The 72,089-nt window shown below is 38.1% G+C and overlaps 1 protein-coding gene across 1 annotated transcript; it reads right to left on the bottom strand.

The window, feature by feature from the left end:
* Window positions 1-18,562: 18,562 nt before the first annotated feature.
* On the bottom strand, window positions 18,563-49,034 carry LOC148205282 (uncharacterized). The gene is made up of 2 exons (XM_088104190.1): window positions 48,900-49,034; window positions 18,563-19,756 (listed from the first exon to the last, which is right to left on the bottom strand). The coding sequence occupies exons 1-2, from the start codon at window positions 49,032-49,034 to the stop codon at window positions 18,563-18,565; spliced, it is 1,329 nt and encodes a 442-aa protein (XP_087960316.1).
* Between the last annotated feature and the right edge of the window lie 23,055 nt (window positions 49,035-72,089).

Genomic DNA, 72,089 nt, shown 5'->3' with positions numbered 1-72,089 from the left:
AACACTTTACCTAGTGAGGAAATATTCCATTAGCACATGAATATCCATGCTTAATTGATTGATCATTCATGAAAAATAACATTTGTTGGAATTTAAATGACTTTGTGAACATTAAAGCATGTGCACATCTTGATTGAACTCTTGGTCATAAGTTTGATTGATGTTTTTACTTATCTTGAAAAGAAGATTTTTGAATGACGTGAACCATCATATGAATTGGTTGAAGATGGAGTTACATCTTGTTTGCTTGAGGACAAGCAAAGTTCTAAGTTTGGGGTTGTGATAACAGTTGAAAAACTATTATTTTCATGCTTAAAATTGATACTAAAAGCAACCTTTATACTTAGAAACTAGCTTGAAATCATGCTTTTCTTTATATTTTCAGAAATAAGAGAGCTGGACAGGTTTATGCTTGATTTCAGTGTTTTTGTGCAGGTTTTAAGGTGAATTTGGTGAAAGAAGTGAAGAAGGAGAGATATGGAATCAGAAAAGACATCAAAAAGTGCAAAAGGAGAAGCCGAAGTCACCGCTCAGCGGCAGTTTACCGCTGAGCGGCACTCAGGAGCTCACGGGAGGACCGCTGAGGGGCAAAATGGCCGCTGAGGGGAAGAAACGTGACACGCACTTACCGCTGAGCGGTATTTTACCGCTGAGCGGCACTTTAATGGGCTTGGACCTAATTTTCTGTAATTTACGAATAATATATAAGCTTTAGGGTTTCCTAGGGTTTGTATCTTTGGCTGGAACGAAGTAAACACTCTCTTCCACCCCTTTGAAGGAGGATCTTTGATGCTGAGGCTTCCTCTTCACCTTTTTAGGGTTTTTATCTTTCATTCTTTCATTGTTATTCATCTAGGTTCACCATGAATATGGTGAACTAAACTCTGTATGTTTGTTGGGGAATCAATGTAATCTTTTGAAGCTCTCATATATGGAATTTGTTTTTACGTCTTTTATTTAAGATATATGCTTTCTTTCATCATTAGTTAGGGTTTTTCCTCTTTGTTTAATGCTTGCATTGTTTAACTCATTCGATGCATGATTATTGGTTTTGTCGATACGGGCACGTACGGGGAAGTCTAGATCCGGGGAATTTCTCCCAATATGATATTGGTTGTCGTTAAGCTCCTGCACTTATGAACTGATCATTAGGAATGCTAGGAATTGTATGAACTCGTGATTAGGGAGAAGCCTTCTTGAAAGGTACTTTAGAGAGTGGCATTAACAATGATGATTTGAATGTTGAATTCCTAAAATATATGAGAGTGGATAAGATGAAATTGACCCCCAATAACATATTCATACATATATTTCATTGAAAGTGTTTATCTTTTGCTTTTTGCCATTGATCAAAACTTCATGCATACATATTTAATTTTCGTCTTTTGCATATAAAGTCCAAATATTTCGTCTTTAAGTCTTAGCTAATCAAGAAACCACACAACTAAACTAGGCCGTGAGTCCTTTGGGAAGAACGATACTTGGTCTTACCAAGTTTATTACTTGAACGATTCGGTCACACTTGCCGATTGAAAAACAAGTTTGTGACATCATATTTTGGTGTTCATAAATTTGTCCATCAGCCAGCTGGAGATGCACTCACTGAACCAAACTTGTTTCTTTATAATATATAGATATATATTGAAAGCATTTTTATTTTTGGAGACATGCTTCGGCCGTGACAGTGAATTATTTGTGTCATTAAATGCTCATCTTGCTTCTTAGTCTTTTGCATTGAATATTTTATTTCCAAGCTGCATCTTTCGTTTTTTTATTAGTTAGCGTGGTTCTATTTTAATTTAGGTAGATGAGTTTTAGATTTCTTTTATTGCATTTCAATTCGGTCATGAGTTGTTTTAATCATTTAGTGCATTTAATTTAGTTCATTTCTAAGCACAAAAATTATTTCAAAACCCCCCACTTCGCGTGTGATCTGAGACTGAACCACAAATTGGTCCTTGAGAGACGACCTAGGAGTCACTTCCTAGTAACTATACTTCATTCTTTTATGCAAACAACTTTTGTGGGAGGTGCGACCCTCTCATCACACTGTCTGACGTCTATAAACGTCCGCCAATGCACAACCCGACGTCCAATGCCAACCCTAGCACAAAACCATTCAGGCATATGGTCGTCGGGGGATACACCTGGAGGTCTGTGTAGACGTCGGGGGAGGGAGGCGTCGGATGTCTGACGAGACGTCGGGGGAGGGAGGCGCCGGACGTCTGAGGAGACGTAGGGGCTGACACATCGGACGTCTATATACACGTCCGATGTCTACACCCCGACGTCTGAGTAACGTCACCCACAAAGACGTCGGGGGTAGGTGATGAAGAGGGTCGCACCTCCCACAAAAGTTGATTGCATAAAAGAATGCAGTATAGTGCTAGGAAGTGACTCCTAGGTCATCTCTCAAGGACCAAATTGTGGTTCAGTCTCAGATCAAACACGTAGTGGGGGGGGGTTTGTGATTTTTTTATGAATGCAAGTGAACTAAATCAAAACAGGAACATAAACACGGATGTAAACACAGGATTAAAACAGTTGATCACTTAAGCTAACATCATAACTAAAATATCACAACCAAGAAAAAGAGAGAACATTAAAATGAAAAATGCTTAAACCAAATTAAAAGTGTAACATTGAGCTAAACAATTAAATGCAAACTGAGAATTAAAACACCAATTTTAAAGCTGGATGTGTCGCTCCAAATTAAATCACCCTTGTCCTCTAAAACTCTTTCACCGTGGCCTCCTCCATCAAAATTGATTTCTCCTCTTCCTTTAATCAATGCTTCTAACCTTTAAACAAAAAAAATCAATTCCCCTACTGCTGAAACAAAAAGAAACCGAGAGCTAGTGCCATGTGGGTGGAACCGAAACGTGACACCACTCCCCTGCTCCACTTTCCCGTGCACACCATACAGCTCCTGGAATCGGCTACTTTCATTTTTTTTCCAAAGCTTCACACGTTCCATCATCCTAGGGTGCGTGTTTCTCCCACGCTGTGACACCTACTCCAATCTAATTCCTATCTTCATTTTTTTATCCACCACCGTATGTGCCATTCTTCTAGACATCCTTTTTCCTTACATTTATCCACCTTCCCGTGCACACCCTTTTCTCCATCTAAACGATTAAATATTGCTTTTCAAAGTGAAATAAATGCTTCCAATGACCGAACCCCTATGATGGGCCGTGCACACCACTTCATCCAATCAACATGCTCCTTTCATTCTCTATTCCAGCTAAGCTAAATAGAAATAAATTCCTAAAGTCAATCACCGTTCCATTTCTTACTCCTACCCTTATTCACCGTGCACACCCTTTCTCAAGCCAAAAGAAATGAATTTCTCTTAGGTGGCAGCAGCTTCTATTACAAAAAAAAATGTTGAAAAGCCAAAGACAGAAAACTAAGTGAAGATGGCAACCGTGAACGTTCTTCCCCTTCAAAAGTGCATGAACCTAAGAAATAAAAAGGGCATGTGGCAAAACGTGGGTGGCGGTTGGGTCAGCTTCATGAATCCTCTCTCAAATGCAGCAAGACCGTGAGTTCTTCTCTCAAACCGAGAGTTCTCCCACCTAATCTCTAAAAAGAATGAAAACAGAAAGCTGATTCCCGTGTGCACACCATTTTCTCTGCGCACAGCTATGTGCTGGAATGAAAACCGAGAGATGCTTCCAACCGTGGCACCACATCCTTGCTCCAGCTCCTACTTGAATCAGCCTTCCAGCAGCTGTGCCGGTTCCTTTCCCAAACTCCACGTGTGCGCACCACCAAAATCTCAATTGAATCAGCACCCACTTCTTTCCAAGAGAATCAGCGTACAAAGTAAAAAGAATGAAAATGAGGGTGAATGTGGCAGCAGCTGCTGAACCCAAACTTCAATCAAAAGCTTATCAAAAAGGTCACCAAACCAAGATGAAAAAGGCAATGAAACAAGAGCTCTTCATTCATAATGAAAAACGTCCAAAAGCAAGAGCTCGGACCCAAAAAATAAAACCGAGAGTGAGTCCCCCTGGAACACAAGCCGAGAGTGTGTACATTGAAAAAAAAACAAGTGGCGGCTGGGCCCAAACTTCTAAGACCGTGTGTCCCTTTTTTTAGGGTAGGGTCCACACAAATAAAACCCTAGGTGCCAAGTCATTAATTTCTAATTTTGGGTCTAATCTAATTTACCAAAAATTGACCCAAAATATAAGAGTTGATTCAAAAATTCTAAACTACTGAATTACAATTTAATTAATTCAAAAATGTTTGTCTGGAGAGTCTTGAATTTATTTGGCAATCTTCCTGATGTCCCAAAATGTATTTCCGAAATTTTCCTGCATTTCAAAAATGCACTTAATCAGCTCAGAAAATCCAAATTAGCACAATTACAAATTTCCGACCAAATTAAGCGGAATTCGGAAAACGGGGAAATAACAAACAATTAAACACAATTCCCTGGTTTATTTAAGTGCAATAAACTAAATATAATTCAAGAAATAACGACTCATCAGTAGGTCGGACGTGAAAAGGCCAAAAGAATGGACGTCTAAAGCCCTTTCTGCACTAGTGAGGATTGGTTGCCTTTAAGCTTCTGTGCGAATACAATGAATGAATACTTGCTAGGGAGACAAGACATTGTAAATTAGTCATTAGGAGTAGGCTTTCTTCACCCAGACATCGAGTTTAAAGTATTAGAAAGTGGCATTAACATTAATGAAGAAAGATGAATTCTTAAATACATGAAAGTGGATAGGATGAATTGAAAACCCCAACAACATCATCATTCCATAATTTACATCAATCACTTTTGCTTCTTTTGATCCAATTGATCAACACATGCATTCATATTTAATTTTTAGTATTTGCATTTAAATTTACAAGAATTTGTTCACAAGTCTAATTTAATCAACAAATCACATAACTGTTTAGGCCGTGAGTCCTTTGGGAAACGATACTTAGTCTTACCATTTTATTATTACTTGATACGATTCGGTTACACTTGCCAAGAGTTAACAATAGATAAACTAAAATTCCTGGTAGACTTTGTGGTGATGGAGATGAAGGAATATGAGAAGGTCCCAATCATTCTTGGAAGACCATTTATGAAAACGACAAAGGTAATCATCAATGTGGATGATGGGATGAAAGTGCTTCAAGACCGAGGAGAAAAGGTGATCTTTTATGTTTTCAAAGTGGAGCAGCAGATTCAAGAGAAGGAGGCTAGTCATAAAGCTGCATGTAAGGATGCACCCTTGAGTAGTTCAAAAGCTGCAAAGCCGGTCTTCAAAGGTAAAAATTGTTTCTTGCCACAAGTCAAGGAAGAAGAAAAAGATGGCAGAGGAAGGAAGGTTCATGATGACTTGATGGAGGCTGATGAGTCATTATTTTCTATTACTAACTTAGCTATTCGCACCATATTGTGTTAGTGAATTGTGCTTAATTTTCAATTATTGTTGCATTTTCAGTATTTGGGCTCAATTTCAAGACTAATTCTTATTTTAATTAATTTGAATTATTTTAGCTTAAGTATTTCAAGCATTATGTGCAGGACAATCACTATTTGAGAGGTTGAGAAAAGGTTTGAACGTCAAAGACATGACCGAACGGTCTGTCAAAGAATTGACCGAACGGTCTGTCAAAGAATTGACCGAACGGGCTGTCAAAAAATTGACAGAACGGTCTGTCAAAGACTTGACCGAATGGTCTGTCAAAGATTGGTCTATTAAAGACTTGACTGAGCGGCCTGTCAAAGACTGACCGAACAGTTGTTGAGAACCTGCAATGAATGGTCGAGCACTACACTACCGATCGGTTTGTTGACGGATTAGCTGAATGGTCTGTGGAAACCTAGATCAACTAACTGAATCGTACGACATAGCCTTGATGCATGAGTTTCCCTGAACTGAACGGTCGGTTGAAGTCTGCACCAAACGAGCTGAGAAAGCCTTGTTGGAAGCTTCATGAAACAGTCATATACCAGCTGAGCACTGTTGAACAGAATGGCCGAGCATCACAGAATCAATTGGTCTATGGACGCATATACCGAACGATCTGTGAAAGCTTACACAGAATGGCCGAACACTAATGAATCAAACGAAAAACAACTTTTGTCTGAGAGTGGATGACCGAACGGTCTTGTGAAGACTGCATAGTACTGGTTGAGCCTGTAGAGCCCTTAAGGACTGAACGGTCAGATGTAGTAACTAGAGTACCTCAGCAACAGTGTTGGAAGCACATTTTGGGACTTCAAGAGGATGGACACGTCAATAGTGTAGTTAATTTCGTTTTAGAAGGTGATTGAGTCAAACTTTAGGACTTTGGGCCCAATTTTAGGTCATTTTGTAGGACAAGCCCATTAGGAGGGCGTTTTGGTCTTTTGCGTTATATAAAAACCCTAAAATCAGATTTCTCAACACTCTTCTAGCCGCCACTTAGAATTTAAGTTCTTGGGAACTTCTTCTTCTTCTTGTATTGAACTTTGTTTCTTTGCAGTTTCATAGTTCAATGTGTTTCTGCACTCAAGTTTTCTCTTCATTTTACACTTTTACTGTTCATTTGTTGCTGCCAATCGGTTTTATACTATTCATTTCGTTATTTCTTCTTTTCGTTCGGTCTTTTTACTGTTCATTGTTGGCGTTCTACTGTTCATTTCGTCTTCTTTACTATTGTAGTTCGTCATTTCACTGTTCATTGGCGTTTTTTGTTTCTAGTGCATTTTCCAATTGCAAATTCACGTTCTGCTGATTAAGATTCATTTTTCTGCACTGTTCTAGCGTTTATTTCACTACAATTTTGTTTCTGCTGCGTTTTAAATTCTGCACGTTACTGTTTCTGTATTTACTGAAATTACCGTTTGGATTTCCAATAACACCGTTCAGTCTCTAACAAGCTTCACTGTTAGAGACCGTTCAGCTTTGTCTGCATTCAATTGTTTAGTTTTCAATCTCATTTTCCATTCGGTCTTTCCTTAATATCGTTCGGCTGTCTTGAGTTTTAATTCGTTTTCATTTTGCTGCTTTGATTCCGTTCGGCCTGCGTCTTTGCTTATGTTTACCGTTCGGTCCATTGTTAGGACCGTTCGGCTTTTACAATTCAATTTACCTTCCACTATTTGGTCACTACTTCAGACCGTTCGGTCCTTCATAGCGTCGTTCGATTTTAACACTTGTTGTTAGAACCGTTTGGTTTTCTGATTTCATTAACCTTAATGATTTCCATTTTGTTTGGTTGTCTTTAATTTCCAATTTTAATTTAGTTTAATTTTCCTTGCAAAAACACTTCCAGACCCCCCTACTGCGTGTTTGACCTAAGTCCTGAACCACATTTGGTCCTTGAGAGACGACCTAGGAGTCACTTCCTAGTTATACTGCATTTAAATTGCACATCAAATTTGTATGGGCTGCGACAGCCCAATCAGAGGCACAACTCAAACTTGGTACACCAGTAAGATTTAAGAACAAGTTGTGGGTTGTGAAAGATTATAAAGATAATGGAGTAATAGAGATTGAAGCTCCATATTCAAGGAGAGTAAAAAAGGTGGACCGAAAAAGGCTGATGAGTTGGTGTGATGAAAGAAAGAGGAACACCAACATTGAAGATGGAACTTGAGCTTTATTGGGTCCAGCTAATGACGTTAAAAGAGCACTTACTGGGAGGAACCCTAGTGATTTGAGAACATTTATTTCCTTAATTTTATTATTTTGGTGATGTAATTTTATAAACTTTGGGACATTGATTTATGTTGTTTTGAGATTTTATGGTATAGCATCTGCTGATGGATGCTAGGTGGTTGAGTATCTACTGAAGGATACTAGGTGTTTTTACTGCTACTGATATGGGTGTTGGTAAGAAAGATTTGCACTTACTGAAGGGTGCTGGAGGATGTTGGGTCAAGCTCGTGACGTTAAACAAGCGCTACTTGGGAGGCAACCTAGTTGATTGACTTTATCTTTGTTTGTTTGTTTTGATTCTGCTTTAGATGCATTATAGGGATTGAAAGTTTGAGTGTTATGTGAACTTAAATGCATTGGGTGAGTGAGAGGCATTAGTATAAGACACCTAGGGCAAGCTAGGAAGAAAGAGAGTTGATTCCACAAGTGCCGCTCAGCGGGATTTGGCCCATTAGGCCTCTTTTATACCCTAGGGCGCGTCTTGGTAGGCACTTTCTGATATCACTCTTCCCATACACTCTCAAACACTCTCCAAAGAGTTCTCTTCACTTTTCCCTTCTACCCCTTTCACAAAACCTCTCTTCCACTCACTTTTGCACCTACTTTTTATCCAAGTTTGGGGTTTGGTGAGAGCATTGCTATTGGGGGCTGATTTCTTCACATTCCTAGAGAAGTTTTCATTCATCTAGCATCTCCACCCAAGTAAGTACAAGCATTCTCCATTCTAGGGTTTTTGAAAGCATGAATTGATATGAATATGGTTGTCTAAGCATGATTCTTTAGGGATTTTGATTTTTACGCATGATTAGATGAATTAATTGTTGTTTGAACTGATTAAAATGCTTGATTTGGGTCTGGAACTAGGAAGATTGCATGTGGGTGTAGATTAGAACATTTTTAAGGCAATTTGGAAAATCGGCACAATCGCCGCTCAGCAAAAATTTCCCTTGAGCACGATTTTGGCAGACTCATGTTTTTGTGCTTTTTGGCTTGCTGGTTTGATGTACAGGCTAAGGGGCTTTGTTTTCCCTCAGTGATGATAGGAATGGTCTTAGGGTGTTGTTTGTGGTTTACTAATGCTTAACAATGTGTCTTGTGGTTTACTAATGCTTAACAATGTGTCTTGTGGTTTTGTGAATATTTTTTGATGTAGGGATGGCCTCCTCATCGGGCAAGAGGATCAAGACTTTGGGATCAAAGAGGAAGGATAAGGATCCAGACAACTCTTATTCCAACAAGTTGCTTTCCCGCAAGCATGAGCGCCACTTTAATGTTATCCAAGATAGGAGGCTATTAATGGAAAGGAAGGCTGGACTGATACCTGATTTTCCTCCACAGTTTGGAGAGCAATTGGAGAACAGGAACTGGGGAGGCTAGCGACTTACCCTATACCAGCTAACATAGCAGTGGTGAAAGAACTCTACAGCAACGCAAGGAGGTTGGGTGATCATCCTGCTGATGATTATTTGAGCTATGTTAGAGGACACGGCATTCAGTATGACCCTGATTCCATTAATAGAGTTTTAGATACTGAATTGGCTGGTGAGTAGTGTCAGTTTTCTCTAAATATAGAAGAAAGAGCAGACTTTGGTGATGTGGAAAGTGTGCTATGTGTGCTTGGAGGGCACTGTTAAGACCTCAACAAGTGTACCGAATCGTATCAAGTGATAACAAATGGTAAGACCAAGTATCGTTTCCCAAGAGACTCACGACCATAAACAATTATGTGATTTTTCAACTAATTAAGATTCTAAAGAACAAATTTTGGGGGTTTTGGATGCAAATGCAATAAAATAAACATGAACGCAATTTGATCAATTGAGGATAAACACAAGAATGAATGGATGAAGTTGATGATATTGTTGTTGGGTTTAGATTTCACCTAATTTACTCTCATGCATATATGAATTCCTCTTCTTCATTAATGTTAATGCCACTTTCTAAAATACCTTAAACGCGATGTCTTGGTGAAGAAAGCCTACTCCTAATTTCTAGTTCACAATGTCTTGTCTCCCTAACAATTAATCATGCATTACATTCACACAGAAGCTTAAAGGCAACTGATCCTCCTATTCGTATGTGATAATAGTTGAAAAACTGTTATTTTTATACGTAAAATTGATATCCAAAACAACCTTTATGACTTAGAAACTAGCTTGGAATCATGCTTTTGCTTATGTTTTAATAAATAAGAGAGTTGGACAGGTTTAAGGTAATTTTTAGAAAGTTGCATTAACAATTAATGAAGAAAGATGAATTCCTGAATACATGAGTGTAGATAGGATGAAATTGATAAACCTCAACAACATGATCATCCATATATTTCAATTCACGTGTTTTTGTTTCTTCTTACCATTGATTAATCCATGCATACATATTTACTTTTGAGTATTTGCATTTAAATCTTAATCAATCGGTTTTACAAGTCTTAGCTAATCAATAAACCACACAACTGTCTAGGTCGTGAGTCCTTTGGGAGAACGATACTTGGTCTTACTAGGTTTATTACTTGATACGATTCGGTTACATTTGCCGAGGGTTAAACAAGTTTTTGGCACCACTGCCGGGGACTCGTGGTTTAACTAGTCTATTTGTGCGATTATTGATTAACTTTGACTTGGTTTGTATATTTTTTATTTATCTTTTTAATTTTGTATCTTTAAGTTTATCTTTTTGGTTCTTGTTCTTATTTTTTTTTTGTATTCCTAATTTTATTTGTTTTATCTTTCTATCATCTTTTTATTTTTCTTTTCTATCTTTTTGTGCTAACAAATTTTTCTAGGGTTTTGTTTTCTTGTGTATGCAAGAAGCAATTCGCACTAGAAGCAAGAAAAATTCAATAGCCTAAGAGTTTGAAACAAAGCATGCAAAGAGCAAAGAGGAAACACCCTAACAATTGGTGAAGTAAAAAAGCATATATAATCAAGAATCAATTCAATACATGGGAGTTTAAGAGGTTACATCTTTCCCAACAATAAATAAGGTTTAGCTCTCCATTATCAAGGAGAAACTAGATGATTAATGGAATGAAAGAATGGAAGAGATAGAAAAACCCTAGAAAGAGAAGAGGAGACTCCCGCATCCCCAAATTTGTCCCCAAGGGGTGAAAAGTGTGTTGTTGTGCTCAAGCCATCAAAAGATACAATCCCGAGGACGTGCAAGTCCTTAAATAAAACATAAAAATAACACAAAACCGGTCCAAACCCACGTCGTCAGCGCTTAGCGGCACTTTTGGCTCCTAGCGATAAGTGCGGCACTAGCGCTCAACGGAATTTGGTGCTCAGCGCAACTTTTTCTACACTCTGGTTGACTTTTCTGCACTCTGGTTGACTGGTTTACTTTTCTGCATTCTGGTTGACTTTTTTCCACTCTGGTTGACTTTTTTGCACTCTGGTTGACTTTTCTGCATTCTGTTTGACTTTTCTGCATTCTAACCATTCGATACTTTAACTCTTCTTTCAAATCATTCAAATAGCCTACAAAATCAAGGGAATCTAGCACAAAACCATTAAATTCACCTTCAACTCTCTTATTCACAAAACTAAAGAAAAAACATGAGTTCAAGCAAGCTTCTAAGTCAAAAAGGGTGTTTTTAATATCAAAATTAAGTATAAAAATAACGATTTTTCAACCGTTATCAGGCACTTTCATAGAAACATAAATGGTGTAGTTGAGAACATCAGAAGAGTTGATTTGACTCCTCTAGCAAAGTATTGGATGGCATTTTCACATGCCAACATCCAGCCGTGCTCACATGTCTCAGATATTACTATTAGCAGGGCGCTTCTTTTGTACCGTGTGCTCAGAAGGATGAGCATTAACATTGGCCAGGTCATAGCCAATGAGATATAGGTGTGTGCCAACACTATGAACAACAAAGCACCCTTGGGGCATCCCTTTTTGATTACATACCTATGTGAGCTAGTTGGGGTGAATATCTCTGCACCACCATTTGAGAGGCCTAGGAAAGCTATTGATGAGGCCTATTACAAACAGTATTGTAAAGCTGATGAGGCAGCTCAATCAGTACCACCACGTCATCCTCGTAGAGGGAAATGACCACCACAGGGCAAGGCATCTACAGAGCCTCATGAGCGAGAGCCATTTCAGATGAGGGACATGTATATGTCTCTTATAAATGCTAGGATGCAATTCATTCACAAAGGGCAAGTGGCCACAACTGAGATGATTATTGGGATGTATGATACACCCCTAGCACATAGGTGGACCATGGATGAGTTTCATAATGTGGTGGATGTGGCCAAAGGAGCAAGCCTAGGGCAGTGGAGTTGGAGCAACGGGAGCTTCAACTATGGATGATGATGACGATGAGGGTGCTTTTGAAGATGATGAAGATGATGGAAAGGAGGAAGATTCAGTTGACATCATGGGTTGATGAGGAGTTGAGATAATGATAACAGTTGAAAAACTGTTATTTTCATGCTTAAAATTGATACTAAAAGCAACCTTTACACTTAGAAACTAGCTTGAAATCATGCTTTTCTTCATATTTTCAGAAATAAGAGAGCTGGACAGGTTTATGCTTGATTTCAGTGTTTTTGTGCAGGTTTTAAGGTGAATTTGGTGAAAGAAGTGAAGAAGGAGAGATATGGAATCAGAAAAGACATCAAAAAGTGCAAAAGGAGAAGCCGAAGTCACCGCTCAGCGGCAGTTTACCGCTGAGCGGCAATCAGGAGCTTACGGGAGGTCCGCTGAGGGGCAAAATGGCCGCTCAGGGGAAGAAACGACTCACGCACTTACCGCTGAGCGGCACTTTTATGGGCTTGGACCTAATTTTCTGTAATTTACGAATAATATATAAGCTTTAGGGTTTCCTAGGGTTCGCTATCTTTGGCTGGAACGAAGCAAACACTCTCTCTTCCACCCCTTTGAAGGAGGATCTTGGATGCTGAGGCTTCCTCTTCACCTTTTTAGGGTTTTATCTTTCATTCTTTCATTGTTATTCATCTAGGTTCACCATGAATATGGTGAACTAAACTCTGTATGTTTGTTGGGGAATCAATGTAATCTTTTGAAGCTCTCATATATGGAATTTGTTTTTACATCTTTTATTTAAGATCTATGCTTTCTTTCATCATTAGTTAGGGTTTTTCCTCTTTGCGTAATGCTTGCATTGTTTAACTCATTCGATGCATGATTATTGGTTTTGTCGATGCGGGCGCGTACGGGGAAGTCTAGATCCAGGGAATTTCTCCCAATATCATATTGGTTGTCGTTAAGCTCCTGCACTTATGAACTAATCATTAAGAATGCTAGGAATTGTATGAACTGGTGATTAGAGAGAAGCCTTCTTGAAAGGTACTTTAGAGAGTGGCATTAACAATGATGATTTGAATGTTGAATTCCTAAAATATATGAGAGTGGATAAGATGAAATTGACCCCCAACAACATATTCATACATATATTTCATTGAAAGTGTTTATCTTTTGCTTTTGCCATTGATCAAAACTTCATGCATACATATTTAATTTTCGTCTTTTGCATATAAAATCCAAATATTTCGTCTTTAAGTCTTAGTTAATCAATAAACCACACAACTAAACTAGGCCGTGAGTCCTTTGGGAAGAACGATACTTGGTCTTACCAAGTTTATTACTTGAACGATTCGGTCATACTTGCCGATTGAAAAACAAGTTTGTGACATCATGTTTTGGTGTTCATAAATTTGTCCATCAGATAACATCTACTGATGGATGTTATCACCTCTAGAGCAGGATTTTTTATCTTTTGTTTTGTACTGTTGAACTTATATGCTTTTGTTTTTAGAATAGGGTTGTGATGTACTCAGTTTGAAACTTTATCTGCTATGATGGTTTGCTTGTGATTTATGCATGATGAGTATTGCTTGATGATGCTTGGATATTGATTATTGTTGAAATTGTGCAGTATATGTTGATATACAGGTGATGGTTCACAAGCTTTGTGAACAAATGCATGATGTTGTGATTGTGATTATGATGCTATATGTGGAATGTGAATGAGCCTATATGTGAGATTTTGAGCTTTAGAGTCGTTGTTGAATGTTATTACTTTGAAAGCATGAATGACTTTGCCCAGGTTTTCTATGATTGAATCACTTGCTGGTTTGCATCATATGATCAAGGCCATTTGTTGGTAACCCTATTGTTAGCCAAATGCATGAATTTAGCCCACTAAAAGAGAGCACTATGTGTTCTATCCTTTGAACCCTTAGCCTTGAAAATGATTTGAAAACCCTTTTTGAAAAGCTTTACCTTGAGTTATGTTGAAAACATTTTGTGGTATTAATAAATGTTCAAGTTTGGGGTTGTTGGAAAATAGAAAGGGAAAATAAAAAGCATTGAGATAAAGTTAAGCATGTGAAAAGAAAAAGAAAAAGGAAAGAAAAGAAGAAAAAGAAAAGCTCAATGCAAAGCAAAGTTGGGAATAATTAAGAATGGTTGTGTTTAGATGCTTCTCTTAACTCAAGGGTTTTGTGATCCAGAAAAACCAATTATTATTGTTAGCTGATAACAGTTGAAAACCTGTTATTTTTATGCTTAAAATTGATACTAAAAGCAACCTTTAACACTTAGAAACTAGCTTAGAATCATATTTTCAGAAATAAGAGAGTTGGACAGGTTTATGCTTGATTTAAGTGTTTTATGCAGGATTTAAGATGAATTTGATGAAAGAAGTGAAGAAGGATAGAGATGGAATCAGAAAAGAACTCAAAAAGTGCAAAAGAAGAGAAGCCGCGAGTACCGCTCAGCGCCAGTTTACCGCTGTGTGGCACTCAAGAACACCCGTTGGCTCCGCTGATGGGTGAAAGTGCAGCTGAGGGGAGATTTGACCATGCGCTGGTACCGCTGAGCAGTGGTATTTTGGGCTTAGGCCCACTTTTCTGTAATATTACGAATAATATATAAGCTTTAGGACTTTCTAGAGTTTGTATCTTTGGTTGGAGACGAAGCAAACACACACCTTTCCACCCCTTGGACGAAGATCTTGGATGCTAAGGCTACCTACTCATCTTTCTAGGGTTCTATCTTTCATTCTTTCATTATTGTTCATCTAGTATCACCATGAATATGGTGAACTAAACTCTTCTTGTTGTTGGGGAATCAATGTAATCTTGTGAAACTCTCATATATGGAATTAGTGTTTAAACATCTTATTTGAGATACATGCTTTCTTTCATCATTAGTTAGGGTTTTTCCTCTTTGCTCAAAGCATGCATTGTTTAACTCATTCGATGTCATGATTATTGATTTTAGTGATATGGACACATACGGTAAAATCTAGATCCGGGGAATTTCTCCCAAAAGTAATATCGCCTAAACATAGGGATATGAGGTTGGTTGCCTTTAAGCTTCTGTGCTTCAGAATTAATTATTAGGGATACTAGGAATTGTATGAACTCGTAATTAAGGATAGGCTTTCTTCGCAAGGTAATTTAGAGAGTGACATTAACATTGATGAAAAGAATGATGAATTCCTAAAATATATGAGAGTGGATCAGATGAAATTGATTTCTGTTGAGAGGGTCGCACCTCCCACAAAAGTTGTGCATAAAAGAATGCAGTATAAACTAGGAAGTGACTCCTAGGTCGTCTCTCAAGGACCAAATGTAGTTCGAGTCTTAGGTCAAACACGTAGTGGGGGGATTTTTAAATGTTTTGTGAATGCAATTGAAATAAATTAAAACTAGAAATTAAATAAAGATGTAACCAGAATTAAAAGCGTTGAAATAAATTTCAAAACAGTAAAAACCGAACGGTAAAAGACACCAAAATAAAAGAATGCAGAATTCATTAGGATTTGAAAATAAAACTTTGGAAAAGTAAACGCGCAGAAAACGTAACAGCAACCTAATTGAAATGCACCAAATGAACTTAAAGTCTAAAGCAACAATAGAAGCATCAGTAAAAGCAAACCGAGATTGAACAGTAAAATGCAACAGAAAATAAAGAAACACTTCTAATGCTATTCAAATGTATCATTAAGCTAAAACATTAAATGCGCAATGTAGCTTTGAAGTAAAATTAAATGCTCAAGTTGCATGATAAATTAAAATACAAGAAGTAAGCGTGTGTAGCTCCAAAGTGAATAATTCCAAAGTGAATAAAAGGTACTGTGTTCTCCTATCAATCAACCTAATGTGTCCCCTATCCTAAGATGTAATAAAATGAAATGTGTTCTTCATTGCAAAATGTGATGTGACTACTCCTTGTCACCGTAATACTATTCTTTCTAGCAAAACTAATGAGCTATTCCTACCTAAAAACAATTTAAAAATCAGCGTGTTACTCTCCCAAAATCAAGCATCGCATGTGCTCTTCTCCCAATGAATCAACATTTCACTCTCATCCCTGGTGGGAGCTCTCCAATAATGAAGCACTTCTTCCAGCAAAATAAAGAAAAGAAATTAAACCATTCCAGCATTACATTACCGTGCACGGATACCTACATATTCCACTTCTTTTTATTCCATTCTAATCTACCGTGGCACCACTTCTACTCATGCTTTCTCCTCCAAAGTCAATCACACTCTCTTCCTCAACCGTAACCCTCCATATGTGTTTTTCTTTCTCCAGCTCTTCCTCCGTGGCGGCTGGACGTGTGTCCCTATTTCCTCCAAGGGTTTGTTTTTAAACCCCATGTGCCAAATAAAAATAAGATGGGCCCTCTTCTTTCCAGCTCACGTGAATATCCTTCGAGTGGGTTCCCTTCACCATTCCATTCTCCACCTTGTTTTGTGCACATGCTTCTAGCCACACACATTTCTCTGCTGGACCGTGGACTTGGGCGTGTGCTGGAATGCTGGAATTGAAGGCTTGCTGGACGCTATTGGATGCACCGCTACTGTGGAGCTTGCTTTTATTGGGCTGTGGCTGCTGCCTCTGCTGGGATCCCGTGTGCACCCCTCTTCAAAAATGAAAGCTTCCTTCCACCCGTCCAGCCCACTCCGTGACACCACCTTCTTCTTAACGTGCAGCCCCCTTTTTTTTTTCTTTGGGCCGTGGCAACTTCCCATTTGCTGGACCGGTGAGTGAACTTATAAAAATTGAAGAAGTCTTCTCGGTGGCAGCTGGAACGTGATGCTCTTCATATGAAAGCAAGCTGGGCCGAGGTTTGCTCTGTGCACCACGTCTTCATCCCAACGTTCCATCTCATCCGTTTGCACCCCCTAATTGAAATCCACACCTCCTCAATCATTTTAGTTTAAAGTATAATTGATATGGCATTTCTCTTTAAGTCCCAAAATATTATCCAACAATTTCCCTACAATTAACAATGCAAATAATTAGCTCAAATAATTAAATTAATTAAAATAAGAATTTTTGGTCAAATTAAGCACAATTAGCAAAAACGGAAAAATAGCGGACTTTTAAGCACAATTCCCTGATTAAATCTAGCACAATAAGCTAAGTGAAATTGAGAAAATATTGACTCATCAAAATAGACCACACTTAGTCTTTTTGCACTCTTGGGCAAAATCAAGACGAAAACCAGGGAACTACTCAAACATCAGGGAGGTGACACAGACTCGACAGACAGACAACAAGACTCCAAAACAAGAACACAGTTGCACAATTCTCACAAAATCTGGACAGTAAAAGGTATAGGCAGAATCCCACACAGAGTCAATGAAAGCAGATACTCAAAGAATCATCCAAACAGTTCAGTAGAAGGAAAACAGTCAATCAGTTCAAGAGATGAATCAAAAGCAATAGAGCCTCACAGATGCACACAATCAGTGTCTCTCTCAAGTGTTTAAGATAAATCAATGTCACTCAATGCACTCAAGAAAGCAAACACAAATAGACTTGGCAAGCCTCTAATATCAACACTCAAAACATATGCATGTTCAAATCAAAAGGTCTTTAATGGATGTAATGGGGCCAAGGACAAGGGAGGATATATCTGAATAAGAAGCTACAAACCATAAGGAACAGAGGAGCAATGGGGAACAATTGTAAACACATTCAAACACACCCACAACCTCTAATTCCATCCTCTTCTTGACTCCATTATTCAAAAAAATTTTATTTTTCTCATTTTTCTCACTTTTTTTTTCATTTTTTTTTCATCCTGTCTCCTTTCTTTTCTCTTTTTAGCACACAACTGTCAGAGACAAAATATAAATCATATTTCCAAAAACAAAACAAGAAGAGGAACCAACCAGCCAATTCATCAGAAACCCCCAAAAGACCACACTTGTTCCCAAAACACTTCCAAAGCTCCAAAATTCCCTAAGGTTAAGGTAATCATGGTTTTTCACTTAGGGCTAGTGTATGAGCTTCAAAACAAAGAAATGAGGAAAGTATAGGCTCAAAAGGGGTTTTCAAAGGATCAGAACAAGGTAAGCTTATTTGGCTAGAGAAGCTCAAGAAAAAAACTGCCTTTATCACTTCCAAACATGCATATCAATCAAGAATTATCAACAAGAGTCAAACCAAGGCATATGCGCAAGCAATCAAGAGACATATCACACACAAGAAAGAACATAAAGTGGCTCAAATCTCACACAAGGCATTTGTGTCACAATCAATTCAACCTCTCAAACATCATAATCATCTTCCCAAGCAAAGAAAAACAAGGATTTCAAGCCAAGTATCAATCAAGTGAAGGAAATGATAAGTCTACAACCCAAACAAAGTCCAGAAATGAAGAGAATCATGCAAAACTATATACAAGACACGACAAAAAAAACAACCTAAAACAGAAAAAAATTTAACAAAGAAAACAAAAACTAACAAAGAAAAATAAAAATTTCCCCCAATAGACCACACTTAAACTACACAGTGTCCTCAATGTGTCATAAGCATAAGATCAGAAATCAGAACAGTGAACAGATCATGGACAAGTGCAATAAAAGTAAGGAAAGGGGGAGAAGGGAAAAAGAAAACTCCCCTGGTCATGGTGGCAGTTGCCAATTTTGGACTATCAGGGAGATGTCTTCCACCACAGGATCCAGCAAGGAAGTTGTGAGGAAGAATTGCTTCATCCTCCATATTTGATCAAGCAGGGAGATGTCCTCCACAGCTGGATCTAAGAAGCAAAGATTGTTGATGAGTGGGTTCAGCCGGTGCCTATTGATCTTCAAACTGTTGTGTACGTAAGCACCCTTGTCTTCCACTGGGGGTGCATGTTGGTCAAATTCATATGTACCTCCTGCAACATGGTTAGTACATTGTGGCTCCAAAGAATTGACACGCAGGGGTATAACACCCAATCCCAGTGTAACAAGTTGAACAACAGATATACTCTCAGAACATGAATCAATTTCAAATTCAAAAGCAATATCAACAACAGACTCAGATTCATGTTCAGTGCATGGAGAATAAACATTTGGATGTGATAGCAAAAAGTGGTTCTCATCATGCAGAGAAGGACAATTAAGAACAGACTCATCAACAATATAATCATCAACATACCTATCAACATCATAATCATGCATAACACAATCATCAACAGAATAATCAATTTGAGGTATGTTTACCTCGACTTCCCTAAAGATTGGAACAGTGGTGGAGGATGAAAATCGTCTACCTGGCTCAAAATTACTGTTTATACCTGCCTGGTCCTCAAAATCTTCATTAGTCTCCTCATGTGCAAGAGTAGGGACATAGGAGGGTGGGAAAGTAGGTGGCACAATGAGCGCATTACTCTGCTCCCCATCTCCTATGTGGATGACACTAACATCATCTGGAATCTGAACAGTCTGAAATGGTAACTCTGAATCTTGAGACTGTTCCTCAGTGAGTTGAGTGGCCATCTCCCCTATTTGATCAGTCAAACTCTGAATGATAGCTCGTGTTTCCTGGTGAAACTCCATGTTCTCTTGCTTGAACTGAAGATTTTGCATGGTCATCTGCTCCAATAACTCCTTCAATGTAAGCTCAGAAGGAGAAGGCTGAGGAGCTAATTGGGCAGGCTCATCATATTGCTGACTCTGGTATTGCTGGACTGGTGGAGGCATACAAGCACTCTGGAATGGTGGTTCTTGATAATGATGTTGTTGTGGGGTACCTTGCCATCCCAAGTTAGTCTCATTCCATCCAGGATCGTTGCTGTAAGCATATTGCACAAGGGAAAATTTGCTCAGAAACTGATGCTCAAGATATCCCCAATCGGTAACGGATCTTAGAGGAAGAGAGTCTTTCCAATCCTTAGCTGCTCCTTGTAATGAATGCGAAAATGCGCTCAAGAAAATGTGATCAAGAGGGACATCTGGAGGCTTCATTGAAGAGCACATGATGTGGAACTCCTCCAAATGTCTATGTGGGCATTCTCCTGCAAAACCATGAAACTTAGGGAGCAAATATGTCAGTCCAGTGCTTAGAACGCAATAAAAATCATCCTCAGTAGGTGGAACCGGTTCCCAAAGAGAACTCTCAGAAGTCGGAGGATGAGCCATATTGCTCTCAACATACAAATCAGCAAAATATGAATCACAATCAGAGTAACATGCAGAAGGAGAATCATAATCAGAGGCACTGGCAGAATAAGCAGTATTCACAAAATCAAAATAGGTAGACATGGAAAGAGAAAATACTAAAAATTACGAAACTAACAAAACACGTCACAATTTAACATGCAACGCGCACACACAAAACAGAACATCACATCACAAGACAAGACAAAACACAACACACACTAACACAACATAAGACCTAAAACTGAACCGTTGGTCCCCGGCAACGGCGCCATTTTGTTGAGAGGGTCGCACCTCCCACAAAAGTTGTGCATAAAAGAATGCAGTATAAACTAGGAAGTGACTCCTAGGTCGTCTCTCAAGGACCAAATGTGGTTCGAGTCTTAGGTCAAACACGTAGTGGGGGGATTTTTAAATGTTTTGTGAATGCAATTGAAATAAATTAAAACTAGAAATTAAATAAAGATGTAACCAGAATTAAAAGTGTTGAAATAAATTTCAAAACAGTAAAAACCGAACGGTAAAAGACACCAAAATAAAAGAATGCAGAATTCATTAGGATTTGAAAATAAAACTCTAGAAAAGTAAACGCGCAGAAAACGTAACAACAACCTAATTGAAATGCACCAAATGAACTTAAAGTCTAAACGCAACAATAGAAGCATCAGTAAAAGCAAACCGAGATTGAACAGTAAAATGCAACAGAAAATAAAGAAACACTTCTAATGCTATTCAAATGTATCATTAAGCTAAAACATTAAATGCGCAATGTAGCTTGGAAGTAAAATTAAATGCTCAAGTTGCATGATAAATTAAAATACAAGAAGTAAGCGTGTGTAGCTCCAAAGTGAATAATTCCAAAGTGAATAAAAGGTACTGTGTTCTCCTATCAATCAACCTAATGTGTCCCCTATCCTAAGATGTAATAAAATGAAATGTGTTCTTCATTGCAAAATGTGATGTGACTACTCCTTGTCACCGTAATACTATTCTTTCTAGCAAAACTAATGAGCTATTCCTACCTAAAAACAATTTAAAAATCAGCGTGTTACTCTCCCAAAATCAAGCATCGCATGTGCTCTTCTCCCAATGAATCAACATTTCACTCTCATCCCTGGTGGGAGCTCTCCAATAATGAAGCACTTCTTCCAGCAAAATAAAGAAAAGAAATTAAACCATTCCAGCATTACATTACCGTGCACGGATACCTACATATTCCACTTCTTTTTATTCCATTCTAATCTACCGTGGCACCACTTCTACTCATGCTTTCTCCTCCAAAGTCAATCACACTCTCTTCCTCAACCGTAACCCTCCATATGTGTTTTTCTTTCTCCAGCTCTTCCTCCGTGGCGGCTGGACGTGTGTCCCTATTTCCTCCTTGGGTTTGTTTTTAAACCCCATGTGCCAAATAAAAATAAGATGGGCCCTAATTGAAATCCACACCTCCTCAATCATTTTAGTTTAAAGTATAATTGATATGGCATTTCTCTTTAAGTCCCAAAATATTATCCAACAATTTCCCTACAATTAACAATGCAAATAATTAGCTCAAATAATTCAGATTAATTAAAATAAGAATTTTTGGTCAAATTAAGCACAATTAGCAAAAACGGAAAAATACTGGACTTTTAAGCACAATTCCCTGATTAAATCTAGCACAATAAGCTAAGTGAAATTGAGAAAATATTGACTCATCAATTTCCCCAACAACATACTCATCCATTTAATTCATTCCGTGTTTGTTTTCCTCTTTTCCATTGATCAAACTCATGCATACATGTTTAAGTATTGCCTTTTGCATTTAAAACTACAAGAATTTGTTCACAAGTCTTAAATAATCAACAAATCATATAACTAACTAGGTCGTGAGTCCTTTGGGAGAACGATACTTGGTCTTACCGAGTTTATTACTTGATACGATTCGGTCACACTTGCCGATGGTTACACAAGTTTGTGGCGCCGTTTTTCAGTGTTCATAAATTTGTCATCAAGTTTTTGGCGCCATTGCCAGGGACTTGTGGTTTAACTAGTTCGTTTGTGTGATTATTGATTATCTTTGACTTGAATTTTGAAATTTTGAATTTCTGCTTTTATTTTTCTATTTTTATTTTATTTTATTTTTCTATTTTTATTTTATTTTATTTTTCGTTTATTATATTATTTTATTTTATATTCTGTTTTCTTGGTTTTTATTTTATTTTCTGTTTTTATTTTATTTTCTATTTTTATTTTTATTTTTCTGTTTTCTGTTTTTATTTTTCTGTTTTTATTCTATCTTCTTATCTCTTATATTATTTCTTCTATATCTTTTTGTGCTAACAAATTTTTCTAGGGATTTGTTTTCTTGTGTAAGCAGGAGGCAATTCGAACTAGAAGCAAGAAAACCTCGGAACCTCTTCTTGATGATTTAGACGAGAGTAAACGGAGGAGAAGAATCCGTACATCTAGAGAACTTTTTCCTCCTCCGGAAATCCTTTTACAACCTTCACCACAAGGTTCTTACCATAGCACTGAGGAGAGGGAGAATAATAATGTCAGACGGACTCTTGCGGATTATACTAATGTGGTTGGACCTTAGCATTTCAATAGCATAGCAAGACCAAGGGTCATTGCAGCTAATATGGAGGTGAAACCAGCATTAATCCAACTGGTGAAGAGTAACCAATTTAATGGGTTGTCGCATGAAAGCCCATATGAGCATCTCACAACATTTAATGAAATTTGCAATACAGTGAAGATAAATGGGGTGCCTGACGAAGCAATCAAACTTAGCCTGTTTCCATTCTCATTGGGAGGCAACGCTAAGCTTTGGTTGAACTCTTTTCCAGAAGGAAGCTTTACAGAGTGGGAAGATGTAGTCACAAAGTTCTTGAACCAATACTTTCCACAGTCCAAGGTAAATAAAGGAAAGCAAGAGATCTCATTCTTCAGGCAAGGCATGGAGGAATCACTAGGCCATGCATGGGATAGGTACAAAAGCCTATTAAGAAAGACTCCCATGCATGGATTTGACGAAGGAAAAGTAGTCCTATTCTTCCTTGGAGGTCTTGGTTCACAAACCAAGTTGATGCTAGACGCCTCAGTTGGAGGCAACATTAAATGGAAGACTCCAAAGGAAGCAAATGAAATAATTGAAAACATGGCTACTAGTGATAATGAGCTGAACAGTGAAAGAGGAGTTCCTAGTTAGAAGGAGTTGCTACAATTTCAATCTAATGATGCCCTGCTTATTCTAAATAAGATTATTTCTCAGCAGTTGGAAGAAGTAATTAAGAAACTTTCTCAATTACCACAAGAAATACAAAATATTTCAATGGTTCAATGGCAGCAACAAAGATGGCAGACACAACCTACTCCATCTGGGAATACAACAAAACTTGACGAGACTTTCCAACAATTCTTGAAGACGAATGCATCTTATTGTAAGAATGTGGAAGTTGCAGTTAAAAATATGAAGATCCATAGTGAGCAAATAGTTGACAAAATAAAAAATGGTAATCTCAGAAAGGAGTGTAAGACTATTGTTACCAAAAGTGGTAAGGTGTTAGAGGAGAGAAAAATAGAGAGAGAGAGGAGAAAGAAAATGAGAGTGAAAAAGAAACATGTGAGTGGAAAGAAAGAATTGAGAGAGAAAAAAAGAAAGAAGAAGAAAATGAATGGAAAAAGAAAGAGAGAGAAGAGAGAGATGAGAGACAAAAAGAAAAAGAGTTTGAAAAACCACTTCCTTATCCAAAAAATTATTCAAGGAAGGAGAAAGGAAAACAGTTGGAAAGATTCATGGAATTGTTTAAGAAGTTGGAGATTACTATACCATTCTCTGAAGCATTGCAACAGATGCCATCATATGCAAAATTTTTGAAGGAACTCCTTACAAAGAAAGGCAAGTACAGTGAGAAGGAAACTATCAAAGTACAGGTAACTGCAGTGCAATCATACAGAAATTACCTCCTAAGCTTAAAGATCCAGGAAGCTTTACTATTTCGTGTACTATAGGAGCTTTGGAACTTCGAAGAGCATTGATTGATTTGGGAGCTAGCATTAATTTAATGCCGCTATCCAATTGAAGGTTTGGAACTCCAACCTACCATAATGGCTCTTCAATTGGCAAATAGATCTCTTAAATATCCATGTGGAGTGGTTGAAGACGCTTTAGTGAAGGTTGATGATGAGTCGTTATTTCTTGAATTATATTTAGTTTATTGCACTTAAATAAACTAGGGAATTGTATTTAATTGTCTGTTATTTCCTCGTTTTCCGAATTATGCTTAATTTGGTCGGAAATTCGTAATTGTGCTAATTTGGGTTTTTTGAAGCTAATTATTTGATTTATTAATTACAGAAAAATTTTGGAAATACAATTTGGGACATTTGAAGGTTAAATGAGAGAAAGAAGGGGGTGCTGGAAGAAAGAAAGCACTCACGGACAGCAAAGGCTGCAAGGAGGTGCACGCTCATTTGGATTTGAAATCAAAAAGGGAGTAGCACACGTGTTTGGCCCAGCTAACGTCCAGCAGCTCCCATCCAGCAAGCTTAGAGAGATTAGGAGGTGCATCTAGCAACACCACACGGATGGCAGCAGCGGGTGTGCACAAAGAAGCCACGGTCCAAATGGGGAGCGTCTAGTAGCCTTCACGCATCCAGTAGCGGAGAAAAAGAGGTGTGTTGATTCACAGAGAGCAGGGGTGTCCAAAGAGGAAGCGGCACACGCAGCCTTGGTCCAGCAACGAAGGGGTGCACACGAAAATAACTTCAGCGTCCAGATTTGGTAGTATGAGAGGCGGTCCAGCTAGGCATGGGGCACGTGGAGGTAGGTCTAGAAGTTTGGAGAAAAAGAGATTAAAGAAGCTCAGCTATAGCCACCAAGAGGAAGGAGCTGGCTGGAACGTTGTTTTTTAGACAGAGGATACATCCAGAATATAGGAAAAAGCACATTTCATTTTTCTTTTTTTTGGAAGCAACGGTGCATTGATGGACGGTGATGTTCAGTAGATTTAATTTTCTTTCTTGTAGAAAGGGGAGCCACCGAGAGTTGGGACGTGTGGAAGCCGCCAACGAGAATCATCTTTCATTTTATTCTAGCAGCCATCCAATGGAGAGCACCGTTTTGTATTTTTTTTTTTAAAAAAGTTAAAGCAGCATGCATACATTTGGCTGGAGGTCACACTCATTTTCTTTGGGTTTTTGGCTTTGAACGTTATTTTCAATGGGATGAATGAAGAACTTATGTTTATTTTTTTTTTGCTGATTTCTCATTGTCATATCATTTTGGTTTTGTGTTGATTAAAGCTTTGGCTGTTAAACGTTCTTTGTTTGGGAAGCTTCTAGCTCTAGGGTTTTATTTAATTGGAAAGAAGGAATCAGTAACAGCAGCACACACGCTCATTTGTATTTTTTTTAGAAAAGCATTTTCTTTTTTTTATTTGTCTTTTATTTTGCTTTAGCTGTAAAAAAAGTCTCTTTCCATTGTGTTGATGTTAGAATCGGTGGTGATTTTTGTTTTACAATTTCCAAGCTTTATGTGCATTTAATTTGTTAGTTCAAATTGCAATTTAAGAGCATTGATGTGCTTTGTCATTTATTTCTTGCATCTTAATTAGTTCAACATCTTGCTTAGGACCATTCAATTTACTGTTTTCATGCTGTTTTGTTCTGTTCAGCCTTTCTTACCTGCATTTCAATTTCCACCTTTGGCTTAAAGACCGTTCGGTCTCAATGTAGAACCGTTCGAACATCTGTAGGAGTGTTTGGTCTTCATGCTTTGTCCATTTAATTCAATGTTTTCAATTATGTTTGGTTGTATTTAATTTCCAGTTTTAATTTAGTTCATTTCGAATCACAAAAACTCTTTCAACCCCCCCACTACGTGTTAGACCTAAGACTCGAACCACATTTGGTCCTTGAGAGACGACCTAGGAGTCACTTCCTAGTTTATACTGCATTCTTTTATGCACAACTTTTGTTGGGAGGTGCGACCCTCCCATCAGTTGACAAGTTTCTATTCCTAGTAGATTTTATTGTAATGGAGATGGAAGGGAATGGTGATGTGCCTCTCATTCTTGGGAGACCTTTTATGAAGACTACTAGAATTTTAATTGATGTAGAGAATGGTAAGCTTAAATTAAGAGTTCATGATGAAGAGGTAAACTTTGACATATTGAAAGCCATGACATATCCAAATGATGATAAAACATGTTTTCAACTTGACGAACTGGATGAAGTTTGTATGGAGCAAGAAAGGATGGTGCATTATGTTTCTCCAATAGAGAAAACTCTTATTGATGCATGTGAAGATTTAGATGAAGGAGAAGAGAAATTAATTGAAGAATGCATGATGGACTTGGAAACATTGAATGAGATTTCAGAGGAGGATACAAAGTTTGAGATAATTGATAAGGAAGAAGAAGTCGAAGCAAGGAAGTTAGAATTAAAAACACTACCATCACATCTGAAGTATGTTTTTCTAGATGAAGATGGAACAAAGCCAGTCATGATCAGTAACTCTTTGTTTCCAAAAGAAGAAGAACAGTTGATAGAAATTCTGAAAGCTAACAAAGAAGCAATTGGGTGGTCAATCTCAGATCTTAAAGGTATCAGTCCAACTTATTGTATGCATAAGATCTTTATGGAAGATGACTATAGACCGAGTGCTCAACCACAGAGAAGGTTAAACCCTGTAATGAAGGAGGTGGTTAGAAAAGAAGTGTTGAAACTTTTGGAAGCTGGTATCATCTATCCAATTTCTGACAGTGAATGGGTAAGTCCAGTACAGGTGGTTCCAAAGAAAGGCGGGATGACAGTAATTCATAATGAGAATAATGAACTTATTCCTACTGGGACAGTTACTGGATGGCGAATGTGCATTGATTACAGGAAGCTAAATAAAGCCACTAGGAAAGATCATTTTCCTCTTCCTTTCATGGACTAGATGTTGGAGAGATTAGCAGGTCAAGCTTTTTATTGCTTTCTAGATGGATATTCTGGATACAATCAAATTGTGGTAGATCCAAAAGACCAAGAGAAGACGACTTTTACTTGTCCTTTCGGTATCTTTGCCTACAGAAAGATGCCATTTGGATTATGTAATGCTCCAGCTACATTTCAGAGGTGTATGCAGGCAATTTTTGCATATCTTCTAGAAAAGTGCCTTGAAGTCTTCATGGATGATTTTTCAGTCTTTGGAAATTCTTTCCAAAGGTGTTTGGCTAATTTGGATATTGTTCTTAAAAGATGTGTTCAGACAAATCTTGTTCTCAATTGGGAGAAATGTCATTTCATGGTAACAGAAGGAATTGTGCTAGGACTTAAAATTTCTGCTAAAGGGATTGAGGTGGATAGAGCCAAAGTAGAAGTCATTGAGAAACTGCCTCCACCAACAAATGTAAAGGGAATCAGGAGTTTTCTAGGTCATGCTTGATTTTACAAAAGGTTCATCAAAGATTTTTCAAAAATTGCTAAACCATTAAGTAATCTTCTTATGAAGGATGCTCCTTTTGTGATGAATGAAGAATGTTTGAAAGCTTTTGACATATTGAAGAGTAAATTAGTGTTAGCTCCAGTAATTATAGCTCCAGACTGGAATAAAAATTTTGAGCTAATGTGTGATGCTAGTGATTATGCAATAGGAGTCGTTCTTGGCCAGCGAAAATAGCAGATCTTTCATCCAATTTATTATGCCAGCAAAGTTCTGAATGATGCTTAGTTGAATTATGCTACCATAGAGAAAGAGTTCCTAGCTATAGTATATGCTTTAGAGAAGTTTAGACCTTATCTTATTGGGTCTAAGGTGATTATTTATACAGATCATGCAGCTATCAAATATTTGTTGACAAAGCCAGACTCTAAGCCACGTTTGATTAGATGGGTGTTACTTTTGCAAGAAATTGATGTGGAGATTCGTGATAAGAAAGGGAGTGAGAACTTGATTGCTGATCATTTGTCACGGCTAGTCAACAAGGAGGTCACTAGCAAGGAATAAGAGATTTGGGAATCTTTTTCAGATGAAACACTCATGTATATTCAATAGAGGCCATGGTTTGCTGATATGGCTAATTTCAAAGCTGCAAGGGTAATGCCAGAAGATCTAACTTGGCAACAAAGAAAGAAATCTTTGCATGACGCCAAGCAGTTTGTCTGGGATGATCCTTATTTGTTCAAAATTGGAGCAGATAATCTTCTGAGGAGATGTGTGACAAATGAAGAAGCAGAAGGAATTCTCTGGCATTGTCATGATTCACCTTATGGAGGACATTTTAATGCAGAAAGAACAACAACAAAAGTTCTCTAATCAGGGTTTTATTTGCCAACTCTATTTCACTACAGGAAAAGCGATATTTTCCGAAGGAATAATACCGACGGCCTTTGGGGCCTTCGATAAAGTTGATTTACCGAAGGATGTACCGACGGTCATGTAAGTGGTTGATTACCGAAGGCTTTTTAAGTTTACCGAAGGCCTCATAGGCCGTCGGTATATTGATCGACCTAATGAAATGAAAATTTGGGATTTCCCTCTCTCATTCTCCAAATTTTAGTTTCCACATAAGCTTTCCCCCAATCTTTTGTCTCTAACCTCTGAACCCCCAAGCAACTTCATCTTTCGTTTTGAAATCAAAATTAACCCCTTTTTTGCTACAATTGTTGTGTCGACGTTAGGATAGGGCCGGTGAGGAGGGTGGTGGTTGAGGGAGTACATTATTCCGAGGGGGCTGTTCGAAGGTGGTGGTCGCGGCGTGACGATGGTGTTGTGGCGACCTCAGGACAGTGTGCTCAGAACTTGAAGGAACTAGGTTGAAGGACTTCGTTGGAGGGGCCGTTGTGGTCTTGTGTGGCTGTCGTGCTGTACAAAGGTTGCCATCGTCATGGGCTTTCTTGGTTGAGGTAAGTTGTGCGTTTAATAATTCATTATGAGTTACAATGTTCTTGAATTTGTTTGATTTTCTTGTGGCAGTAGTGTATGATGTTGTTTGATTGAGAAAGTTTATTGGTCTGTTGCCTTTGCTTTTAATGCGTGCAACTGTGTGGTCTAACTACGCAAAACTTCAACTATGAAGTCAACCTTTCAACCTCTAACTTCCCCTTGACCCGCTTCCAATCCACGTACACATAATGTTATATATTGTAAATGTTTGATACTATAACTTTCCTAATCAGAAGTAATTTCTAGGTTTCTGACCTGATAACCTCTAGATTCACCAAATTGTATGAATTCCATGATGATGAAAGAACCACCAGTAGGTAGCGGTCCAAACTACAACTCCTAGCAGCAAGTCACCTTATATGGCTTAGGTACACAAATAGTCCCAGTTTCATACATAGCTCCTAAACCAAGAGCCTCTGCTTCAAACATGCATGGTCCAATAGTCCTGATATAGAGTTTGAACTTTCAACCACATAGAACTTGTCATATATAAGAAGCAAAGGAATGAAGCTTTAAAAAACATTGAAATCCACCTGCAACACTCAGGTTTACATGTGTTAAAATTTTATGATCAAAAATTGAAAAGGAGGGAAGGAGATAGTAACACTGTCCAATATATAAAGTTTTCTAAATCTGGTTGTGATGAAATGTGCTAAGTATGTAACATTGGAAGTGTGTGTCACATGAAGGCTTTGATGAAAAACCACAAAATCTGATGGTCGAAACTCTTTCAATCTTTCCATTGCTTCCAAACCCCTTATTTCATTTGCAAAATCTAAAGGAATGCACATGTGTTAGTACTCAAAGGTAGTAGAAGAAGCCAACCAATTTTTAAGTAAAAATTAAAAAGATGCTTATCACACATCATCATCATTATAATATATATCCTTACCGTTGAATACATTGGACCTGTTGTGTGATAAATACCTGTTGGATGATAAATATCAAGACTTGAGAGATGGAAGGAAATTCAAACAAACTAGGATAACAGTGAAACTATCCAGCTCTCTCTTCACACTGAAGTCAAGGACTTCCAGATTTTCCAACCCTGCAAAGTATTAAGATTAAATGGAAATAATTATTCATGTTTAACATAGTGATCAAGAAATAGAATGTGTAGAATAACCTTCTCTGTCCACATAATTGATGGACAAATTTATGATCACCAAAATATGATGTAACAAACTTGTTTTACAATCGGCAAGTATGACCGAATCGTTCAAGTAATAAACTTGGTAAGACCAAGTATCGTTCTCCCAAAGGACTCACGGCCTAGTTTAGTTATGTGGTTTGTTGATTAGCTAAGACTTAAGAACGAAATAATTAAATTTTAATATGCAAAAGACGAAAATAAACATGTATGCATGAGGTTGATCAATGGCAAAAGCAAAAGACAAGCACTTTCAATGAAATATATATATGAATATGTTGTTGGGGTTCAATTTCATCTTATCCACTCTCATATATTTTAGGAATTCAACATTCAAATCATCATTGTTAATGCCACTCTCTAAAGTACCTTTCAAGAAGGCTTCTCCCTAATTACGAGTTCATACAATTCCTAGCATTCCTAATAATTAGTTCATCAAGTGCAGGAGCTTAACGACAACCAATATAATATTGGGAGAAATTCCCCGGATCTAGACTTCCCCGTACGTTCCCGTATCGACAAAATCAATAATCATGCATTGAATGAGTTAAACAAAGCAACCATTAAGCAAAGAGGAAAAACCCTAACTAATGATGAAAGAAAGCATAAATCTTAGATTAAGATGCAAGCACAAATTCCATATATGAGAGCTTCAAAAGATTACATTGATTCCCCAACAAACATACAAGGTTTAGTTCACCATATTCATGGTGAACCTAGATGAACAATAATAAAAGAATGAAGGATAAAACCCTAGAAAGGTGAAGAGGTAGCCTGAGCATCCAAGATCCTCCTTCAAAGGGGTGGAAGAGAGAGTGTTTGCTTCGTTTCTGCCAAAGATACCTAACCCTAGGAAACCCTAAAGCTTATATATTATTCATAAATTACAGAAAATTAGGTCCAAGCCCATAAAAGTGCCGCGCAACGGTAAGTGCGTGAGACGTTTCTTCCCCTCAGCGGCCATTTTGCCCCTCAGCGGATCTCCCGTAAGCTCTTGAGTGCCGCTCAGCGGTAAACTGCCGCTGAGCGGTGACTTCGGCTTCTCCTTTTGCACTTTTTGATGTCTTTTCTGATTCCATCTCTCACCTTCTTCACTTCTTTCACCAAATTCACCTTAAAACCTGCACAAAAACACTGAAATCAAGCATAAACCTGTCCAGCTCTCTTATTTCTAAAAATATGAAGAAAAGCATGATTTCAAGCTAGTTTCTAAGTGTAAAGGTTGCTTTTAGTGTCAATTTTAGTCATGAAAATAACAGTTTTTCAACTGTTATCACAACCCCAAACTTAGAACTTTGCTTGTCCTCAAGCAAACAAGATGTAACTCAATCTCCAACCAATTCATATGATGGTTCACTCATTCCAAAAATCCTCTTTTTAGATAAGTAAAAACTTCAATCAAACTTATGACCAAGAGTTCAATCAAGATGTGCACATGCTTTAGTGTTTCACAAAGTCAATTAATTACCAACAAATGCTCTTTTTCATGAATGACCAATCAATTAAGCATGGATGTTCATGTGCTAATGGAATATCTCCTCACTAGGTAAAGTGTTTCACTCAACACACAAGTATATAAAAGGTGATCACTCATTCACTCTACTATCACAATGTCACATGAATCAACTTTGCCTTTCATTTTACCACAATCAAAAACATTCACAAGCATGCATCATCACAAGGACTTTTGAATGGCTTATAATATGGCTGGGCTAACAAGAAAATTGGTTTTTCTGGATCACAAAATCCTTGAGTTAAGATAATCATAACAACACAATTATTCTTATTTTTCCCAACTTGCCTTTGCATTTGCATTGAGCTTTACTTCTTTTTCTTTTCTTTTCTTTTTCTTTGCCTATACTTCCTTTTTGGCTCTTAGCTCAATGCTTTTCCTTTTTCATGTTTTCCCAACAACCCCAAACTTGAACATTTAACAATACCACACAAGATCTTCTACTTAACTCAAGGTAAAGATTTTCAATCAAGGGTTTCAGTGTATGTTCAAGGCTAAGGGTTCAAAGGATAGAACAATAAGTGTTCTCTTTTAGTGGGCTAACTTTATGAATTTGGCCAATAAAAAGGTTCCAACAAACGACCTTGATCATATGATGCAAAACAAGCAATTGATTCAATCATAGAAAACCTGGGCAAAGTCATTCATGCTTTCAATCAACTGAACTACTCTTTTTGAGATTCAGTGATAATTTCTGATTGTTAGCACTTCAAACAGGTAGCTATCAATGCAAATGACTATAGAAAGTGTAAATACACTAAACTAAGCTTGAAAACAACAACTACGCATGATCAAAGTCGAACTGGACATTGCAAGGACATTTAACATGGTGAAAACCATCACTTTTTGAGTTAAAATAGAAGTGGAGTAGTGATTTTGAGTTGCAGGCTGTTTAATACTCATTTTAGAGTTTATAGACAATTAAAATCATCAAATAAAGTTACCTGAACATTCAGTTGTGTGTTTAAATCAGTTGCATATGTTTTTTAGTATCAAACCACCAAACTAGGAGCTTTTTGTAGTGCAGAATTTTTTTCCAGCTAAGGTTTGATTCTTTTCTCTAGGCACAGTGCATTTATAGTTAGGAAGGTGGTCCGTTAACATCACGGTGTGTGGACATTGCTGTCATGAGGGTGCTTGTTTTCGTCAAGGGAGGCTCTTGGGAGACCATTGCGTCGAGGTATGTTCTCTGTGTCTGTCTAAGCCTTATATTTATTTTTATAATTAGATTCGATGAAGCGATTCTCCTAGATGTGCAGAATAGTTTACCACTGTCAGGAATTTATTTTTTATTATGCTTATATGATGGAACCACTGTTAATAAATTGAAGTTAAAGAGGAACATTTTATATTTCATTGTGTGCGTTTTCTGCCTTAAATAAGCATGGATAGGAGTAATAATTTGTTAATTGTATTATAAGATAAGCATAGGTAGGGTAGTATTCTTCTACCTGATTCCTCTTTGGCAGATGTCGATTAGAACAAAGTTGGTCTTCCAATGTAACTTGTTTTTGTCTCAATTCTCCTCAATTATTCACGTTGTTGGCTGGGCTAGTGAGTCGTCCTTCCTTCTCTAAATATTTATTTTAAGACTTCAAACTAACCAATGTTGGTCATCCCTCTAGTCACGGTGTTGGCTTGGCTTTCATTATTCCTTATAATCAATATTTTTTTTATGACTAATCCATGGTTATAGACGGACCCAATTCAAAGTGGGCTTATGAGCTAGAGAACTGTGGCCTCCTATTGTAGTTTTCACGTTAGATGGTTGAAGTTTGGGATAACTTTGTCCTTGGTTTTGTCTCCACTGAAAAATGTATGGTGACCCTCCTCATTTGTCACTCTTATTAGTTGGTTTAGTTGTTTGAAAGAGCCTCCTTAGTCTGTATTTTTTCAGATATTTTCATAAGGAAAACCAAGCTTTACTACATTTCTCTTTTCTTTAAAATCGTGGCCTTGTGAGCATGAATATACGTAGGAATTAGTTGGCACCAAAGACACCTTTGCTCATTAAATTGTATTCCAATCTGATGAGGGTGAATGAAGCCAAAACAGATTTATGAGATTTGAATCAGAAATTACAAAGCTTTAGTAGCCGAGAGTGAAATTGTTGTATTAAAATCCTTCTTCTCTTTTAGTATGGATTTTTCATGGTTTTCCTTAATGAGCACACTTGTTTTCGGGCTTGAGATGCAGAGCTATTACCCTCAGTCATTTTAAATCCATGAAGAACATAATAGATCATGAAATCAGTAGCTTAATCCAATGGAAACTAAAACAAGGACCCGCTGAACGTTTTAGTAATGCAACATTTGAATCTGGTTTTGATTTTTAATAATCTGATATATGCAAAGGAATTTTTGTTTGGAATGTCTCCTGCATGAGCTTTGAGGTCATGAGTTACTCTTCCTTGTAGTATAATTGCACAAGAGTTGTAACCGGGATACTTATGTTCCTTCTTTGATAGCCAACCTATTACATTCAAATTATAACCTTCTTTACCGGTTTGGAACTAGAACAATGATAATGTAACCGTAAAGGTTTACCTTTGGCCAAAATACTTAACATACTGATGTGCAAACATATTTAAGGCTGTATGCCCTCTATGTGTAGAGTCGTCATTGCTATCATATCTCCTCCCTCTTGATTACGTTTCCAGAGTACTAAGTCTTCTGTTGGTATGATTTAGATTCTGAAATCTAATTAGAAATCTTTAAATAAACTGTGAAAATATTTATATCAATAAGTTGATGTTAAAAAGTGAAAAATGGTAGACATAATGTATTAAAAATGAAATAATGAGGCGTGGTTCGAGTAAATAATGAGAAAATGCAGTATAGGTTAAAGAGCAAAAAAGCAAAGGACTTAATGTCTCTGAATTGGAAGTTATATGATTAAGTAAATGATTCATGGATAAAATATTAGAGGACATTCCATCTTATCCTTATTTTGTTATTTCTCTTCCACAAATTATTAAAGTGTTTTTTTATTTAATTAAAGGGCTTGATTAAATAATTAACAATACAACATACTAGGAGCTAAATTCGAGACCTTTCAAAAAGTAGCTGAACTAGTTTTATTATCATTTGAAATGGTGGACTATAAGTCTCATTGTGTTGGTGTAGAAATCTCTGCATATGACAGTCAAGTAATATTAGCCACCATGGAATCTGAATAAATATATATATATATATATATATATATATATATAATATGAAGTGGTAATTGTGTATGATGAAGAAGTAAGTAGCTTTGTTTATAATCTGACCGTGAGTGGACAATAGAATTATGTTATATGACAAAACCAAATGGACAAGGCTCATGGACCAAATTAATTCACGGACAGAGTTAGTGGAAACACATGTTACTTTCACAAGTCAATTGTTTGCATAAGTAGATTCTGGTAAATATTGTCAGAAACCTTAAAGTTAAAGTTGTTTAGATTTGGGATGGATATACGGTGTTTGATGATTAATCTTTTGTTGTTGTTGCGTTTTGCTAATTAAAATTTTTCATTATTGTACAAGGTTTTGGGGTTTCAATTAGGAGCACATAACGTTTGGAAGCTTCAAACGGAGTGGGTTAAAGTTAGTTGCAAAAGTGTCATTGTTTAAGGGCTACACTCAAGTGTCAAAGACTTCATCATTTCCAGGTAGGTAAATGATGTCTTATTCTGTTTGCCTTGCTTTATTTTGATCGTGATTGATCTGTCTAAAAGCCTATAGCCATGCAACAATTTGATAAATAAACATGTTGGCCCCTCCTTATGGTTAATAAAATTTTGTTTGCCTTTTATCTCTCTTTCTCTTTCGCCTTTTGTCTTCTCTCTGTTGTGTTGTCTGTGTTGCATATTGTTCTTATATATAATCTCCACACCTTGTTCCCCACCCTTCAACCGAAATTCCCTCTTGGAAAAAGACCATGACAACACCCTTGAAAATTTCTTTCAATACAGGGTAAGACTTAAAATGAGTAACTATAAGGATGAAGTAGAGTACAAGGACAAACCAACATGCATATATGTTGGTTATACACTATCTTGAATCCCCCAAGTTGCCAAACTAGAAGGAGGAACCAAAGTTATAACTTTGGCCTTTAACATGTTAAAAGATATGTCTCTTAAAGTCTCCAACAACCTGTACATGAATTTGGACTTTAATTGTGAAAGTGAACTCTAAAGTCAAAGTTCAACATATGATTTTGGACTTCAATTGTGAAGTCTCAAAATTTAAGTACTTAAAACATAAAAAGTGTTCTTAAAATAGGTGACAAATTCGAAATTCACCTAATATAACCAAAGAAAGTATATTGTTGTTATCCTAACAAGTGTAAAGTACTTAAATGAAGCTAATAGAGATGTCAAATTGGATCAAGTAGCAAAATCTCAAAATTTGACTACCTAAACCCTCAAAAGAGTACTACTATATTTAACATCGTAATGAGTTTAAACTAGTAGAACAAAGCTAGAAAATTTGTCAAAAGCAAAGAATTACCTCAACTTCAAAGTTTGAGTTTGTAGAACCTAAAAAAGTCTACTAAAAGGGTGAGAAAGAGGCAATTCACCTAAAGTTGACTAACAATAACTAATGTTAATATCCTAACAAGTCTAAAGTAGTGAAATGACACTAGGAAACTACTCAAAAGCAAACAATTACCTAGAACTCAATTTTTGAGTAGTTAGGACCTAAAAAAGTGTACTAAAAAGGTGAGAAATTGGTTTAAATCGTCTTTGTACTTGTTGTGCTTGTACTTGCAGTGTTCCTTAGTGTTACTTCATCATTTTAATCAGTGAATTTCGTTTGCTTGAGTTGAATTCCAGCTTGCATATTCATTTTCTAGTTTTGTCTAAAGTCATGTGCCTTATGTGCAGTGTTATTTCTGTCATGAAGTGTTGATTCTGTTGCAGCCTTTATTTTCTGTGTTTTCTTTGCAAATTTGTGTTTAGATGCATGTCTAGCAATATATCAATCCATAAAAGGCAATGAGGCAATGTCTAGCCTGGATGATATAAGCTAAAGCATAAAAAAAGTTATTCTGGTTTTCAAAGTCTGCACATAATTTTCAAATCTGGTGCAATATTGAAAACCTATTCCAGTGCACATTTTGTTGTTCTCAAGATTTGAACACGTTCATTTGATGTTATTACACATGTCTCAAGTAGTGGCAACTTGTATTAATCCATAAAATGCAAAAAGCATATCTAAGTTGCTTCAAATTCATTACCAAAGTGTTGTCGCAGATTGTAATCAATCTTTTGACCGTGATTGATATCCTTGCATCTGTTTTATGTCTTTAAACATCTCATACCTAATATTCTGCAGCTAGATGTAGTGAATTAGGACTTCCATAAGCTTTGTTTGTGCTGTCCAGTTTGATTGTAGTATTTGTTTTCAATTCTGGTGCAAATATGGTGTAAAAAATGTTGCATAATTGGCTGCAGTAGGGGTGATTTGATGAATCTGATTGTTTCAGCGCATTTTTACCATTAGTGCAAGTTTATTTTGTCATTTGGAACTTGTATGAACTGTTCATTTGGTCAAATTTGAGCCATTATGCAAAATCACTTCCTAAACCATCACTTTTGCCTAAAATTGGAAGTGAACTAGTGATTTTCTGGTGTCGTATGTTTCTTGGCTGTTTCAGTGTTTAAACACATCCAAATTGATGATACAAAGTTGCTAAAAACATGAAATTATGTGTCCAAACGTGTTTGTGCAAAATCACCCTTTAAACCACCAAATTTTGCCTAAAATTGGAAGTAGACCACTGATTTTCTGGTGTAGTCTTTATCTTTATTGTTAAAGTGATTGCACACCTTCAAATTGATGATATAAACTTGCTTGAAGCATCACTTTAGCTGTTGAAGCACACCTTCAAATTGATGATATAAACTTGATGTTTCCAGATGGAACTATATGATCGAAAACAGTATAGAACATCCATAAAGAAGTCTAACTACAAACTCATACTACAAAAACAACCTAGAACTCAAAATATGACACCCTAGAACCTAAAAAGTGTACTAAATAGGTGACAATTTCGAAATTCACCTAAACTAACTTAAGAATGTGTAATGTTCTTATCCTAACAAGTTTAAAGTACTTAAATAAAGTTAAGAAATATGTCAAATTGGATCAAGTACCAAAATCTCAAAATTTTGCTACTTAGACCTAAAAAGTGTACTAAGTATGTTACAAAATGGGAATTGACCTAAACTAACCTAAGACTATGTATTCTACACATCCTAACAATTCTAAAGTTGTTAAAGGAAGCTAAGAAACATGACAGAAGATGACCTAGCTATATGTCAAAGTTTGCGTACTTGGCACCTAAAAAAGTAGATTAAATAGCTAAAAATCACTACTCAAACCTCTAAAAAATTGTACTACAATTGCAAACTGCACTAAAGTAGGAAAATATACTACAAGTAAACTATCCTAACAAGTTAAGAATGGTAGAACCTAACTAATTAAGAACTCACACTACAAAAAAAAAACTAAAACTCTAAATTTTACAACTTAGAAACCTAAAAGTAGTACCTAAAATACACTAAAAGTGCAAAGAATGCAAAGTCTATTAAAGTACTCACCAAAATAGTAAACTAACTATCTGCACCACTTTTAAAAGATAAAAGAAAGATAAAAATGAAGTCTCAATTGAAAAATAAAAAGAAAAACAAAATTTGACTATTGAACACTGATGCACAAATTTATGATCACCAAAATATGATGTCACAAACTTGTTTAACAATCGGCAAGTATGACCGAATCGTTTCAAGTAATAAACTCGGTAAGACCAAGTATCATTCTCCCAAAGGACTCACGGCCTAGTTTAGTTATGTGATTTGTTGATTAGCTAAGACTTAAGAACAAAATAAGTGGAGTTTAATATGCAAAAGACGAAAATAAACATGTATGCATGAGGTTGATCAATGGCTAAAACAAAAGACAAGCACTTTCAATGAAATATATTGATGAATATGTTGTTGGGGGTCAATTTCATCTTATCCACTCTCATATATTTTAGGAATTCAACATTCAAGTCATCATTGTTAATGCCACTCTTTAAATTACCTTTCAAGAAGGCTTCTCCCTAATTACGAGTTCATACGATTCCTAGCATTCCTAATAATTAGTTTTTTTAGCACAGGAGCTTAAGGCAACCAATATACTATTGGGAGAAATTCCCCGGATCTAGACTTCCCCGTACGTTCCCGTATCGACAAAATCAATAATCATGCATTGAATGAGTTAAACAAAGCAAGCATTGAGGAAAGAGGCAAAACCCTAACTAATGATGAAAGAAAGCATAAGTCTTAGATTAAGATGCAAGCACAAATTCCATATATGAGAGCTTCAAAAGATTACATTGATTCCCCAACAAACATACAAGGTTTAGTTCACCATATTCATGGTGAACCTAGATGAACAATAATGAAAGAATGAAGGATAAAACCCTAGAAAGGTGAAGAGGTAGCTTGAGCATCCAAGATCCTCCTTCAAAGGGGTGGAAGAGAGAGTGTTTGCTTCGTTTCTACCAAAGATACAAACCCTAGGACGTCCTAAAACTTATATACTATTCTAAAATTACAGAAAATCTAGGCCCAAGCCCATAAGTGTGCCGCTCAGCGGTAAAGTGTCGCTCAGCGGTAAGTGCGTGAGTAGTTTCTTCCCCTCAGCGGCCATTTTGCCCCTCAGCGGTTCCAACGTGACCTCCTGAGTGCCGCTTAGCGGTAAACTGCCGTTGAGCGGCAGTTGCGGCTTCTCCTTTTGCACTTTTTGATGTCTTTTCTGATTCCATCTCTCTCCTTCTTCACTTCTTTCACCAAATTCACCTTAAAACCTGCACAAAAACACTGAAATCAAGCATAAACCTGTCCAGCTCTCTTATTTCTGAAAATATGAATAAAAGCATGATTTCAAGCTAGTTTCTAAGTGTTAAAGGTTGCTTTTAGTATCAATTTAAGCATGAAAATAATAGTTTTTCAACTGTTATCAAACACCTATAAATAGACCAAAGTAGGTGAGAATTTTAGATCCTTGCAGAAATTTGTTATCAAACCTACATTTAGACCATGAGTGAATGTTCATGTATATGTTGTATGTTGATGTATATATTGTATGTTCCTCTATATTGTATGTTCATTTATTAGGCTACAACTTGATTAAGTTAAGTAAAGTAGTCTTTTGAAGTCGTATCGTACTACACACATTCTCAATGGAATGAGAAGAGTGAAAGTACCTTAAACACTTACAATGTACAAAATATGAGGAAGTACTCTATAAAAGAGAACTTCAGTAATGTTAGAAAATTGACTCCCCCAAATTTAATACACAACCACTTAGGATGTCAAAGACGGTTCAATACTGAGGACTTGTCTTTGCATGCCCTTATTGAATGCCTATGACAATAGTGTTGAAATTGCCTTCCATGTTCGACTTGAGTAGTAATAGGTTTATTACTTATGTCACATGGAGTGTTGCTGTTTTGGCTAAGTTTTGATTTCTTTGGCTTGTCACAGAACATGGCCCATTTTCCCAACCATCGTGGATGGATGTACGACCGTTGTTATAGTGGAAGGAGAGGTTTGAAGGAATCTTTTGTCCTTGGAGTTGAAGAGTTTGTGGAGACGGCCCGACGATGTCAATATTATGTCCTTGATGGAGGGATTCGATGTCCATGCATCAAGTGCGAATGTACAAGGATTTTGAGAGATGAAGTGGTCAAACTTCACCTTTACCAAAAAGGGTTCATGCCTAATTACACGGTTTGGACATATCATGGTGAAGAAATTCCATCGACCTCCACTGCAGCTGAAAAGCGGCTTGCATCAGTGATGGAATCCTACTTGACTTAGTTTTCCTTTTGTATTTTTACTTTTCCTAGCTTAGCTCTTAAGGAGTATGGGTTACTATAAATACCCAACTCCTCTCTTGTATTAGCACTTTTGAGCTGAATGAGAATTATATTTCTGAAATCAGAATAATTCTCTCTTGAAAGTCATAGGCTAGAGAGTCCAAAGACTTCCTCTAGCCACCTTCCAAGCACACTCTCATTTTTCCATTTCTCTAAACTTCACGGTGCGTCAGCGTTTTTCAATTCCTTCTTCAGCCACGCGTCCGCTCCCTCGTTCCACATCATTTGCTTTGCTTCTCACACATCAGACACGCACAGCCACATTCTCTCTTTCGTTTCTCCATCTCGCAGAACCTCATCTCGTTCTTCCACTCGAGCGTTTCCTCGTCGCCAACCATTCTTCATCACAAATCCATCTCTTCTCCTCCGTAAGTATCAGATTCACAAGTTTCTTCATCTTTCTTCCACTGTCACCAAATCATCTGCACATTTGTCTAGGGTTTCTTCATCCTTCATCATTTTCTCTGATTTTAGCCGATTAAAATTACTTTTGATTCGTTCCAAACCTTTTCCACCGTTCAATCTTCATTTTGAACCGATTAATCGGTTCATATTGGGTTTCCTTCCATTTCTAGGGTTTCTATCAAGTTTAACCTCTGTTTTTGTCATTTTTCCGCTGCGTATTCTTCGTCGGAGAAGCTTCGAGGAGGTCCGATTTGTGTTCGCGCAGCTTCCATCGACCTCTCCTCGGGCGTTCGTCCATCAATCAGGTTCGAATACTATTGTACATACATCTGAGATAGATCAATTTTCCTATATGCAAGAGATGGTCGGCAATGCTCTTCGTCGTCATGCTGAACAAGAAGCAAACGATAGTCATGATGAAGAGTCTCGAAATGAAACCACTCAGAGGTTTTACAATTTACTAACAGAGGCAAACCTACCTGTATTTGAAGGTTCATCTGAGTCAAAATTGTTAGTGTGCATTAGACTCATGGCTGGCAAATCTAATTGGAACGTTCCCATTCAAGTAGTGGACTTCTATACAAAATTGATGTTAGATTTGACACCACCAAACAATTTTATGCCGAAGAATTATTACCAAGCAAAAAAATGTGTTTCAAAGTTGGGATTGGAAGTCAAGAAGATTGATTGTTGTGTTAATGGATGTATGTTATTCTATGACAATGACAGTGGCAAAAATGATGCATTGTTGGTTGAATGCAAGTTTTATGGCTCACCTCGATATCATACGATGCATGCTGGACGGAGGCAAAAAAAACCAATTCCCTTAAAGTCCATGTTCTACTTGCCTATAATACCAAGATTGCAAAGAATGTTTACTTCAATGCAAACATCAGAACACATGACATGGCACGATGGTAACAAAACTGAAGGATTTTTGCATCATCCTTCTGATGGTGAAGCTTGGAAGCACTTCAATCGTAAACATCCATCCTTTGCTAGTGAACCGCGTAACGTCAGACTTGGTCTATGCTCTGATGGGTTTACCCCCATACGTTCAGGTGTCTGCATCACCATATTCATGCTGGCCCGTGATAGTTACCCCATACAATCTACCACCTGAGATGTGTATGACAAAGCCTTACATGTTTTTATAGTGTATAATACCAGGTCCATCTAATCCCAAATCATTGATTGATGTTTACTTGGAGCCTTTGATTGATGATTTGAAGAAGTTATGGAATGGTGTTTGGACGTATGACGTTTCAAGGAAGCAAAATTTCCTTATGAGGGCAGCCTTGATGTGGACTATTAATGACTTCCCAGCATACGACATGTTATCTGGTTGGAGCACACATGGTCGCTTAGCTTGTCCATATTCCATGGAACATACAAAGTCATTCCAATTGAGTTATGGCCGGAAAAGTAGTTGGTTTGACTGTCATCGACGGTTCTTGCCCATTGATCACCCCTTTAGAAGAAACAAAAAGGCATTGCGCAAAGGGCAAGTTGAAAGGGATGTGCCCCCACCAAAGTTAACTGGATCACACGTTTGGAGAAGAGTGAAAGACTATCCACAAGTCACTGAATCTGGTCAGAATAGGATAGAAGGGTTTGGAGAATGGCATAATTGGACTAAAAGAATCATATTCTGGGAACTTCCTTATTGGAAAGACAACTTGCTGAGACACAACCTCGATGTCATGCACACAGAAAAAAATTTCTTTGACAATGTCTTCAACACAGTTATGAATGTTATAGGTAAGACAAAAGATAATGAGAAAGCAAGAAAAGATTTACCTTTCTATTGTGGACGAAAATACTTAGAGTTGAAGGCGCAAGGTAACGGCCGATTATTTAAACCAAAAGCAAATTACACCATGTCAAAAGACGAGGCAAGAATAGTGTGTGGATGGATCAAAGAGCTTAGAATGCCAGATGGATATGCTTCTAACTTGTCCAGATGTGCCAATGTTCAGAGTGGAACTATTCAAGGGTTGAAGAGTCATGATTGTCATGTATTCCAGTGTACGGCTTGGACGGGAGAGTGTAGCTTCCAGTGTTGGTGTGCACTCGGTTATTGGAGAATGATGGTCCAGCTTGGATGGTGAATTTATTGAAGCATTTTATTTGGCTTAAAGCACACTTTGCACGGTGAAGAAGTGGTCCAGCACGTGATTAATTTTCTTCCTTTCTTTACTAGGATGAAGAAAACGCTGGCAGCAGAGAGCACACGGTCACATCATGGGAATTTATTCCCCTTGTCACGGTTGGCTGAATTGAATAAAGGAAGCACATTTTTCATTTTGGTTTCTAGAAACAAGAAACGCATATTAATTCAATTAGAGAAAGCACGGACAGAGAGAAGCCATTTCATTTCCTTTCTTTGGAAGCACACGTAATGCTTGGAGAATAAAGTCTAGATGATGGGACGTTTGGCAGCAATATAAATGCAAGTCTTTTATTTATTTGAGAGGAAGATTAGGTGGAAGAAGTGGTGTCACGGCTGGAAGAAAAGAGAATGGTTTTTGATTTATGCAATGAGAAGCTGATTTGGTGGGAGTAGGTAGTGTGCAGGGACGTTACGGCTTAGAGGAAAAGTAACTTGCTTTTGATTTTTTTTGGAATGAAAGGTAGATTAGGTGGAAGAAAGGGGTGTTACGTTTGGGAAGCAGAGAGATCATTTAGGATGGAGAAAGGGTGTCCACACTGTGGACGGTGCTTTATTATTGGTGGCGCATATTCGTTTTTGCTGGGAAGAACACGCTGCCACGGCTTGTGAGAGGGCACACGTGAAGTAATTTTGTTTTACAATTTCCATGCTTTATTCCAATGTGCATTTAATGTGTTAGCTCAATATTGCAATTTAATTTAAGAGCATTGAATGAGTTTTCTTATTTTAATTTAATGTTTTCATTTAATTTAGTTGTAATGTTAACTTTAGTGACCAACCGTTTTAATTCTACATTTACATTTGTGTTTATATTCGTGTTTTAATTTAGTCCATCTGCATTCACAAAAACACTTTCAAAAACCCCCCCAACTTCGTGTTTGACCTATTGACTGAACCAAATTTGGTCCTTGAGAGACCACCTAGGAGTCACTTCCTAGTTTATACTGCATTAATTTTGCAATCAACTTTTGTGTGAGGTGCGACCCTCTGGTGAACAATCCATTAAACTAATTGTCCCTCTTATTTTAGTATGTTCATTAATCAATGTTTGTTCTGTTTAATGTTACAGATGAAGGTGCAGTGGAAACCTGAACATGAAACACAGATACACAGAAATTTCCACATGAAAGCATCTCATCGGCTGTTAGAGATGTTTAGGGATGCTCGTAATGCAGGAGACCGCCCTTACTGGCTGGGCGAACAAATTTGGAACTCTTTACTGGCTCATTGGAATACAGTAGAGTTTCGCAATAAGTGTGCCAAGGCGCAGAAAAACAGAGCATCTGAAAAGGGTGGCACCCTGCATACTGGTGGGTCGATAACCATTCATGAGCATGCCATTCGTATGGTAAAATTTCATTCCCTAACTTTTTCTTTCATATATAAGTTATGTATTTTCTATTTCATATGTACACTTCTAATTGGAAATTATGTTACAGGCACAAGCTTTGGGACGGGTGGTCCATGTTGATGAGGTCTTTGCACAGACTCATGTAAGGAAGGGCACTAATCAATTCGTTGATGAAAGATCTCGGAAGACTCATGTAAGCAAATAACATTATTACTATTACTAATTTTTCATTTATGTTATATCATTCCCTAACATTGCAGTTAATGTTTCAATAGGAAGAATTTTCTACGAGACTTTCACAGGTTAGATCTGAACATGAGTCAGCTCCTACACCGAATGATGCCAGTAATGCAGAAGATGACATCCGTAGGACACAGTGCTGGGTCGACATCGTTGGTGGGAAGAAAAAGGGACGAGTGTACGGTGCAGGATAACTTGCTGCAAACTATACAGCATCGAGAGGAGGTACTCTGAAGCACCAACCTTCTTCTTCCACCACTGCTCCTGACGGGGTCGTTCTCCGCCTCACGCAGGCACTAGAGCAACGTGACTAGGAAATCACTGATCTGAGAGCAGAGTTTACAAACTTTAAGGCCCTGGTCATGAGAGTTTTGCCTGAAACTTCACAAGACGTACAAAATATCCCTTCGACCCAGCCACGACCCTCCTCGTCACCCGCTGCCCCTCAGCAGCCCATATCAGTCCAACCCTCATCAGTCCCACCCACACCAATCCAGCCATCAATAGAGGAGCAGGATGATGAAGATCATTCTGATGATAACTATGTACATTATTAGTTTCATTTTCTTATAACTTGTTATAGAAACATTTGGATATTAGAACATTTGGAGTTTAGATCATTTCGATGTTAGATCAACTGGGTGACTTTGGATGTTACAACATCATTATGTTACATTGTTTTATGTTTTAACTATAAATACATGTTCTATGGGTTAATGGATGTTCTATGGATATTGATCAATGATTGCATCTTTGAGATGCACATTATGCAGGTCTGTATGTGCTTGAAAACTTTTATGTAGGTCTGTTTGTGCTTAAAAACTGTTATGCAGGTCTGTTTATGTTGTTGGTTTCGCCAGAAATACAATTGTCCCTTACATTTCCCTCCAACTTACCGAAGGCTTTTGCCCTTCGGTAAATACCCACGTTAGGTAATTACAGAAGGCTTTTGCCCTTCGGAAATTACCGAAGGCTTCTGACCCTCGGTAATTACCGAAGGCTTCTGACCCACGGTAATTACCGAAGGCTTCTGCCCTTCGGAAATTACCGAGGGCTTTTGCCCCACGGTAATTACCGAAGGCTTCTGCCCTTCGGAAATTACCGAGGGCTTTTGCCCTTCGGAAATTACCGAAGGCTTTTCGCCCTCGGTAATTATCGAAGGGCAAAAGCCCTCGGTAATTGTTAGCGACAAGGGATTTACCGAGGGCTCATTGGCTGTCGATAAGCCGTCTGTAAATACCCTTTTCCGACGGCTTCTGACTTTTTCCGAGGGCTTTTGCCCTTCGGTAATGCCCTTCTTTTTTGTAGTGTTTAAAGATGCTCATAATCATGCTAGAAACTGTGATAAGTGTCAAAGAGCAGGGACAATTACTAGACGTCATGAGATGCCATTACAGGGCATTTTAGAGGTTGAAGTCTTTGATTGCTGGGGTATTGACTTTGTGGGACCCTTTGAGTGGATCAGATGAAATTGATTTCCCCAACAACATACTCATCCATTTAATTCATTCCGTGTTTGTTTTCCTCTTTTTCATTGGTCAAACTCATGCATACATGTTTAATTATCGCCTTTTGCATTTAAAACTACAAGAATTTGTTCACAAGTCTTAAATAATCAACAAATCATATAACTAACTAGGCCGTGAGTCCTTTGGGAGAACGATACTTGGTCTTACCGAGTTTATTACTTGATACGATTCGGTCACACTTGCCGAGCGTTAAATAAGTTTGTGGCGCCGTTTTTCGGTGTTCATAAATTTGTCATCATTAGCCCAGCCACATCACATGATGCTTGCTTATAAGTGTTTTTGATTATGGTTAAATGAAGGGAAAAGTTGATTCATGTGACATTGTAATAGTAGAGTGAATGAGTGAATATCTCCTATACACTTGTGTGTTTGAGTGAAACACTTTATCTAGTGAGGATAGATTCCATGAACACATAAGAACATATTTGCTTAGTTGATTGATCATTCATGATAATAGCATTTGTTGGATATTATGTGATTGAGTGAACACTAAAAGCATGTGCACATCTTGATTGAAGTCTTGGTGATGAGCTAAATTGAGTATTTACTTGTCTGGAAAGAAGGATTTTTAAATGTAGTGAACCATTGTATGGATTGGTGGAAGATTGAGTTACATCTTATTTGCTTGAGGACAAGCAAAGTTCTAAGTTTGGGGTTGTGATAACAATTGAAAAACTATTATTTTTATACTTAAAATTGACTTCAATTACAACCTTTATCACTTATAAATTAGCTTGAACTCATGATTTTGTTGAATTATTGGAAATAACAGAGTTGGACAGGTTTTATGCTTGATTTCCTTGTTTTTGCAGGTTTAAAGATGAATTTGATGAAAGAAGTGAAGTAGGAAAGAGATAGAGACAGAAAAGGACACAAAAAGTGCAAAGAAGAGAATCAGCAAGTACACCAATTACTGTTGAGCGGCACTTTTCAATACTCGTTGGCACCGATGAGGGGAAAAATGGCGCTGAGGGGAAGAATTGACACGCGCTACTACCGCTAAGCAGTATTTACCGCTAAGCGGCACTTTTCTGGGTTGGGCCTATTTTTTTGTATTTTTTAGAATAGTATATAAGCTTTAGGACGTCCTAGGGTTTGTATCTTTGGCTGGAACGAAGCAGAAACACACTCTTTCACCCCTTGGAGGAGGATTTTGGATGCTAAGGCTCCTTTCTCAACTTTCTATGGTTCTATCCTTCACTTTTCCATTGTATTTCATCTAGTTTCACCATGAATATGGTGAACTAAACTTATTTTGTTGTTGGGGAATCAATGTAAATCCTTAAGAAACTTTCTTGTATGGAATTTGTTCTTCAAGATCATTTTCATGATACATGCTTTCTTTCATTAATAGTTAGGGTTTTTCCTCTTTGCTCAAAGCATGCATTGTTTAACTCATTCGATGTCATGATTATTGGTTTTGTCGATATGGACACATACGAGGAAATCTAGATCTAGGGAATCTCTCCCATCACTATACTATAAACCTAGACATAGGAGTATGATAGTTGGTTGCTTTTAAGCTTCTGTTCACTATAATGCATGATTAATTGCTAGGGAGACAAGACATTGTAAACTAGTGATTATGATTAGGCTTTCTTCACCGAGACATTGGGTTTTAAGTAATTTAGAAAGTGGCATTAACATTAATGAAAAGAATGATGAATTCCTAAATACAAGAGAGTGGATAGGATGAAATTGATAAACCCCAACAACATATTCATCCATATATTTCAATTCACGTGTTTTGTTTCTTCTTGCCCATTGATCATCACATGCATACATATTTACTTTTCAGTCTATTGCATTTGAAACTTACAACAATTTGTTCACAAGTCTTAATTTATCAACAAAATCACACAATTGTCTAGGCCGTGAGTCCTTTGGGAGAATGATACTTGGTCTTACGAGGTTTATTACTTGATACGATTCGGTTACACTTGTCGAGCGTTAACAAGTTTCTGACTCCATTTTCGGGGATCGAAGATTTGTTCATCATCCATCCGCAGCTGAAAGCTTCAAAGTTAATGGGCACAGACTGAAGCCTTTCCTCAGCAATCCTTCTTTGTTGGACACAGTGGTGGAGGAGACGTCTTTGGTCGACCCCGCTTCTTTTTCCCTCTGACTCAGGGAGTTCTCTTTTCTCCTCCCTCCTCACTTTTATCGCACTTGTCTATATCTTTTGACTGTTCTGATTGTTAATCTGATGATTGTGACACACTGAGGACATTGTTTTCTTGGTAGTTTTTTATGCGTCTTGTGTACAGTTTTGCCTGTTTCTCTTGCTTTCTGGACTTTGTTTCGGTTGTAGACTTGTCATTTCTTTCACTTGATTGATACTTATTGGTTTGAAATCCTTTGCTTTCTTTGTATGGAAAGATGATTATGATGTTTGAGAGGTTGATTTGATTGTGACAAATTTGAACATATATGACCTGTTTGTAGCAACTTGGTGTCCTTTTTCTTTACAACCCCCATCAGTTGAGGATTCAATCTTCCTTGAGGTTGTCTCACTGGTTTAGCATCCTCCTCCAAAAGTATTCTATGCATGGAAAAAGAAGGGCTAATACCAGGAATATCTGCTACAGTCTAGCCTATTGCTCTCGGGTGGTCTCTAATAACCTGTAATAGTTGTTTTTCCTGCTCATCAGTAAGCAATGCAGATATAATAACAGGGAGTTTCCCATCCCTCTCAAGATAAGCATACTTCAAATGGGATGGTAAAAGTTTCAACTCCAAAATGGGTGGTTGTACCATAGATGGCAAAATTTTACAGCCTAAGGTAATCTCAGCCACCTCAACATCACACTCGGACGCCACAGACGTATCATCTATCAATACCGCGTCCTCAATATCACCTGCTCTACAGTTTTCTTTTTCGTCCAAAATTAGGCATAATATATTTGAAAAAGAAAAATTGTTTACAACATTACTTGATAAGTCAATACAAAACAAAGAATGATCTTTAATCTGGTGCTTCCCAGCTTCCAACACGTTGAACCACACCTTCTCGTCTCCTATCTCCATTGTCAATGATCCTGCATGCACATCTATCTTGGTTCATGCTGTCATCATGAAAGGTCTTCCCAAGATAATAGTTGTTGGATTGATTCCTTCATCATCCTTCATGTCCAATATATAGAAATTTGTAGGAAAAATTAACTTGTCTACTCGGACAAGGACGTCCTCAAGCACACTTGCTGGGTTAACTGTGCTACGATTGGCCAGTTGAATGACCACACCAGTAGTCTTAAGAGGTCCCAAAGATAGAGAAGTAAACACTGATAAAGGCATTACTTTTATGGAAGCCCCTAAATCTAGCATGGAATTGTCAAACTTTGAATTTCCAATAACACATGGAACAGAAAACATACCTGGATCCTTGTATTTTCGTGGTATTTCAATATGCTTCTTAATCAAAATTGACACGTTTCTTCTCAAATTCACAACCTCATTATCCCTACAACGCCTTCTATTTGTGCAAATTTCTTTCAAAAACTTGGCATATTTAGGAATTTGCTTAACAACATCTAGCAAAGGAATATTGATCTCCACCTTCTTGAAAATATTTAAAATCTCTTGGTTTAATTCCTCCATTTTTTTGTTTCTCGGCTTCTACCGATTTGGATATGGAGGAGGTAGAGAATAAGAAGAAGATGAAGTTTTAGAAGAAGAGTTAGAGGATACTAACCTGGATTTATCAGTGGTAGTCTCAGGTGATGGTTCACTTGATCCTCCATTGTCATCAATTTGCGCTCCTTCTTTCTCCTTATCTTCGTCCTCTTGGGCTCCTTCAGGACCTTTTACTTGCTTTTCCGTTCTCAAAGTAATAGCACTTACATTTTGCGGGTTGATCACTGTTTGTGCAGGTAGTTTATTTGACTCCTTAGCCTCTAATTTTTCCACCCTCTAAGTCAACTCTACAATTGATTTCTTGATTTCTGAATTTTGCTCAAGTATTGTTTTCATGAAATCTTGTAGTGACATTTCCGGTTGAGGTTGCTGCCTGATGAGTCAATATTTTCTCAATTTCACTTAGCTTATTGTACCGAATTTAATCAGGGAATTGTGCTTAAATGTCCAGTATTTTCCCATTTTTCTTAATTGTGTTTAATTTGATCGGAAATTCAAATTTTAATTAATTTGAATTATTTGAGCTAATTATTTGCATTATTAATTGTAGGGAAATTGTTGGATAAATTTTGGAACATTTGGAGGTCAAAAGAAAGATGCCACATCAAATATATTTTAAAATAAAATGAAAGAGAGGTGTGGATTTAAATTGGGGGGTGCACATTGAGAAGCTGGATTCGTTTGGAGAGGTGCACACGGTGAGCAGCCACGCGTCCTAAAATGTTTCTTCATTTTAAAGCAGCCACATGCCATAGGTCACGGCCCACATAATGGAAAAGAGGTGCAGATTTTAATTCTCGGTGCTTTCCACTCTACACATAAACTTTTGACTTTTCAATTGGAGATGAGAAGCAACTCTCGGTGTGTGCTTATTGGAGGGGCCCTCATGGTTTTGCTACAAAATTAAAAGCACACGGCCTAGGGCCCATGAAGCAGCATAGGAGCAGGTGGTGTCACGGTTTGGGCCATTCAATTCTTCTAGAGAAGAGGCCTTCACACGTTCCAGCAGTAGGGGCTGTAGCTGGACAGCAAGCACACAGAACTGTAAGGGTGCACATCCAGCTTTCAAATGGAAAAGAATTCCACACGTTCACGGTGCATTCAGCAACTTAGAGAGATTCGGCCCACACTTGGCAGCACCCACGGTCCCATTTTGTTTGGCACGGTCCAGCAAATTTTGGAAAGGAATCCACGTCCAGCTTGGAGAGAATGGAGGGAAGCGGTCCAGAGTTGAATGGAGAGGTGCACCTAGCACATTAACGCCCAGCAGAGGCACGAGGAGAACACACAGCCGCCACAGTAGAAAGGAGTGTGACCTAACGGGGGAACAGCTACCAGCTTCACGAGAGTTTTCCTTGGAGCAAATTTTTTTTCATATATTGTAGAAATGGAAGGTTACGGGTGACGGCCTGGACGGGTTTGATGTGCACACTTGGAAGCTCCAGCCGCCACTCTCTCTCATTTTATTTTCCAGCTGCCGTGGATGGCTCTTTGCTTTGCTTTTGAATGTTATTTTGAGGGCATTTTAATGCTTATGCCTGAACTGAGTTTTTTTTTTACGTTGTCACAATGGATGAGAAATGAAGCACATTTACTTCTCCGTTTAGTATTCTTTTTGCAAGCGCAAAGGGATGAATGAAACATCTTGGTTTTTATTCCAGTAGGGAAATCAGTTTTTCTTTTCTTTCTTTAGACAGTAGCAACACAAATGTTTTCTTCTTTCTTTTGGATAAGTGTGGATGATGAGCTGAGAGAGAAATGGAGCAGTGATAGAGAATGAACATACGGGAATGGTGACTCTCGGCTTGCTGGAAGAAAAGTGAAGCGTGACTCACTTTGCATGAAGAGATGGAACGGTGATTGACTTTAGGAGAGTATTTCTATTAACTTAGCTGGAGTAGAGAATGAAAGGTGGACACTTGGAAAGAAGAGCACGGTGTAGTGTTTCTTTCGGTTTGGAGCACAAGCATGGGAGCGTCCTGGAATGAAGCGGTAATGAGTTTTTAATTTCTTTCTTGGAGAAAGAAGTGAAATGGTGACACGTTTAGGAAGCACGCAAGGGGGAGAGAGTGGTATGCGGCTGCTGTGAAGGTGGATGGTGTCTTTAATTTTATTCAGAGAATAAAAAGAGTGGATTAGGATAAAGTATAGGGTGATGGGACATTTGGCAGAAATTGTTGGAGGATGAAGAAGTGATTTAAATGTGGTAGGTAGGAGCTGGATGAGCACGGTCACGTGGAGCTCTCGGAGGGCAGATTCATTTTCTTTTTAGAAGCGCACAGTGATTGATGATTTCACTTGGAGAAGTTGGCTGATTTCATTTTTATCTTTACTGTTCATGAATTTACTTTTAAGTGTTATGTGCGTGAATGATATGCGTTGGGGAATGTCTTCAATCAGCAATTTATTTCTTTACCTCAATAGTTGCATTTAATAGCTGAATTGCATTTGCTGAAGTGTCTACTGCATCCTAAGTGGTTAACGCCCTTTTTTCCAATTAAAGTTTAGTCTCGCTACATGTGCTCATGAATCGTGTTTTCATTCCAACTATTTTACTTTCGCTAAATTGTGCTTCTGTTGATGCGTTGAATTCAATAGTGTTAGATGAGTTTTCAGATTTTTCTAGTGCATTTAAATTAGTTCACACATCTTGCTTTAGGACCATTCAGTTTACTCTCTTTATTTAATTTAATGTTTTCAATTGTATTCGGTTGTGTTTAATTTTAATTTTAGCTTTAAGTTTTTCCGCAACAAAAAAAAAATCACAAACCCCCCCCCCCACTATGTGTTTGACCTAAGACTCGAACCACATTTGGTCCTTGAGAGACGACCTAGGAGTCACTTCCTAGTCTATACTGCATTCTTATATGCACAACTTTTGTTGTGAGGTCATTTTGTTGAGAGGGTCGCACCTCCCACAAAAGTTGTGCATAAAAGAATGCAGTACAGTGCTAGGAAATGACTCCTAGGTCGTCTCTCAAGGACCAAATGCGGTTCAGTTTCAGGTCAACACGTAAAGGGGGGGTTTTGTGAAAGTTTGTTTGTGGATGAAATTAAAAAGCGCCGAATTAAAATTTTAAAACAGTAAAATGAAAGAAAATAAAACTTATGACCCATTCATCTACCAAAAGAAATTAAACATTGCAAATGCTTATAAAAAACTACCTCCTTAGCCGTGACACATCCATGTATTCAATCCAAAGAAAATTAAAATAATTTACATGCTTTTCTTGGTTACTCCTTACGTGAATGGTGCACTTCCAACATCTTATTTTATTTTAATCACCACAGGCTCCACTTATTTCCCAAAAGCATTTGAAATGAAAGCTATCACCGTGTTCAACTATACCACTAAAGAAAGTCACCATCCTAAGTAATTAAAACCCTTCATATGTGACAACACACCACTTTCTCCTTACTAAACCGTGACACCACATCTCCAACGTATCCTACTTCTTTTCCCAAATAAAAATTCCACACCTCTGCACCATGCTTCTAGACAATTCTTTTCTGATTTTTAAAGATTGATATGTGTGCAAAATGCCGTGACCACTTCCTACACATATTATACTTTATTCTAGCAAAACCAAAGACTTAATCTTCCCTTGAAGCAATTGAACAAATATTATACTCTTTCCACTCCAGCAATTATTTAGTTCAACCGTGTAGAAGTGACAAAGCTCATGGAATAAAACAAAGATACAAGAAACAAACGAAACATTAAATGCAATTCAAAATGAAATGGCATTAGATGAAAGCGTTAACAGCAAATGAACAAGGCTACTTCGGTTAATGCTTTCCAAGGTGTAAAATAATAATAAAATGATTCTTGGTTCAAGCATTAAAGATACAAACAAAACCCATTCAAGCTAGGCTCCATTCCATTGTGCTGACAGAGAAACTAAACCAGAAGCTCTTACTTAGCGGCAACTAAACGCATTTCTCCTCTCCTTGCTCTCCAACAAGTTTGTTTTCCTCCAGAGAACTCCAGCCAAGAGAGTAGTATCCAGACCCCAAGGTGGCGGCTGGGCTCTCCTCTCTTGGCTGGAGTTCTCTGGAGGAAAACAAACTTGTTGGAGAGCAAGGAGAGGAGAAATGCGTTTAGTTGCCGCTAAGTAAGAGCTTCTGGTTTAGTTTCTCTGTCAGCACAATGGAATGGAGCCTAGCTTGAATGGGTTTTGTTTGTATCTTTAATGCTTGAACCAAGAATCATTTTATTATTATTTTACACCTTGGAAAGCATTAACCGAAGTAGCCTTGTTCATTTGCTATTAACGCTTTCATCTAATGCCATTTCATTTTGAATTGCATTTAATGTTTCGTTTGTTTCTTGTATCTTTGTTTTATTCCATGAGCTTTGTCACTTCTACACGGTTGAACTAAATAATTGCTGGAGTGGAAAGAGTATAATATTTGTTCAATTGCTTCAAGGGAAGATTAAGTCTTTGGTTTTGCTAGAATAAAGTATAATATGTGTAGGAAGTGGTCACGACATTTTGCACACATATCAATCTTTAAAAATCAGAAAAGAATTGTCTAGAAGCATGGTGCAGAGGTGTGGAATTTTTATTTGGGAAAAGAAGTAGGATACGTTGGAGATGTGGTGTCACGGTTTAGTAAGGAGAAAGTGGTGTGTTGTCACATATGAAGGGTTTTAATTACTTAGGATGGTGACTTTCTTTAGTGGTATAGTTGAACACGGTGATAGCTTTCATTTCAAATGCTTTTGGGAAATAAGTGGAGCCTGTGGTGATTAAAATAAAATAAGATGTTGGAAGTGCACCATTCACGTAAGGAGTAACCAAGAAAAGCATGTAAATTATTATAATTTTCTTTGGATTGAATACATGGATGTGTCACGGCTAAGGAGGTAGTTTTTTATAAGCATTTGCAATGTTTAATTTCTTTTGGTAGATGAATGGGTCATAAGTTTTATTTTCTTTCATTTTACTGTTTTAAAATTTTAATTCGGCGCTTTTTAATTTCATCCACAAACAAACTTTCACAAAACCCCCCCTTTACGTGTTGACCTGAAACTGAACCGCATTTGGTCCTTGAGAGACGACCTAGGAGTAATTTCCTAGCACTGTACTGCATTCTTTTATGCACAACTTTTGTGGGAGGTGCGACCCTCTCAACAAAATGGCGCCGTTGCCGGGGACCAATGGTTCGGTCTTAGGTCTTTCTGTTGTGTTAGTATGTGTTGTGTTTTGTCTTGTGTTGTGATGTGACGTGACGTGATGTTCTGTTGTGTGTGTGTGTGTTGCATGTATAAATGTGTTGTGTTTTATTTGTTTCGTGATTTTTAGTATTATTCTTTTTCCATGTCTACCTATTTTGATTTCGTGAATACTGCTTGTTTTGCTAGTGCCTCTGATTATGATTCTCCTTCTGCATGTTACTCTGATTGTAATTCATATTCTGCTGATTTCTATGTTGAGAACAATATGACTCATCCTCTAATTTATGAGAGTGCTCTTTGTGAGCCGGTTTCACTTAAGGAGGATGATCTTCATTGCGATCTCACCCCTGGACTGATACATTTGTTGCCTAAGTTTCATGGTTTTGCAGGAGAATGCCCACACAGACATTTGGAGGAGCTCCACATCATGTGCTCTTCAATGAAGCCTCCAGATGTCCCTCTTGATTACATTTTCTTGAGCGCATTTCCGCATTCATTACAAGGAGCAGCTAAGGATTGGAAAGACTCTCTTCCTCTGAGATCCGTTACCGATTGGGGATATCTTGAGCACCAGTTTCTGAGCAAATTTTCCCCTGTGCAATATGCTTACAGCAACGGTCTTGGATGGAATGACCCTACATTGGGATGGTATGATGCTCCACAGCATCAATATCAAGAACCACCATTCCAGAGTACTTTTATGCCTCCACCAGTCCAGCAATACCAAAGTCAGCAATATGATGCTCCTGCCCAAATAACTCCTCAGCCTTCTACTTCTGAGCCTACATTGCAGGAGTTGTTGGAGCAGATGACCATGCAGAACCTTCAGTTTCGGTAAGAGAACATGCAGTTCCAGCAAGAAATAGGAGCTGCCATTCAGAGTATGACTGATCAGATAGGGCAGATGGCCACTCAACTCACTGAGGAACAGTCTCAAGATTCAGAGTTACCATTTCAGACTGTTCAGATTCCAGATGATGATGATAGTGGCATCAACATAGAAGATGGGGAGAAGAGTCATGAACTTACTATGGTGCCATCTACTTTCCCATCATCCTATGTCCCTACTCTTGCACCTGAGGAGAGTGATGAGTATTTTGAGGAGCAGGCAGGTATAAGCAGCAATTTTGAGCCAGGTAGACCATTTTCATCCTCCACCACTATTCCAATCTTTAGGGAAGTGGAGGTAAACATACCTCAAATTGATTATTCTGTTGATGATTGTGCGATGCATGATTATGATGTTGATAGGTGTGTTGATGATTATATTGTTGATGAGTCTGTTCTTAATTGTCCTTCTCTGCATGATGAGAACCACTTTTTGCTATCACATCCAAATGTTTATTCTCCATGCACTGAACATGAATCTGAGTCTGTTGTTGATATTGCTTTTGAATTTGAAATTGATTCATGTTCTGAGAGTATATCTGTTGTTCAGCCTGTTACACTGGGATTGGGTGTTATACCCCTGCATATCATTTGTTTGGAAACACATCGCACTAACCATGTTGTAGGAGGTACACATGAATTTGATAGACAAACACCCACAGTGGAAAATAAAGGTGCTAACACTGACAAAAGCTTCAAGATCAATAGGCACCAGCTGAACCTGCTCATCAACAATCTTTGCTTCTTAAATCCAGCTGTGGATGATATCTCCCTACTAGATCAAATCTGGAGGATGAAGCAGTTCGTCCTCAAAACCTTCTTGCTGGATACTGTGGTGGAAGACATCTCCCTGAAAGTCCAAAATTGGCAACTGCCACCATGATCAGGGGAGTTTTCTTTTTCTCTTCTCCCCCTTTCCCTACTTTTATTGCACTTGTCCATGATCTGTTGACTATTCTGATTGTTTGATCTGCTGATTGTGACACATTGAGGACACTGTGTAGTTTAAGTGTGGTCTATTGGGGGAGATTCTGATTTTTCTTTGATAGTTTTTGTTTTCCGTGTTAAATTTTTTCTTTTCTAGGTAGTTTTTGTTTTGTTTTGTGTACAGTTTTACATGTTTCTCTTGATTTCTGGACTTTGTTTGGGTTGTAAATATGTCTTCCACTTCATTGATACTCTGATTGGTTGGAAATCCTTGCTTTTCTCTGCTTGGAAGATGATTATGATTTTTGAGAGTTGAATTGATTGTGACAGAATTACCTTGTGTGAGATTTGAGCCACTTTATGTTCTTTCTTGTGTGTGATATGTCTCTTGATTGCTTGCGCATATGCCTTGGCTTGACTCTTGTTGATAACTCTTGATTGATATGCATGTTTGGAAGTGATAAAGGCAGTTTTGTTTTTTAGCCTCTCTAGCCGAATAAGCTTACCCTGCTCTGATTCTTTGAAAACCCTTTTTGAGCCTATACTTTCCTCATTTCTTTGTTTTGAAGCTCATACACTGGCCCTAAGTGAAAAACCATGATTACCTTAACCTTAGGGAATTTTGGAGCTTTGGAAGTGTTTTGGGAACAAGTGTGGTCTCCTTAGGGATTCTTATGAGTTGGCTAGTTGGTCCCTCTTCTTGTGTTGTTGTTGTAAATATATGTGTATCTTGTCTCTTGAAATTGTGTGCTGAATAGAGAAAAGAAAAGAGACAAGATGAAAAAAAAAAGAGAGCAGAAAAATAGTGAAAAAAAAATGTGAATAATTGTGAATAATGGAGTCAAGAAGAGGATGGAGTTAGAGGTTGTGGGTGTGTTTGAATGTGTTTACACTTGTTCCCCATTGCTCCTCTGTTCCTTATGGTTTGTAGCTTCTTATCCAGATATATCATGCCTTGTCCTTGGCCCCATTACAACCATGAAAAGACCTTTTGATTTAAACATGCGTATGTGCTTGAGTGTTGATATTAGAGGCTTGCCAAGTCTGTTTGTGATTGCTTTCTTGAGTGCATTGAGTGACATTGATTTACCTTAAACACTTGAGAGAAACACTGATTGTGTGCACCTGTGAGGCTCTGTTGCTTTTGATTCATCTCTTGAACTGATTGATAATTTTGCCATGCTTGGAAGTGCTTGGATGATTTCATGAGTATCTGATTTCCTTGATTTTGTGTTGGATATTGTCTACTTCCCTTCTTGGTCCAGATTCATTGAGAATTGTGTAATTTTGTTCTTGTCCTAGTTAGTGTTTGTTTTCTGTGTGCTGAGTTTGTGTCACTTCCCTAATGTCCTTTGAACTATTCCTTGATCTGCGTCTTGATTTTGCCCGGGAGTGCAAAAGACTAAGTGTGGTCTATTTTGATGAGTCAATATTTTCTCAATTTCACTTAGCTTATTGTACCGAATTTAATAAGGGAATTGTGCTTAAATGTCCAGTATTTTCCCATTTTTCTTAATTGTGTTTAATTTGATCGGAAATTCAAATTTTAATTAATTTGAATTATTTGAGCTAATTATTTGCATTATTAATTGTAGGGAAATTGTTGGATAAATTTTGGAACATTTGGAGGTCAAAAGAAAGATGCCACATCAAATATATTTTAAAATAAAATGAAAGAGAGGTGTGGATTTAAATTGGGGGGTGCACATTGAGAAGCTGGATTCGTTTGGAGAGGTGCACACGGTGAGCAGCCACGCGTCCTAAAATGTTTCTTCATTTTAAAGCAGCCACATGCCATAGGTCACGGCCCACATAATGGAAAAGAGGTGCAGATTTTAATTCTCGGTGCTTTCCACTCTACACATAAACTTTTGACTTTTCAATTGGAGATGAGAAGCAACTCTCGGTGTGTGCTTATTGGAGGGGCCCTCATGGTTTTGCTACAAAATTAAAAGCACACGGCCTAGGGCCCATGAAGCAGCATAGGAGCAAGTGGTGTCACGGTTTGGGCCATTCAATTCTTCTAGAGAAGAGGCCTTCACACGTTCCAGCAGTAGGGGCTGTAGCTGGACAGCAAGCACACGGAACTGTAAGGGTGCACATCCAGCTTTCAAATGGAAAAGAATTCCACATGTTCACGGTGCATTCAGCAACTTGGAGAGATTCGGCCCACACTTGGCAGCACCCACGGTCCCATTTTGTTTGGCACGGTCCAGCAAATTTTGGAAAGGAATCCACGTCCAGCTTGGAGAGAATGGACGGAAGCGGTCCAGAGTTGAATGGAGAGGTGCACCTAGCACATTAACGCCCAGCAGAGGCACGAGGAGAACACACAGCCGCCACAGTAGAAAGGAGTGTGACCTAACGGGGGAACACCTACCAGCTTCACGAGAGTTTTCCTTGGAGCAAATTTTTTTTCATATATTGTAGAAATGGAAGGTTACGGGTGACGGCCTGGACGTGTTTGATGTGCACACTTGGAAGCTCCAGCCGCCACTCTCTCTCATTTTATTTTCCAGCTGCCGTGGATGGCTCTTTGCTTTGCTTTTGAATGTTATTTTGAGGGCATTTTAATGCTTATGCTTGAACTGAGTTTTTTTTTACGTTGTCACAATGGATGAGAAATGAAGCACATTTACTTCTCCGTTTAGTATTCTTTTTGCAAGCACAAAGGGATGAATGAAACATCTTGGTTTTCATTCCAGTAGGGAAATCAGTTTTTCTTTTCTTTCTTTAGACAGTAGCAACACAAATGTTTTCTTCTTTCTTTTGGATAAGTGTGGATGATGAGCTGAGAGAGAAATGGAGCGGTGATAGAGAATGAACATACGGGAATGGTGACTCTCGGCTTGCTGGAAGAAAAGTGAAGCGTGACTCACTTTGCATGAAGAGATGGAACGGTGATTGACTTTAGGAGAGTATTTCTATTAGCTTAGCTGGAGTAGAGAATGAAAGGTGGACACTTGGAAAGAAGAGCACGGTGTAGTGTTTCTTTCGGTTTGGAGCACAAGCATGGGAGCGTCCTGGAATGAAGCGGTAATGAGTTTTTAATTTCTTTCTTGGAGAAAGAAGTGATATGGTGACACGTTTAGGAAGCACGCAAGGGGGAGAGAGTGGTATGCGGCTGCTGTGAAGGTGGATGGTGTCTTTAATTTTATTCAGAGAATAAAAAGAGTGGATTAGGATAAAGTATAGGGTGATGGGACATTTGGCAGAAATTGTTGGAGGATGAAGAAGTGATTTAAATGTGGTAGGTAGGAGCTGGATGAGCACGGTCACGTGGAGCTCTCGGAGGGCAGATTCATTTTCTTTTTAGAAGCGCACAGTGATTGATGATTTCACTTGGAGAAGTTGGCTGATTTCATTTTTATCTTTACTGTTCATGAATTTACTTTTAAGTGTTATGTGCGTGAATGATATGCGTTGGGGAATGTCTTCAATCAGCAATTTATTTCTTTACCTCAATAGTTGCATTTAATAGCTGAATTGCATTTGCTGAAGTGTCTACTGCATCCTAAGTGGTTAACGCCCTTTTTTCCAATTAAAGTTTAGTCTCGCTACATGTGCTCATGAATCGTGTTTTCATTCCAACTATTTTACTTTCGCTAAATTGTGCTTCTGTTGATGCGTTGAATTCAATAGTGTTAGATGAGTTTTCAGATTTTTCTAGTGCATTTAAATTAGTTCACACATCTTGCTTTAGGACCATTCAGTTTACTCTCTTTATTTAATTTAATGTTTTCAATTGTATTCGGTTGTGTTTAATTTTAATTTTAGCTTTAAGTTTTTCCGCAACAAAAAAAAATCACAAACCCCCCCCCCCCACTATGTGTTTGACCTAAGACTCGAACCACATTTGGTCCTTGAGAGACTACCTAGGAGTCACTTCCTAGTCTATACTGCATTCTTATATGCACAACTTTTGTGGGAGGTGCGGCCCTCACAACACTGCCTTTGTTGAGGTGGAACATAATGTTGTTTATTCTGTTGATACCTATTGGAGGATGAGTCATGATAATTTTGGTATGGTCTATGTCCTCCAATCATGTTTGCAACAAAAGCTTGAGATGGGTTTTCCACAGTGGTTTCCACCAAGCTAGGACATTCATCAGTATAATGGTTAGTTGAAATGCAAATTCCACACTTCTTAGCAATTTGTGGAGTTGAGGTTTTAAACAAACTTGCAATCTCGTCGAGTTTGCTTTCTAGCTTATTCAATCTTTCATCTATCCTCTTTCCATCATCTGCACCATTATCAATTTCATGCAGTCCCTTCAACAAAGTAACTGGATTTTCTCTTGTGCCATACTGTTGATTGTCTACTGCCTTCCGTTCTATTAGATCTATACCATCTTCTAGTGACCTGTCTAAGAAAGATCCTCCGCTTGCAACATCTGCCCATGACCTATCAGTAGGACTTAAGCCTTCATAAAAGCTTAAAATAAAATCTTCCATTTGGAGTTGAGGGCATGAAGAACATAGTTTTTTGAATCCTTCCCAATACTCACTAAGATTCTCTTTATCTCTCTGTCTTATATCTTGTATTTCTCTGCGGATAGCTGATAATCTAGATGCAGGAAAATACTTCTCAAGAAAGAGTCTTTCAATAGTTTCCCAATTTGTAATACGTGCAGAGAGATAATACCACCAATCTTGAGCTGCTCCTTGAAGAGTAAATGGAAAAGCTCTCATTTTAAGGCTCTCTATTGTGATCCTGGGAGATCTAAAATTTTCACACAACATGTGAAATTGTCTCAAGTGCTTGTGTGGATTCTCCCTTGATAACCCATTGAACTTTGGTAAGGCATTTAACAGGTCAGGTCTCAACTCCCACTCCTCATTAGGGTATTCAATGTTACTTCGGATAGTTGTATTGTGGGAGGTGGCTAACTGTCTGATGGTTCTTTGTGCCATATTGTTTGGGTTAGGATCAGGTAAAGGATTTGATGATATGTTTATGACTGGAGATAATGAAGGTGGTATGACTTCAGATGTAGGAAGTGTTCCCTCAGTAGAACACCCAAATTTCAAACTTCTTCGCAACTTACACAAATTCCTTTCGACTTTCAGGTTAATTTGATAAAATTCTCCCAGGTTAGCTTGATAACAGTTGAAAAACTGTTATTTTTATGATTAAAATTGACACTAAAAGTAACCTTTACACTTAGAAACTAGCTTGAAATCATGCTTTTCTTTATATTTTTGGAAATAAGAGAGCTGGACAGGTTTATGCTTGATTTCAGTGTTTTTGTGCAGGTTTTAAGGTGAATTTGGTGAAAGAAGTGAAGAAGGAGAGAGATGAAATCAGAAAAGACAACAAAAAGTGCAAAAAGGAGAAGCCGAAGTCACCGCTCAGCGGCAGTTTACCGCTGAGCGGCACTCAGGAGCTTGCGGGAGGTCCGCTGAGGGGCAAAATGGCCGCTGAGGGGAGAAAACAAGTCACGCACTCACCGCTGAGCGGTATTTTACCGCTGAGCGGCACTCTGGAAGTCACGTCAGGACCGCTGAGGGGCAAAATGGCCGCTGAGGGGAGAAAACAAGTCACGCACTCACCGCTGAGCGGTAATTTACCGCTGAGCGGCACTCTAATGGGCTTGGACTTGACTTTTTGTAATTTACGAATGATACATAAGCTTTAGGGTTTCCTAGGGTTAGGTATCTCTGGCTGGAACGAAGAAAGCACTCTCTCTTCCACCCCTTTGAAGGAGGATCTTGGATGCTGAGGCTTCCTCTTCACCTTTTTAGGATTTATTCTTTCATTCTTTCATTGTAATTCACTTAGGTTCACCATGAATATGGTGAACTAAACTCTGTATGTTTGTTGGGGAATCAATGTAGTCTTGTGAAACTCTCATATATGGAATCTGTTTTTACATCTTTTAATTAAGACTTATGCTTTCTTTCATCATTAGTTAGGGTTTTTCCTCTTTGCTTAATGCTTGCATTGTTTAACTCATTCGATGCATGATAATTGGTTTTGTCGATACGGGCACGTACGGGGAAGTCTAGATCCGGGGAATTTCTCCCAATTTTATATTGGTTGTCGTTAAGCTCCTGTACTTATGAACTGATCATTAGGAATGCTAGGAATTGTATGAACTCGTGATTAGGGAGAAGCCTTCTGGAAAGGTACATTAGAGAGTGGCATTAACAATGATGATGTGATTGTTGAATTCCTTAAAATATATGAGAGTGGATAAGATGAAATTGAACCCCAACAACATATTCATATCTATATTTCATTGAAAGTGTTTATCCTTTGATTTTTGCCATTGATCAAAATTCATGCATACATGTTTATTTTCTGTCTTGCATTTTAAACCCCGAATATTTCGTTTGTAAGTCTTAGTTAATCAAGAAACCACATAACTAAACTAGGTCGTGAGTCCTTTTGGGAAGAACGATACTTGGTCTTACCAAGTTTTATTACTTGAACGATTCGGTCATACTTGCCGATGTTAATCAAGTTTGTGACATCATAATTTGGTGTTCATAAATTTGTCCATCATGTTTTTGGCGCCATTGCCGGGGACTAGTGGTTTAACTGGTTAATTTGTGTGATTATTGATTATCTTTGACTTATTTTTTTTATTTTATTTTTAAATTTCGAATTTTTATTTTTTTTTATTTTTTTTTATTTTCTGAATATTATATCTTCTCTTATATCTTTTTGTGCTAACCAAACTTTTTCTAGGGTTTTGTGTTCTTGTGTATGCAGGAGGCAATTCGAACTAGGAGCAAGAAAACAACAGAACCTCTGCTTGAAGGATTAGAAGACAGTAGACGGAGGAGAAGAATCAGAACATCTAGAGAACTTTTCCCTCCTCCGGAAACTCTGTTGCAACCATCACCACAAGGTTCTGACTATAGCACAGAAAATATGGAGAATAATAATATCAGAAGAACTCTTGCTGATTACACCAATGTAGCTGGACCTCAACATTTTAACAGCATAGCTAGACCTAGAGTCAATGCAGCCAATATGGAGGTCAAACCAGCATTGATCCAACTGGTGAAGAGTAATCAATTCAATGGGTTATCTCATGAAAGCCCATATGAGCACCTTACTACATTTAATGAAATTTGCAACACAGTGAAAATCAATGGGGTGCCAGACGAAGCAATCAAACTTAGTTTGTTTCCTTTCTCATTGGGAGGCAATGCTAAGCTTTGGTTGAACTCTTTTCCAGAAGGAAGTTTCACAGAGTGGGAAGCAGTGGTAACAAAGTTTTTGAACAAATACTTTCCACAATCAAAGGTGACAAAAGGCAAGCAAGAGATATCTTCATTTAAGCAGGGCATGGAAGAATCACTGGGGCATGCATGGGATAGATACAAAAGTCTGCTAAGAAAAACACCCACGCATGGCTTTGAAGAACAGGAAGTAGTCTTAACTTTCCTTGGGGGGCTTGGTTCACAAACCAAGATGATGCTTGATGCCTCAGCAGGAGGCAATATTAAATGGAAAACTCCAGAGGAAGCTATAGAAATCATTGACAACATGGCTACTAGTGATAATGAGCTCAACAGTGAAAGAGGAGTTCCTATGCAACAAAAAGGGGTTCTCCAATTACAGACCCATGATGCCTTGCTAGCTCAAAATAAAATTCTAACTCAACAGCTGGAGACTCTGACTAAAACTCTTGCACAATTACCTAAAGAGTTGAAAACTGTTGCACAGGTACAAACCCAGTTGTGCGAATTATGTGGAGGTGATCATATCAATGGTCAATGTGCTTTTCCAGTGGAAGCCTTGGAGGATGTTAATTTCATGGCTAATCAATTTCCATACCGTCAAGGGAATTACAATCAAGGATGGAAACCACATCCAAGCATTGGTCAAGGACAAACTGGGCAAGCAAATCAATATAATAAGCAGCAGCAACAACCAACCTTTTGGCAGCAGTTATCTATGCTTAATGAAAAATCAACAAGGTTGGAAGAAACTCTTCAGCAATTCATACAGAAAATCGAATCTTCTCAAAAGAGCACTGAAGCTGCTATAAAGAATTTGGAGATTCAAATGGGTCAGATTACCAAGCAATTGGAAGAAAGGCCAAATAGAAATTTTGGGGCTAATACTGAGGTTAACCCTAGAGAAGAGTGCAAAGTGGTAAAGAGTGTGAATGAAGAGATAATTGAGTTAGAAGAAGAAGAAACAGAAGAAAGAAGAGAAATAGAGAGCAAAAACAATTTTCCTTTTCCAATAAATCAAGAGAAACAAATGGACTTCACAGAATTATTCAGAATGGTGGATAATAAAGCACCTTGGGAACAGATTTTACAGAAAATTGCAGTTTACACAAAATCTGATGAAGAAATTTCTACAAAGAAGAGACGTAGAGATGATGAGGCAAAAAAGTGTATAACTGTTAAGAAAGAGTCATTCCCTCCTAAAGCGTCATATCCAGGCAGTTTTTCTATCCCTTGTACTATAGGGAAGAAAAAGGTAAAGAAAGCTCTCCTTGATTTAGGTTCAAGTGTTAACTTGATACCTTATTCTTTACTGGAGCAAATCGGCAATGTTAAAATGAAACATGCAAAGATTAAAATAGTAATGGCCGATGGATCTTCAAAGGAGCCATGTGGGATTGTAGAGGACATTATAGTTTGTGTTGGCAAACTTCAGTTCTTGGCAGACTTTGTGGTGATGAAGATGGAGACTGAGAAGATACCTATCATACTTGGAAGACCGTTTATGAAAACGGCCAGGGCTATCATAGACGTAAATGAAGGTATAGTGGTGCTCCAGGATAGAGAGGAGAGAGTGGTGGTAGATGTTTTCAAAGATGAGATGCAAGCAAAGGAGGAAGAAGCTAGTTATAAAGCTGCATTTCGAGATGCACCCATGACTAGCCGTAAAGATGAAAATCTTGAGGTTTCAGGTAACCATTGTTTGTTGTTTCAGGTACCCAAGGAAGAAGAGATTGGAAGAGGAGAAGAAATTCCTAGAGACTGGAAGAAAAGAAGACTCCAACTTGGCACACCTGTTAGAATCAAGAACAAGTTGTGGGTTGTGAAGGGCTTTAAAGAGAAGGAGATGATAGAGATAGAGTCTCCATATTCTAGAAGAACCAAAACAGTTCAAAGGAAACAGCTGAGGAGTTGGTGGAAAGACAACATCAACTACAAAGAAGATGGAACTTGAACTTTATTGGGTCAAGCTAATGACATTAAAAGAGCGCTTGCTGGGAGGCAACCCAGTGAAATTAAAAACTTTTGATTTGGTTTTGTAATTTGTAATTTGTGAACATTATTTTTGTAATTATTTTGTTGGATATAGCATCTACTGAAGGATGCTAGGTGGTTAAGTATCTACTGAAGGATACAATGGCTGTAACACCTACTGATGGGTGTTGGTGGATTTTGGGTCAGGCTCGTGACGTTAAACAAGCGCTACCTGGGAGGCAACCCAGTTGATTGAATATTTCTGTTTGTTTATTTTAGTTAGGGTTTGCATAAGCATTTTGAACATTGAATTACAGGGAGCCAGTGAGGGGCATGTCTAGGAGGCACGTAGGTTAAGAAAAAAAGGAAAAGATCACTTCACGAAAGTGCCGCTGAGCGGTACTTTACCGCTGAGCGGTACTCTCGCAGAATAGGGTTTTAGCTCCCCTTAGCGGGACCCGAGCCCATTAGGGTATTTTTACACCCTAAGCTGCGCATTCTTTCACACTTTCAGACTTTTCTTTGCACAAACACTCCCACATACCTTCTCCAAGGTTTTCCACATCTTTTCACTCTTCCCTCTTAAGAAAATTTCTCTTCCACTCACTTTTTCACTAGTGTGCCATCAAAGTTTGGGGTTGGAAGAGAGCATTCTAGCTTGGAAGTATTCTCATTGCATCTAGTATCTCCACCCAAGTAAGTAAAATGCATTTTGTTCATTCTAGGGTTTTTGATTTTGAATATGATTGTCAAAGCATGAAGATTTAGGGGTTTTGATTTCTTGGCATGATTTGATGATATATTTGATGTTTGAACCGATTAAACTGCATGATTATGAACTGGAAAACTGAAAATTGCATTTGGGTGGAGTTAGGAAAGCTTTAAAACAGGTTTTTCAAAAATCTGCAGAGTTACCGCTGAGGGGTAAACTGCCGCTGAGCGGCACTCTGCCAGATTTGATTTTTCAGGTTTTGTGTGATCTGGAATGTGGTACTGGTGGCGCTGAGGGGAAATTCTGGCCCTCAGCGGTGGTTTAGCTTCGAAAGGAGTTGTGTTCTGTGTTTTACTAATGATTAACATCATGTTCTGTGGTTTGGTTTTGTGTTTTGAATGTAGGAATGGCATCCTCATCAGGAAAAAGATTGAAAACCATGGCAAACAAGAGAAAGGAAAAGGAACCAGAGCAACCCCATTCTAGCAGGTTCCTCTCTAGGAAACATGAGAAGCACTTTAAAGTGGTTCAGGACAGGAGACTTCTGATGGAGAGAAAGGTTGGAATGATACCTAACCTTGCTCCTCAATTTAGAGAGCAAGTTTTAGGGAATGACTGGGGAAAGCTAGCCACTTATCCTGCACCTGCCAACATAGCGGTGGTTAAGGAATTTTACACCAATGCAAAGAAGATTGGTGATTATCCAGCTGAGAATTATTTGGGCTATGTCAGAGGCCATGCTATCAGGTATGATCCTGATTCAATCAATAACTTTCTGGACACTGTATGGGCTGGTGAGCAGTGCCAGTTTGCTCTTTGCATGGAGGAAGGTGCTGATTATGAGGATGTGGAGAGAGTACTGTGTATACCTGGAGGACACTTCCAAAGGAATAGATCTGGCTCAGTGGTTAACATTAGGAGGACGGATTTGACTCCTCTTGCAAAGTATTGGATGGCGTTTTCACATGCCAACATTCAGCCATGTTCACATGTGTCAGATATTACTCTCAGCAGGGCATTCTTCATCTATTGTGCTATCAGAAACTTGAATGTTAATATTGGGCAGGTAATAGCTGATGAGATTAGTGTGTGCGCCAATACTTCAAACAACAAAGCACCACTAGGACATCCTTCTTTGATCACGCACCTTTGCAAGATAGCTGGGGTGGACACTTCTGCTCCACCTTTTGAGAGGCCAAGAAAAGCTATTGATGAGGCCTACTATAGACAGTACTGTGGAGGTGATGATGCAGCTCAGCCAGTTCCACCACGCCGTGCTCGTAGAGAGAGAGGGCCAGCACAGAGCCAGACATCTGCTGAGACACATGAAGCAGAGCCATTCCAGATGAGGGACATGTATATGTCTCTTATAGGGGCTCAGTTGCAGTCCATTCACAGAGGGCAGGTGGCCACTGCTGAGATGATTGTGGGGATGTATGATACACCTCCAGCCCACAGGTGGACTATGGATGAATTCCATAATGTGGTAGCTTGGCCAGAGGAACCAGTGCATGGAGGAGGAGCTGGAGCAGCTGAAGCTTCAGCTAGAGATATGGAAGAAGATGAAGCTGATGAGGATAATGCATTTGAAGATGAGGAGGAAGAGAAAGATACAGAGGACAACTCAGATTGATGAGGAGCTGAGATAGCATTTACTGATGAATGCTATCATGTGCTTATGCTTTGTGGTTTAAGTTTTCTGAACTTATTTGTTTTTGTTTTTAGATTAGGGTTTGATGTACTCTATTTGAAACCTGGTTTCTTGTGATGGTTTGCTATTAACTGTGATTGTATGATAAGTAATGCTGAATGATGCTTATGATTGATTGATGTTGAGATAGATGTGCACATTAAATGCTTATACAGGTGATTCACAAGCTTTGTGAACAAATGCAGGATATTATGATTGTGATTGTGAAATTAAGCAGGATGTGTATGTCAAATGTGAATGAGCTTATGTGTGAGATTTTGAGCTCCAGAGTTGTTATTGTTGAATGCTATTACTTTGAAAGCATGAATGGTTTTGCCCAGGTTTTTTATGATTGAATCAATTGCTTGTTTTGCATCATGTGATCAAGGCCATTTGTTGAAAACCTTTTTATTGGCCAAATTCATAAAGTTAGCCCACTAAAAGAGAACACTTTGTGTTCAATCCTTTTGAACCCTTAGCCTTGAATATACACTGAAACCTTTGATTGAAAAATCTTTACCTTGAGTTAAGTAGAAGATCTTGTGTGGTATTGTTAAATGTTCAAGTTTGGGGTTGTTGGGAAAACATGAAAAGCATTGAGCTAAGAGCTAAAAAGTAAGAATGTGCAAAGAAAAAGAAAAGAAAAGAAAAAGAAGTAAAGCTCAATGCAAAGGCAAAAGAAAGTTGGGAATGAATAAGATGATTGTGTTGTTATGATTCTCTTAACTCAAGGGTTTTGTGATCTAGAAAAACCAATTTTCTTGTTAGCCCAGCCACATTATAAGCCATAGAAAAGTCCTTGTGATGATGCATGCTTGTGAATGTTTTTGATTGTGGTAAAATGAAAGGCAAATTTAATTCATGTAACATTGTGATAGTAGAGTGAATAAGTGATCATCTCTTATACACTTGAGTGTGAGTGAAACACTTGACTTAGTGAGGAAATATCACATGAACACATGAACATCCATGCTTAATTGATTGATCATTCATGAAAATAGCATTTGTTGGAATTTAAATGACTTTGTGAACATTAAAGCATGTGCACATCTTGATTGAACTCTTGGTCATAAGTTTGAGTGAAGTTTTTGCTTATCTTGAAAAGAAGATTTTTGAATGAAGTGAACCATCATATGAATTGGTTTAAAGATGGAGTTACATATTATTTGCTTGAGGACAAGCAAAGTTTTAAGTTTGGGGTTGTGATAACAGTTGAAAAACTGTTATTTTTATGATTAAAATTGACACTAAAAGTAACCTTTACACTTAGAAACTAGCTTGAAATCATGCTTTTCTTTATATTTTTGGAAATAAGAGAGCTGGACAGGTTTATGCTTGATTTCAGTGTTTTTGTGCAGGTTTTAAGGTGAATTTGGTGAAAGAAGTGAAGAAGGAGAGAGATGAAATCAGAAAAGACAACAAAAAGTGCAAAAAGGAGAAGCCGAAGTCACCGCTCAGCGGCAGTTTACCGCTGAGCGGCACTCAGGAGCTTGCGGGAGGTCCGCTGAGGGGCAAAATGGCCGGTGAGGGGAGAAAACAAGTCACGCACTCACCGCTGAGCGGTATTTTACCGCTGAGCGGCACTCTGGAAGTCACGTCAGGACCGCTGAGGGGCAAAATGGCCGCTGAGGGGAGAAAACAAGTCACGCACTCACCGCTGAGCGGTAATTTACCGCTGAGCGGCACTCTAATGGGCTTGGACTTGACTTTTTGTAATTTACGAATGATACATAAGCTTTAGGGTTTCCTAGGGTTAGGTATCTCTGGCTGGAACGAAGAAAGCACTCTCTCTTCCACCCCTTTGAAGGAGGATCTTGGATGCTGAGGCTTCCTCTTCACCTTTCTAGGGTTTATTCTTTCATTCTTTCATTGTAATTCACTTAGGTTTACCATGAATATGGTGAACTAAACTCTGTATGTTTGTTGGGGAATCAATGTAGTCTTGTGAAACTCTCATATATGGAATCTGTTTTTACATCTTTTAATTAAGACTTATGCTTTCTTTCATCATTAGTTAGGGTTTTTCCTCTTTGCTTAATGCTTGCATTGTTTAACTCATTCGATGCATGATAATTGGTTTTGTCGATACGGGCACGTACGGGGAAGTCTAGATCCGGGGAATTTCTCCCAATTTTATATTGGTTGTCGTTAAGCTCCTGTACTTATGAACTGATCATTAGGAATGCTAGGAATTGTATGAACTCGTGATTAGGGAGAAGCCTTCTGGAAAGGTACATTAGAGAGTGGCATTAACAATGATGATGTGATTGTTGAATTCCTTAAAATATATGAGAGTGGATAAGATGAAATTGAACCCCAACAACATATTCATATCTATATTTCATTGAAAGTGTTTATCCTTTGATTTTTGCCATTGATCAAAATTCATGCATACATGTTTATTTTCTGTCTTGCATTTTAAACCCCGAATATTTCGTTTGTAAGTCTTAGTTAATCAAGAAACCACATAACTAAACTAGGCCGTGAGTCCTTTGGGAAGAACGATACTTGGTCTTACCAAGTTTTATTACTTGAACGATTCGGTCATACTTGCCGATGTTAAACAAGTTTGTGACATCATAATTTGGTGTTCATAAATTTGTCCATCATAGCTCTGGTCATGCACTACGCAATCTGCTTGGAGTTGTTTCTTTGTTTCTTCTCTTTTTCTTTTGTTCTCGCTTTAGAGAAAGATTTCAAATAGGAGATAAGAGAGACTTATTGGGTTCACTCCCAGGAAAGAGAGGTGCGTCACAATGGACAACTTAAGTACCAAGTCTTTCCTTGCCAGAGAGTATTCAAACTAGCCTCAAGTATTTCTCAAGAGAAATTCTTAATTAAAACAAGAACAAAGATTTTTGCTAAAACAAGAATGACTAAAGGCTACAAAATAACTCAAATTAAATTAAATGTATGTGTGTTCACTAGTGCAGAAAGGGCTTTAGACGTCCGTTCTTTTGGCCTTTTGACGTCCGACCTTCCCCTGACGTCTTTGTGGGTGACGTTACTCAGACGTCGGGAGTCCAGATCGGACGTCTATATAGACGTCCGATGTGTTAGGACCGACGCCTATCCACACGTCCGGTGTGCACCCTCGGACGTCCATGTAGACGTCGCACGTGCCCGTCTGACGTCCCTAGAGACGTCCGTCTCCTCCCTCCCTCGACGTCTACACAGACGTCTGAGGTGTATCCCCCGACGACCACCTGCCTGAATTGTTTTGTGGTAGGGCTGCGGTGGGACGTCCGTTTGTGCATTGCCAAACGTCTATAGACGTCCGACAGTGCACTAACCGACGTCTACTGGGTGATGGACAAATTTATGAACACCAAAATATGATGTCACAAACTTGTTTTTCAATCGGCAAGTGTGACCGAATCGTTCAAGTAATAAACTTGGTGAGACCAAGTATCGTTCTTCCCAAAGGACTCACGGCCTAGTTTAGTTGTGTGGTTTCTTGATTAGCTAAGACTTAAAGACAAAATATTTAGATTTTTATATGCAAAAGTCGAAAATTAAATATGTATGCATGAAGTTTTGATCAATGGCAAAAGGCAAAAGATAAACACTTTCAATGAAATTTATGTATGAATATGTTGTTGAGAGTCAATT

Source organism: Vigna umbellata, chromosome 1 (genome assembly GCF_029865625.1).
Source record: "Vigna umbellata cultivar VRB3 chromosome 1, Vumbellata_1.0, whole genome shotgun sequence".
Lineage (NCBI taxonomy): Eukaryota > Viridiplantae > Streptophyta > Magnoliopsida > Fabales > Fabaceae > Vigna > Vigna umbellata.
The sequence above is the reverse complement of the archived record's forward strand: the minus strand, read 5'-3'. Positions and strand labels throughout refer to the sequence as shown.

Bases quoted from the DNA above. Each gene is read 5' to 3' on its own strand.
- LOC148205282 (XM_088104190.1), bottom strand. From the start codon at position 49,034: ATGGTACAACCACCCATTTTGGAGTTGAAACTTTTACCATCCCATTTG. The intron at 19,757-48,899 runs GTTATTAGAGAC...CTTGAGCATCAG, and splicing joins AGGAAAAACAACTATTACAG to TTTCTGAGCAAATTTTCCCT.